The following is a 72,089-nucleotide window of genomic DNA, read 5'->3' on the forward strand; positions in this document are numbered from 1 at the left end:
ATGTCCTCACCCAGCGCCCGCTCGTTAGGTCTCAGCTCCAGGCCACAGAACTCAATAAGAAGGAAAGGAAAGCAAATACTGATGGCGGGGGACCACCAGACCGCCTCCCCCTACTATGTTTGGACGCGACGCCCCGCCTGAGGCAGCCTGAGCACCGCCCCCGCGCGTTCTAACGGCTCAAGGCGCACCCCCGCCCCGCCCCCTCGGCTCCGCGCATGCCTGTTGGCGATCGCCCGGCGCCGCGGGAGCCGCCGAGGGGGCGTGGCCAGCCCCGGGGCGGTGCCGCGGCTGGAGGGGCGGGAGGGAGGCGCCCGGTGACCCGGCGAGGCTCGGGCGCGGCTTGAGGCGGGGCCGTGCTGCGGGCCGGCCGCGCGCGGGGCGGAGGGGAGTGAGCCTCTGTGGTGCCGGCTGGTACGCGCGCGCCCGGACGTTGGGGCCGCCCGTGCCCCTCGGCGGGCGCTGCCCGCCCCCCGTCATTCTGCCTTCGCTTTCCCTTCCCTTCTCCTCCTACTCCCGCCCGGCACAGCCCGGCTTCGCTCGGCTCGGCGCTGTGATTGGGCGGAAGATGGCGCTGGGCGGATGGAAATCCTAATGACAGTCTCCAAAATCGCCTCCATCTGTACCATGGTGAGGGAGTGAGTGAGGGGTCGGGGCAGCTCGCTCCCGGCTGCTCGGGGGTGGAAAGGGCGGTGTGGAGGCTGGGTTTGAGCAGCGCTCCGGTGGGGGGGTGGGTGGTGCGGAACGGAGCGCTCGGACGGAGCGGCGGGAAGGCGGCTGTGGCCGTGGGTGGGGATGGGAAGCGGAGCGGGGTTAATCGGCTTTGGGAGGCTCAGCCTTGGTGCAGACGCTGATGGGATCGGGTTGGGCTGGGGGCCGGGTGGAATCCTGTCTGTGAACGGGACAGAGAGGAGTGCGGGGTTACCGAGCGCAGCTCTTCCCTGAAGTGTGCCGAAAGCCGGGAGAGCTTGGGGCATTGCCTTGAGTTCGGATGGCTTGTTGCAGATGTCTTAGCGGAGGGTGCCTCCTTTCCCTGTGCACTCGGTAGCTGTCCCCTCTCCCCGCGTACCTCGCTCCTGCGGTGGGGCAGTGCCTGTGAGCGGGTGGGTGCTGCTCGGGTTACCCGGAAAAGTGCTCGCACTCTGTATGATCTGCTCAGCCGAGCGCGCTCCACGCGCTGGCTGTAATTGGACTTGTTCGCATCGATCGACGTCCTGATAGGAGCGATCCTCCCCTGACCGCTCTTTCATTGCAGTCTCGCTTGAAATTAGAGCTATAAGCAGATGTGATAAGGCTCTCGGAGTTTTTTAAAGAGGGGTGGATTCACTGATGAAGGAATGCTGAATTTAAGGAAGGAAATAGCCCTTAGTCGATAGAAGTTACTGCTACTGTTCATGGAAGAGATGTATCGATGATTCATAGCTGAGGATCTTGCATTTGTGCTGTTTTCTACCTATTCCATAGCCAAATGAAAGTTCTTGTTCTCAAATCTGTTTCTGTGAGGGAGGGGAAGAGGTGCTTGAGGGGAAAAACTAGATGCACTCTGTCATCTAGTTTTTTAATTTGCTGAATTGGGATTATAATGTCTTGTAACGTCAAACAGTGGGCAATGCTCACGTTTTATATTATTGGAAATTGATTTGTGGTTTTCATAAATCTTACTGCAAAGAGGCTTTAAACAGGAGTTTCAGAGGTGGCTCATGCGAACTTTGAATGAACGTCTGTAAGCCCGTGCAGTGAGATTGCTCAGGTAGGGTGTTGTTCTGCTGGAGGAGTAGTTTTCTGTGACATGGGAGATCACATCCTTTTGCCTGGACTTCAAAAGTCTGACTTCTTGAATTCATGAGCTGTATAGCAGCACCTTTATGTGGCCAAATGTTGTAGGACATAGACTTTAGGAGTTTTCATTCTCTGAAGTAGTTAGATTTTAGGTTATACTGTTGAGACACCAGCGTGGTTGACCCTTGAGCTGGGACCATCTTGTTTTATTGCCATTCTAGCTAACATCTTTTCACTTGCCGCTGCCCACTAGCCGTTGTGTCAGTATAAATGCAGTGCTGGCCCTTGGTTAGGCCCACTGAAAGAAGAGGCCTACTTTTCTGCTTCTGGACAGCACAGAAGTTGTATTTGTGGACTGGCCAAGCAGCTAGTTTAAGATTATTCTGTATATATGTTTATTAGAAATTACATTATATCATTGCCATTTAGGTCAATCGCGAACCGATTTGTTTCAACTAAAAATCTTCTGATTAACTAAAGTGTCTATATCCATGAAGCTGAAATTCTGATGGCAATTGGGCATTATCTGTCCAATCGTAATCATGTGCACTGAGGTGGATAAATTCCAGGCATAAGATTTTTCTTGTGCATTTCTGATGCGTGATCTTGAATAATACTGTGAGGTGGGACAGCTGGTATAGGATACCTGCTTTAAAAGTTCTTTCACACTTAATAGATAGTGCAAGATTGTGCTTAAAAATATTCCCGTAAAGATAGTGTGGAGAAGCACTTGGTAGTTACTGTGGAGTTGTTTAGACCAGTGTGGTTATGGTCAGGCAAATCTATTTAATTTTAACAAGAGTCATATACTCATGTTTAAGCATATGTTTTGCAAAACCAAAAAGGAATATAATTGCTGAGTAATACTATTTTCTTTTTCCTGGCAGTTCTTCTTTGTGTCAACACACTGTTTGATAAACTGCCAACTTCTTAAAAATTCTTACAAGTTTGTCTTGCCCTTCCCCATGTCTCTTACAAGAATTTTCAGGTTGCTGCTTCTCTTGTGTTTGCTTAGTACAAAACCAGTAATAGGCAATTTTTGTCAGAGATGGTTTGTGCCTACACAAACCTAACACGCATGTACACTTACAATCTGTAACAGCAGTCTGGAATTGTGTTGAAGAAGCTCTTCCATTGCAGTTCTGTGTTTCACGACTTCCATTTTTGTACCCAAATTCAAGTTTTGCTTCTGCTGACTAACTTGTATTTTATGCAACTTATTCTTGTTCAAGATTTGAATATTAGAAAGTAATAAATGACATTTTACGGTACTGGTGGGTTGTGTGGGTATAGTGAAGAGTGATATCCAGTAATTTTAGTTTGTTAGCCACAGTGCCTTTTGAGATGATCTTACAAGAGCACATTCTGCCTACAAAGAGTTGGTTCTTTTCTATGCTTGATTAGTTTATTGATCTGTACTCCAGTGTTCATACCAGTGACGGCAGAGCTCTTCCTGTCATACTGTCTCCTAGTGCTGTATTCCCTTTGAGCTTCCTTTGCTCTACATCACCACTCACATGGTTCCTTTTGCTGTAGTCTCAATTACAAGGCTGGAGATTGTGGAAGAGCACTGGAAAATTCCTTTGCCCTCGAGTGGTTTAGCCAGTGTTCTTGTTGCAAGTGGATAAGGTTAACAGTGTGGGGCCTTTTTTTTAATGTCTTTGCAGTAGAAGGAGAACTTGGTCTTTTACCCTCATCCATGCATTAAACTGCAGCCAAAGTCTTACCTGACTGAATTATATGGGGTTTTTATGCATGGCTGAGAAGTGGTAAAGCAACCCATGCTAGCTGCTGTGAAGATGTGACCCAGGCTATACTCACCATAAAACAGAGATTGAATCTAATACTTCTGACTTTTGCTTCTGTTATCTAGAATCTAACAAAAAATTGCTAGCAGTTGAAAGGTATTAAATCTTATAGTAGCTGAAGCAAAGAGGAGATAGAAATTACCTTTTGTAGCTTAAAAGCTGCAAAAAGCTACAGAGATGTCAGTCTCAGACATGCAGAAGGAAGTTGTAGTGGGAGTAGTACTTGTTTTTCAGTATTCTAGAAACTGGTTGCTTATGTTACCACAGCCTGAAAAAGTTTAATGAAATTTAAAAATGATGCTAATCTAGAAGCTGTAGCATTAGACATGAAAATCTTTTCTTAGTGTTTCAGGTATTTGGCTGTATGTTCCCTTCTCTATCTGCCAGTTTAGCATATTATTTAAAGGGCCAGTGTCACTGAATGTCTTCAGTAATTCACTCAGCCCCCCAACATTGACATCACATACATAGTTTTTAGCTAGATTGTATGATGTAACAGTGTGTTCTGCATGAGAAGCCTGTGTGTATCTTATAAGCCAAATTTTTGTTTTTGAAAGGAGTGGGACTTGTGGAGACACTCTGAATGGCTGTTGTCCTTTTCCTGCCTGTCTCCTCTCTAAGGGCACTGTCACCAGTACCATTTTACTGTTTTGGTCACATTTGACGAGGATTTAGAGATCATGGAGGTACTTAAGTTCAAACAAGCATGTTGGGAAGGATAGAGGGGGAGGAAAGCAGCTTAGAGGAAATAGACCCTGGAAGTGCCCTGTTGAGAGAAGGCTGAGGTGCACCTACCTTGGATGTCATAGCAGAGAGGCTTTATAAAAACATTGAACTGTAGGAAAATTTAATAACTAACTGTGAGATAGGTAAACATACATGGACTTCATTACTGCTTAAGGAATTATGTGTTTACAATAGGCTTTTCAAACCTGATTGTGAAATCTGCGCTTAATGTAAATTGATGTTTGCCAGAGTCTGCAGTCAGCCAGAAATGGCTATGATGTACTCACTCCTGTTCCCTCTAATTGCACCGTCTCTTCTGAAGCACAAATTACAATACTTAAACATTAATTGATGATAAGGTTAATAGATTCAACAGGAGAGTGTACCAAAGACTTGTGCTGGAAGAAGTGAGAATTGAAAGTTCCAGCAAAGAAAGAAAAGTTATGGGAAAACATACCTTCAAAATGAATTGGTGATAGAAAAGAAAGCAGAGGAGGAGAGGACTAAAGTAACACAGAGGAGATAGCAGTGTTAGGGTATTCCTTCACCCAGCTGTCTGACTTGCTCATGTAGCAGAGTTGGCAAGAAAGGAACGTGCTGTGTCTCAGCCACTGCATTTCACTCTGGCATCATGACCTGAGTCTGCCTTGAGACACAGACTGGGTGTTCAGGCACGTGTTCTGATGTAGTGATTCTGTTGCAAGCACATTACATTTTGGAGAAGTATTTGCTGGACAGTTGGGTAACAGCTTAAACCACAGTAGGGAGGTTCACTCATCTGTTGGGAGTTCTCATCAGGAGAATCTTTAATGATAAATCTGACCCTAAGATTCAAGTTGTCATAATTTTTCTAGATGTAACATGCTACAGTATGGTAATAAAAGATGAGTCTATATATTTGCTCTTTGAAATACCGTGTCTGTGACACTGCTTAATATACTAATTAATTTAGACAAATTTGTTTTAAACTTACATGAAACTGATTTTTACTCTAAATTAATATAAAGCAAATGTCAAGTATGAGACACAGAGAAAAACTCCTGAAGTTGTATAGCTCTAAAGCAATATTTATACCAGCACAGATAATTATTTAGTTGTCATATTACTTAATTGGAAAATGTCAATTATATAAATGTTCCCTTTTTTTTCTTACCTGCTTGTATACATATACTTGTCTTGCAAGTTCTAAGCACGAAGAAACAGTGAAATACAGACTTGGGCTCTGATGTTGCCAGCAGAATTTTTAGCAGTGTTGGAGGGAATACAAAGCTTGAATATTTAGATTGGTTATTTAATACTCTTTGTATTTACTTTTTAAACTACTGAAGCAACTAATTTGCATTAAAATGTCTAAGAATGACTCTATAAAATGTGGTAAAAGGATGTTTGCCTGTTAATTGATATTGCCTACTTTTCTCTTTCAAATCTGTTGAAGGAAAGAGATGTATAAAGGCCCTGTATGGGGGATAGCTTCTGTTTCTCTAGCTTAGGAAGTTTGCTAAAGTTAAATGCTTTTAACAAATAATTTGTTCAGTATATCTGATCTTTCAGTTGAGGGAAAAAAACCCAACTAGATCTTTTTGTGGTGTAGAACCAGAATGGTGTATTAACATAAGTAGACCAGAACTGGAAAAGATTTTTTGCTATTTTCATCAACTCAAATTCTTTTTATAATTCCACAGAAATGGGAAATTATAAAAGCAACATACTTGGTTTTATGAAACAGGAATTATGTGGGTTAAAAAAGCATGAGACACGTCACAGTATGCAGTTTATCAATGAAAGCAGTTGAGCAAATGTGTTGTTCCCTACCCTCCCCCACATTTCGGGTGATTAGTTAAGTCTGATTTTTCCAAAAGATTAATATAATGCTTATAACTAACTTTTTAGGCAGTAAAAGATTTCTAAGATCAGATCTTCTTTTAAATACATCTCACAGACTCCTGTCTTGTCTGCTAGTGTAATTCAACCTTTAACTAAAAGTCTTTGAAGGTGATAGTTTTGAACTTTTGGGACCTCACTTAATGAGTGTTATTATGAGATGTGTTGCTCTGATGCTATTGAAAATCCATCTGATTGGAGGAAATTGAAGCAAAGGCACCTAATATCATAAACAGCATCAACCCAGGAATTTTCTGGAATTACACAGTATAAATGTGACTTACTTTGTTGCCAGTATTTTGGGTTTTAGGAATATGATTTTGTTCTGTATTGGGGGTAGTACGGAACTGTAGAAGGATCACTACATCTTTTCTTGTTTGGAACGTCCATTCCATGGAAGAGCCAAACTCAGAGCCCTAATTCTTCCTGTGTCAGCTTCATAGGTTAGAGTAATTTATCTTTAACTTCAGTATTCAAACCAGAAGGAAGTATGACTATGCGTAGTTGGTGTGAAGGAAAATGTGTTGTGTATGTTCAGTGGGGCTCAAAAAGATAGGTTTGGTAGATATACCAAATGTGAAGAGAAGGCGATTTTGTGCTATGATAACATTTTCCTTGCCCAGGCAGAGATGTTTTTGCTTTGTATTCAATAAAACCCCTTTCATTTTAGCTGCACATGATTAGAATATATAGGACTATGTCTTATACTAATTAGTTACAAATAGTGTTATTTTCTCAAGTATTTTAAAAATATGAACTGAAACTATACAAATACTTCATAGTTGAATTAACAAGTTGTGTATAACTAACACATGTTCTTTTGCAAACAAGTGAACAATGAGGATTATTGAATCCCACTCAGCATATTTAATTTCTGCTTCCTGGGCTAGAAAGAGTATCAAAAGAAATACATTTCCATTTTGGCTGCAGTTGAAACAACATATATAAACTGATAGAATGTAGCTGTTCCATTTGCGCTTAATCACAATTCATATAAATACATGGAAAAGGATGAATTCACATATTCTGTTAAAACATAACTGGAAGAGTGAACATACATATTTCTTTTTTAACAGATTCTATTAGTCACAGTGTATTAGTGTAGGCTGTGAAATTCTGGATACCTTCACCAGTGGCACAGACACAGAAGATTTTTCTAATACATGGCAAAAAAAAAAAAAAAAGCAAAAGCACTAGTAAATGAGCATTTCTACACTGGAGGTTTTTTATTATAACTGGTTAATTTTATGCTTGCCATGTTTTATTCTTGTTCAGGAAAACATTGCTATTCCTGGTTACCAAGTTTCCCTTTTAGTTCTAATGCCATTTGTCATAGGAAGAATAAAAGTTCAGTTTTGTAGCATTAGTTTTTGTGATTGTTCGCTTACCTGTAGATAAGGTAATGTTTAAAAAAATTGGACTTACATATTCCTATGCAACATGGTTTAGTTATGTGAGTCACCTTTTATCTATATTTTTCCTTGCTTCTTGAGGGAGATGGAAAGCATTGTAGGGAAGGATCTAGCATAGTGCACATATGAAGGGAAAAATGTATCTTCAGTATTTTTGCAATAAATCTAAGTTTCAAGATAAGAAATTTCAAAGTGAAATTTTTTTGTTTTACTCAGGTAATTTACGACTCAATAAAGCTGGAGGATAAAGCTGTTAGAGCAAACTACTGCAAAGATGACCCACCAAGTTACCAACTGATACTTATTCTAGAAAGGGATAGATCACCCCCCCTAACCCAGCCTAATAAGACTAGCACCAGTGTAATCTTCAAAGCACATTTGGCTCATTATGAATATAGTCTTTGTAAGAGAAGTGCTGCCAACTAGGTGGGATGATAAACTGCAGTTGTTTGCCTGCTGGCTGGCATGCTTTTAGACAGTATTTTTTTATATAGGTCGGCTTTTCTTTTTGTTCATTTTAGAAAAGTGCCAGATGCGTTTTTGTTAGTGTTTTAGTTCAGATGAAGGTCTGTGCAATTCTGAAGCGATTCTCCCAAACAGCCTGCATCTTGGAGTGGTCTTAACATGCACAAATCAGATTGCTTGTGGAGGAAACCAAATCAGGCAGTGTAGTTCAGCTGCAGCTGGGTGTTCAGTCACCAGCCAGCCTAGAACTAATCTGGCAAAACCCCTCTGAAACCCAGAGCCTGTATGTCTGATCATAAGCACCAACTGATCTGATTTACAGATTGGCTTCTGTTAGCTTATCCACGTGTTAGCTGTTAGTGTGTCTCAGGGATACTAGTTTGACATGTAGCACCACAACAGTGTGACTTCTATAGTAGTGAGAAAAGGCAATAGTAAAGTGGAAATGGCATTTAAGGATATTACTGCTTTAGCAAGTGAAAAACTAAACAAGTAAAAAAGCCCATCATATGTCTGCACTTTTCATTTTTTCCCCTTTTCCATTTAAATGTACAATATCGGGGGTTTAGTTTATTTTAGAGCTTTGTGAGAATATCTGTAAAACTTGAAAATCAGGAAAATTCAACTGTACTTAATTAAAAGATACTACTTTTTCCTCTCCCACTGAGTTTCCTGAGCTTTGATTCCACTAAACTGAAGTAAAACACTCATTTGGTTAATGTTACATGTAGTTATTTATAGAAAACCCAAGCTCTTTTGAAAATTAAAGTTGAGAAACTTAATTAAGGGCCTTCAACAGTAAACATGGATTCTTACTTCTTCATTAGTAGAGCCTTTTTCTCTAACTTGGTGGAGGAGATAAGCAGTACATGTTCAACTGATTTGATCATAGTTAAACTAAGATTGCTCATTATTTATCTCGTATCGGTTTGAAGTTAAGCACAGTATAAAGTGTACGGTGAAGTAAAGGTCAGCTTTACACCTGACTTTCATTATGTGTGAGAGCACTTGTTTATAATCATTGATACTTTACCAAAAATGATCCTGGAAACAATGTTAACAAAGGAAAGTTATGCAAATCTTCATTTCATATTGTGTTTTTGTATATACACCTTAGCTGATAAATTTTCCACTTTGTAAAGCTATATTGCATTCACCGTGACAAATAGGTGTTCCGTATGCCTTTATGTCTGTGCTAGAAGGGGTGTAATGCAGGGCAGTGTTTGGTGATGTATTGTTTTATACTAATCTGATGCAAAACCTAGTAAATGCCAGTACTATTGCAATATTAGCTCTTTTGGACTTTGTTCCTCTTTACCTTCCTACTTCTGGTAATGCCTTGTGTGCTTCTGCTCAGAAAGGTAGGAGAAACTGGAGGTAGATGTACTAACCAAAGCTGATGATGTTCTTTCTATCCTCTGTGCAATGTCAAAGCCAAGTTGTGTGTGGGAGCTGAGCACCTATTGTATGGCTTGTTCAGTGAGCCCCCCCAAAAAGAGAGGTTCATTTTGGGATCTTCGTACATCCCAGTTAAGTGGCAGAGGAAGAAATTCTGTATTCTGCAGCATGCATCACAGGCTGAAATTTCCCAAGGCTAGATCCCAAGCCCAGTAAGTCCATCTTGGCTGATGGAAAGAGGTAGAGTCCCCTCCTGCTTTAAACCTCTGCTGTCCCCTTGTCCAAAAGATGGTGTGATAGCACAGTAGCTGGTGGTGTCACAGTGCTTCCCCTCTGCATCTGTATTCACAGAATGGAAGAGTCAACTGGGACTGGTAACATGTACGGTAATAATGAATGCAGAATGTTTTACAGTGAGGGATAGCTAGAATCTTAAAATGTTTTTTATGGGTCAGATGTGAACATGCATTTTAGCATACTCTTTCAAGCCCTTGCTGCATACTATGTTTTTGCCCTCTGCAACCAATATGCTGTGCACTGTATGAATGATTCTTTGGAGGGAGGAATAACATCCTTTATGACAGACCAAAAGAGAGCTGTAGAGGGAAGTCTGAGTAGCTTGAGGGTTTTTATATTGGTGTAAAACATCCTTGCTGGTTTGTAGTAATAAAACATTCATAAACAGCTGCATTCAAACATAGGCAATGCCGTGCTTTGAAATCATGTGAAAGTCTAAGCCTTGAATGAAACAGCCTTGAAGAATCAGAAAACCCTAACAATATGGGAGTATCTCAGCATGTCTATCTTGTTGCCAAGTCAGGGTCTGTATTGTGCTAGAAAACTAAATACAGAGTTCAGATCTGTACAAAACAGAAACATCAAAGTTTATGCCATAATATTCTTCCTTCCAAAGATAGAATAAAGCAGCTACTCCACCCTAGCTTCGAAAAGAGAAAGAATTTCCTAAAAGCCTGCTCTTGAATGTATTTATTTTTAAAGAAGTAGAGATTTTAACAATAGGATAAAAAGGCCTCCACGGTTCCTTTTTTGCCTAGTTTATTTGCAAATAATATCCACCTAGCCAGACCTCATGGGTGTATTTCAGTAAGGCTGCAAAACTAAATATTCAGAAGTCGTGGAGAGCTTTAATCTTAAATGAGGGTTTATACCCCTTTTCCTTAGCACCAACATCACCATCTGAGAACAGCTTCTAAGGTAGTAAGCCCTGCAGCCAAGTCCCTGGTAAAGGAGAGGGCTTTATTGTACTGGATAATTGCAGGGAATACGACTGACCATGACATGACCCGTCAGCAGCTGGGGCCGTGATGTGAATGGAGCAGAACTGTACTGTCCCAAGTGTGGAATTACACTCTGTTTTTGCTCTATTCTGGTTAAAGTTGTTACCTCCAAATGGGCTTTTGACCATGTGTTTCAAAACTACTAAGCTAGATTGTGTAACCACTCTTTAAGTTCTGCAATACCACAATCACATCAGGGCAGATACCACAAAAGAGAGTTTCATTTTTGCTTTATACATTTTGATACATTCTTAATTTAAGTCTACACCTTTCCCCTTATCTGTAATTAATCTGTGAAATCCTGCATGTAATTTTTAATGCAGTTGTGATTTTGATTTTAGTGTTGTAATGCCCAGGGCTGTTTACTACATCTTTGGTGTAAAGAAGGAACTTGTCGGGAAGGAGTCGTATCTGGTTTTAAGATTCTTTGCTGCATACTGTGTGCCATTTTAGCTTCACTTAGGCCTGAATTTAGCCTGGAATACTGGAATATTCGTGCTTATGCATTCATTTGATAGTGTGTATGTATATATATACATGTCAGTGGTGGTGTATGCAGCGAAAGCGATTTAGAGTTGGATATATTTGCTTTTCTCTAAAACCAATCAGTGTAAGAGCTCATAAAAAGCTAGGGGGTTTTAGTTCTGTCAGTTTTCCAGGGTAGAGGTTTTTCTGTCTCTAAATAAATAAAAAAACCCAAAAAACAACCAAACAACAAAACCCGCTTATTCCTTTGAAACCCAATGTTTATTGCACCAGTTCAGTCAACAGTTATTGGTTGGAACTACAGAGTAACCAAAGTTACCTTCTCTCAGTTCTTTTTGAGGACCAGACCCAGCAGATTTGTTGTGCAAAGGCTGCAGCATTTGTAATGCACACCAACAGTAGCTGTACTGTGTTGCCTTTTAATTTTACAAAGTTCAAGGTATTTAACAAAGCCCTTTGAACAGTTTATGTTTTCAGTGTAGGTGGAACAGACCAGTCTCTCTGCTTCCTATGACCAAGCTAGTTTTTTTAGCTTTTTCTGAAATGTGCTATACAATATGACAATTACGTGTGAAGAGGAGCTTGCCGTTTGGCCTTGTATCACCTGCTTTGCAATACTGTATTAATGCAGGTGTTACTAAAGAAGCTCCTGTCTGAAAATAATAAATACAGAACATCAAGCCAGTATAATTGCATGAAAATACATGAAAATGATATAACTTACTTGGGATGTTTTTGAACAGAACATATTTCAAAACACCTCTCTCTGAGGTACTTTGGATTATGTTGAAATAGTTTTCTTGTGGTGGAAGAGTGTTAGGCTCTTTATTATAAATAGTGAAGCATTATGTTATGGCACAGAAGACTTGCTGTCTACTTTAATACCTGTGGGAAGTGGTTTTGTGGACAATCTAAATGTCCTGACAGTGCAAATCAACAGAGAATTTAAAGGACTGAATTTTCTGCATTCATGCCTAATGTTATTGTGTCTATGAGCTTGTCTTTGCATTAACTAAACAAGTTCAGTTAATTTGCCATGTGTGATTGTTGAGCTGGGTCACAAGCTCCACTTTCTCTCCCACCTCCAGGGTAGAGACAGGAAGGTGTTTCATCCATTTTCAGTATTTAGTCTCTCATTTATTTCTGTTTTTCTCTCTCCTGACTAGGGAGACCTTCAGTGCAAGTAAGCTCAGTAAACCAAAGTCTTATGATCTGAGATCTGAAGATGCTGGTTTGGTGTTAGCAAGGTCTATAGTAGTAACCAGGTTTTTTAGGGGGCTGTTTTTTGGGATTGGTTTGTTTTGGTCGTTTATCCTTGCCAAAAAAAATTCTTATCTTTTCTCAACTAGTTAAATTCACTGTGTACAAAGTTGCAGTACTGATATTTTATGGCTTTTGGTTTTTCTAGGGCGCCAATGCCTCAGCTTTGGAGAAAGAGATTGGTCCGGAACAATTTCCAGTCAATGAGCACTATTTTGGTTTGGTTAATGTAAGTTTCAGACCATAACTTCATTGCTTTGAAATGCCACCAGTGGATTTGTTCAATTACAAGACTGTGACTGAATGATGAATTAAAACACTGAAAGATACAGTAGTTGAATATACATACTTATTGAAATGTTTCAATATTTGCTGTATTCGTTGGACGGTGTATTTAATGCTTTATTTCATTTTACTAATGTAAAATGTAGGGTACTTCTAAAAATAATTTTCTTGCTATTAAACTGTCTAAGTCTTAACAAAAGCTTGTTCATAGTATGCCAATCTAAGTGAATAAATAACAGAAAAAAAATCTGTGAAAGGCTGTTGATGGTATGTTCACATCTGCTATTTGTGTTAAGATTTACAAAAAATACTGAGCCCAAAGAGGAAAGCGGTGGTAGAAGAAACATACTGAATTGTTTGATTCAATCATTAATTTTAAGGAATGATTTTAATTTTAATTTCCGGTATTACCAATGAAAAGTGTATCTTGTTAGAAATTGTGTTATTCTGACACAAAATATTAAATGATTTTCTTTTGGGGGGCTTCAGAAAGTACCTATTTCGACTAAGTTGATTTAACAAGAGCTATCATCTTGCTTTTCGTAATGAAACTCATTACTTCTAATGTCATCCTGCTACTGCAACATAGGTTTCTGCCTCTAGGTCCTTAGCACTGACATGGTTCAAGAGTGCGATCTGAGTATACACTTTGAAGTCAGTAAACATTCTGATAAGCTGACTTACATGAATCTCAAATGCCGTGACTTAAATTGCTGCTAATTTTAACTTTCTCATGAAAGTTGAAATACCTTCAAACTGACACATCGTTTCTCTGAAAAGAGGAAATACAGTAGGTTAACTGCTAATACTTGCTCTGTAACAGAGCTTAGGCTTCCCATCAAAGCTGTCCTTATCTGCTGTTATCTGTTACAATATTATTATCTTCTCAATTCTGTTATTCTGTTGACAGATCATATGTTTTCCTAATTTCTTGTCCACATCTAGAGAGGATTTAAGACTTAACAGTAAAATTGTATTGTACACCTAATCTTGGAGTTTTTACATACTTTCTACCCTTAAGAAAAGTTTCAATAAAGGACAATCTTCCTAATATATAATGAATATAAAGAAATTTTGCCTTTCTGTAGTCTAGAGGGAGTAGGAAATTTGAGAGGTGATCAGTCTTTAAGTCGTTGCTCTCAGCCATACATGTAAGAGGCAGGCAGCTAAGATACCTTGGAGTTTTCTTAACTTTCTGTGTAATACAGGCATATTGCTTATTTTAGCTTTAAACAATAAAGTTTTATAGACCAGAAGTCTTTGAATTGTAACGGATAGTAAAATGGGATTCCATTACATCTGTGGCACCCTGGTGCCGTGTTTTTTGGCTATAGTGGTTAGCAAAGGAAATTCAGCCATATTGTTGCTTGGATGGTTTTCAGATCTGTTCTACAGATTGTGTTTACTAACACAGTATGTTTACAGAAAGAAACATATACAAATATATAATATAAATAAATTATATAAAAATAATAGTATATATAAATATATAAAAAAGTGTAATAAGCTTTAAGTGTAATAAAAGTGTAATAAGACTTTAAATAAGAATTTAAGTCTATCAGGAAAAAGAAAGGTGGTGACCTCTTCATTAGCAAACTATGGCCAATAGTCATTCAGAAAGAATGACAGCTAGTAATAATTAAAAGAAATACTAGATAATTAGGTAACAAATTTAAAGAAGTATTAGTTTGAGAAGTGATAGAAATCACTGGTTTTGCCTTCATTGATTTCTCTAATTGTTTTATAGCAGTTACAAGAAGTGAACCTCTTAGAGATTCATTAACATTTAGTGCTGAATTTTTCTAATTTGTTTATTGATTTTGTTTGTCCTAACTTTGTCCAGAGAATGGAAAAAAACTGAGATAATGTGGAAAACTGAGGTAATGTGTAGCTGTCTTCTACCTCTGTAATAGCTAGCCATTTGAGGTGTCCAGAACGCAGGTTAGGATTTTAGATAAAGATGACAGTTCTGAAATAAAGATTTGTCACTGGTAAATGTAGTGTTTATTCAGAGGTTGTGTAAAAGAAGAGAAGATAGAAGCACTGTCTTATCTCCTCTCCAGCTTTGTGGTGTAATCTAAGGATTATTCAGAGGATGTGCTGAAAGAACAATTAGAGAGGTAGGAGAAGAATTAAGAAAGGGCAATTATGGGAAGCAGATGTAAGGCCAGATGGGATTTTGGTTCTGTCAATGAAAGCTCAAAATGGAAAATTTAGTTTAGACTTCGAAGAACACTATTACTCACTAAATCAGCAGGAAACATTTTAGATATGATGAGATGAAAATGTTAGTAGTATGATGTCCCGTCACATGGACAATCAGGAACACCAAGTCTGCATATCATTCTTTTTTCCCCCCATGGTGCAGTAATGCAAACTATTAAAATCTATGTGTTTCACAAGTTAAATGGATTATTTTATCCAAAGGGTATGAAATAATGAACATTTTTAATCTCATAAGAACTAGTCTGGTGGCTCCTCAACAGTTTACCAGACTTACTGTAAGGGTGGTGAGGCACTGGAACAGGTTGCCCAAAGAAGTGATAAATGCTCCATCCCTCACAGTGTTCAAGGCTAGGCTGGATGGAGTCTTGGGTGACATGCTCTAGTGTGAGACATCCCTGCCCATAGCAGGGGGGTTGGAACTAGATGATCTTAAGGTCCTTTCCAACCCTAACTATTCTATGATTCTATTATAGAGCAGCAAGTTTGGTTATCCAGTCTCTTGCAATGGATTGTGTATTTTGGAGAAAGCTGATTTACTGGCATGGCCCATTGCAGCGATAAAAGTCATCAGATCTGTCAACGCATCAGAGCTGGGAGGAACCCTAGTGCTGCTCAAACAGTGTTCTCAGCAGATCTGAGTTCTTGTAGATGTTGTGTTCATTTTTGTAGCTCTGCGGTGTTCAACAACCAAGGTTCTTCGCGGTTGTATGTTGCATCAGAAGATTAAACTATAAGGCTACAAGCCTTAGTGAGTGTGTGGTGGTTTTGCTGCAGCTTTCCTGATTATCTCTTTTTTTATTTCCACACAGGTTTGGGTTTTTTGGGGGTTTTATTTGATTTTTCTTTTTTTTTTTTTAAAAAAAAAACCCAAATCGGTATGTGTATGAAATGTCCAGAGTGCAGAATCTTTGTGAAAGGCAATAGTCTGATTTCTCAGAATTTGGAATAGAAGAGTAATATGAACTGAAAAAAAGAGTGAATGTGTATTTTCTACTTTTCTTAGATATGCACATTTTAAGAAGGTTCTCACAGAAACAGAGAGGCAAGCAATAAACCAGTTGAAAACATGGGTTAAAGTGACTCTGCTGTGTATAGTCTCAATTACGTTTCCCTGAATGAGGTTGAGGAGTTTCAGTATCCCACACATTACAATGATGGTCTTTCTTACAGTTTGCCACTGTTACTCTGAGGCAGACTTCACAAGCATTTTGTTATACAGCACTTGCCAATCTTCTTACAAGCGTTGTGCTTCTGAGGCAGTGAGGGGAGATGGAAGAGATCTGTTGGCCCCGGTAAGAGGGTTGAAGTGTTGAGTGTTGAATAAGCAGAATTAGAAAGCAAAGTCCAGCGGGTAGTGGGAGGATGGGAAGACTGAGCAAAATCTTGGGTGTTCCCTAAATGTGGGATCTACTTTTGTATTGAAGTCAGTGACAGGAAGTAAAGTAATACTGGTGGTAAGACCGGTATTTATCCATGTAACAAATTCCCTGTTTGCTTAATCTAGAAACCTCCCTGCCTTTCTCCCCTTGTTTAGCACAGGTACCATTATAATTTTTAATGATTGGAAGCTTTTCTCTCAAAGTATTTTAAGTTTTGAAGCAATGAAGCCCAATGCTTTAGATATAAACTAAATGTGAACTAATTGATTTTTTTTTTTTTCAGGAGTTTATTATAAAACAATCTTCTATTGCCTACTGTCTGTCTGGATTAGGTCGAAGAAAATCTTTTATAGTCTTTCTCTGCTTGCTTTTATTTCCTGCCTACAGGCACATAGATTAGCATACGTTCATCTTAAATTAATCTGAATTTTGTCCATTGTTCTGAGTTCTCATATTTTGGTTGTCTTTCATTGCCTGTGCACCATTCTAATTCATTTATCATTAGACTATTCCTTTTTAAAATGGGAATATTAAGGAATTTCTAATTTGCTGCCTTTTCATCTTTTGACACTTGCTGTAGAAATTTTAACACTTTTCCCATTTGATTTAATTTTATGAACTTTCTTAACTTTTTAATGTAGTTCTGTATGGCTATTTCTATTTATAAACTTATAAACAGTGAGCTTACAATATTAAATGTTTTGACATAAGCTACTGTGTAATTTTGTCCGCTTCCTTTAAGGAAAAAAGCCTGGTTTTCCTCTTAAGTTCATTTACCTCCTTGAGAGCAGATTTGGACAAAGAAGCTAATATAAGCATTTTCCCTAGCTTAAATAAATAAAAATAATGGGTGTTATTTTCCTCACTTTTTGATATGGAGATCTTAAGACTTCTTAATATATATATTTGAATACACTTCTTACTTATTCTTTGGACGTGTCTTGGGTATTTAGAAAGTAGTTCTTAATATTTCATTAATTTAAAATAAAAAAAATGTACTTTCCAGTTTTGTGATGAAATTGCATAGTGCTCTTGTTTGTCATTGTCTTATTCAGGAGAGACAGCAAAAACCAGTTACTTCCCTGTTATTGCTAGGATGTAGAATCTTTCAGTTCTTTTTATCTCTTGAAAGATGCTGTTCTTAAAATATCTCTCAGTGCACTCTTTTTGCTGTATGACAGTCTCCCCATCACTATATAGTCTTAGACTTTGTTACCCATATATGCTGCTATCTTTACAGAAAACGTGAATATGAACACTATTTTCACATTTTACAGAACGTGTGTGGTAGGTATGTGCTTCAATTTGCAGGCTGAGTGACTGCAGCTGGGAGGTTGGATTATTTGCTGAAGACCTTAAAGATTTTTCTCACACTTTCAGTGTTAGATAATAGGTTTCACTGGAGGAGGGCAGCATAAAATGAGAGTGGCTGTATCCACTGGCAACGCACGATGCCTTCGCAGAGGTGGTGGGGAGGTTTGCAGTGTTGGGGTGAGCTGGAGGCAGTGTCAATGAGGTGGAAGGAGTCTGGAGAAGAGGGGCATCTGGAGCATCCTGGTACAAAGAGGGTTATGGATGCTTTTCCTGCTGACTCTGCTTGCCACCTGGCAGTTCACTAGCTTGCCTCCGTCAAAATGGGCATGTCCAATTTGTGCATTTTTAAACTTTCAGTCTTGATTGGAAACTACTGATTGTGCCACAGCTTTGAATCCTGAAGAGGCCATGTTGCACTGTTTCAAGAAAACTCCTGAATGCCAATCCTGTTGTAGAATCATATCATAGAATGGTTTGGGTTGGAAGGGACTGTAAAGATCATCTGGTTCCAAACCACCTGCCATGGGCAGGGACACCTTCCACTAGAGCAGGTTGCTCAAAGCCCCATCCAGCCTGGCCTTGAACACTGCCATGGATGGGGCAGCCACAGCTTCCCTGCGCAATCTGTGCCAGTGCCTCACCACCCTCACAGGAAAGAACTTCCTAGTATCTAATTAAATCTACCCTCTTTCAGCTTAAAGCCATTCCCTCTTGTTCTATCATTACATGCCCTGTCACCCTAAAATGAGTGTCACTGAAACCTGAGGAACAAGTTAAAGCATTATTTCTGACTTTGATCACAACTAATAAGATATGGAGAATCTGATTTCTGAAGTGTCTTAGAAGCTTTCAATTTATTCACAGTAAAAGCTGAATTTCTTCATAGTACAAGGTCATGCTGTGCGTGTTCTTTACTGTTGTGGCTGACATAAGTAGATGCATAGTTATTTTTACCTGGGTATATTTTGGGTGCTGTGAAATTGGTGGTATTTGTTGAACATTTTGACCCAAGTAAATGCAAAGTATTACTAGTAAGTCAAATTTACAAGTGAGACAAAATTAGATAGCATTGTTCAAATTGACCTAGGTTATTCTTGAACTTATGTACAGTGTACTTGTTAATCCTTTGCAAAACTGAAATATGCTTTACTATTTTAAAGTCAAGAAGAAACAACTTGCAGAAGATTTGTCCCTGCTTATGCATTCTCCTATGCTTTGAATTTAATTTTACTTCTCTACAGTAATACAATGCAAGCTAATCTCTTTCTTATTTTATAGTTTGGGAATACCTGCTACTGCAATTCAGTTCTTCAGGCACTTTATTTTTGTCGACCATTTCGAGACAAAGTCTTAGCATACAAGAGTCAACCAAGAAAAAAAGAGAATCTCCTCACATGCTTAGCTGATCTGTTCCACAGTATTGCAACCCAGAAGAAGAAAGTTGGAGTAATACCTCCCAAGAAATTTATAACAAGATTACGAAAAGAAAATGGTAACTTCTTTTATCTTTTCTTGTGTAATAACCATAGCTATTGTGATTTAATTCTGAAGTTGACATAGGGGGATACCTGTATATTTGTTACACATGGAAAGTGTTTGTAGTGCTACTGTATAACAAAGAGGTGTCCCTAGAATAAGGGTGTAACCCTGGAGCTGTTTAGAGAGAGAACCCTTGTCTGTCTCTCTTCATGTAGCGCTGAGTGTATTGTCAGGGGCTGCTTAGGAAATTGCTTTCTAATTTTGCCTCTCTATGAATTGTCTTTTTATAATCAAAATTCACTGCACAACTTTTGCTCTGTGTTTAAAAAAACATCACTCTTTGGATGCAGGAATCAGTCTCCCAAACTGAGTGTGTGGGAAGGACGGTAAGACTTTTTCCTGCAAGAATCTATCTTAAACCTCCACAATTTTTAAAATTCATTTAGAATTTATGCAGTACTTAGCTTGAGCTACTTTTTAGAGGATTAATGAATTTTAAAATCACTAAGTAGTTTTGTCTTATTTTTTGAAGTGTAATTGATATTCTGAACCACGAGAGATTTCCAGAGATTTTAAACATTTCTGATTTCTTATCTGCAGGGCTCATTGGTCAGAATGTTTTAGAAAATCAATGTTAAAATATAAATGAAGCCTTGTAATCTAGTACTCAATTTGCATACAGTTATATAAAAATATAACATACAACCTTTCCAGAAAATAAATACTGGATTTTAATAAACTGCATAAGATACCATATTTAACACACCTGCATGTTCATACTGTTCTAATCTCTGCAACACTTTATATGCAGGCTAAAAAAGTATTTAAGTGCTATGATGACCAGCTCTGTGGTAAAAAGAAGAAATAAAATATTGTGATGACATTCCTAATTCGAAGTAACCCCTCCAGCAAATGCACACCATAAGTTGTAATAATATTGTTTAAGAAAGGCTCTCAGATAATGTACAGTCTCTTTGCTATGGAGAATAGAAACTGTCATTCAGGTCTTTGGTGAGTATACTTGAGAAATATGTATGCATGTTGATGCATTTACAGAAATAGTTCATTATATCAACAAATGTTGACTAAATACAACAAACGTGCAGAATGGTTCAAGTGGAATGCAGAAAGTAAGCCACAGGAGCCGTTACGTTCTTTCTAAAAACTGCTTTTTTTAATGCTTAAGTATGTCATTCTAAGTGGGAGAAGGCAACTGGAAACTCTTAGAGAAATCAGATAAGAAAGTTCAGCTCTTGTCGGCTTTTTGGGTTTCTTTTCATGATAACACTCTCACCTTTTCTACAAATAAATGGCTAAGTCATCAGGCAGTGATTACATGGACATCATATATGCTATGAAGTGATTATTGTAAAGGAATATAATTTTGAGCTTTAAAGAAGAGATAATTAACGAATCAGGTATGCAACACCAGTTGTAGGTTCTGTTTCAGTTGTTACCTGGCTATACCAGAGTGATGACTGAGAACATAATCTTAATGTATTCCAGACTACAGTGCTGCTATTCCATTTTTATTTTCAATGTCTGAATACAGCATACATGTATTAATGACCTTAAAGCTTAAAGCTTAACTGGCTGGGAAGCAGCTGCTGGGTTGAAGTCAGCTGAAGGTATACTGTTATGTTTGCTTAAATTTCTTTAATCATAAAATGAACAGTGTGTACCTTTCATTCTGTTGTACTTACTGCTAATTTACTGACCGGGCACATAGACCTGAGAGATCTGTGATACAACACTGTGAAGAACCTCTGAAGTGTTTTACCTCAAGAGGCTTGTAGCTCTTGTTCTGCCTTGATAAGTAAATCATTAAATAAAGACCTTCAGTTGGATAGATTCAGAGTGGAACTTATTCTTCCTCTCAAAATTAGTGTAGTAGTTAATTAAATAAACTTCTTGATTCACACTCTTGGCTGACCTATTGCACTACTTAACCTCTCCAGATTATCTAGATTAGCATCAAGTTCTCTCTACTTTGTTCATAAATAGGGATTTTTTTCTTTTTGAAGTTTGCTCCTGGATGCCATCAAGTGATTGATAATAAAGCTTCCAAGTAGTTCCTGTATGCACGTTAAAACTTCAGCTTCACTGAGTACCTTTTCCATTCATCTTTCCAGTCTTAGGAATTATCCCTCCATCGAAGGCCAGTTTCATAGTATATTCTTGGACTGCAAGCAAATTGCAAGTTACAATTAGCTGAAGTAATTGCACATTGAAAGACTTACATGACATTAGCTAGTGATATAGAATGCTTTTTAAATTGGCAAGTACATTTCCTTGTAACAATTCCTGGTCAGAGAGAAGTAGTAACTATTACTAAATCTGGTTCAATGACTTTATGGTTTTCTTAGTCCCATTCCTTACGTGAGGATTTGTAACAGCAGGGAATTTCTCAGGTTGATATCCCAGGGGACTACAATAAACAATGTACCAATTTGAACATAAGCCAGAGGGAAGACTTGTAAGAAATAGTTCAACTTTATGCTTTAATCTGTATCACTCTCATACATTGCAAGCATGTGAAACTATTTCCCTTCCACTGAATTAATCCCAAAATTATTATGCTTAGAAATGCTGACAGAGTGAGGACATGAAACGTAAAGCATGGTGAATCCATTATTGTACAGCAGGTCCACCAGTGATAAAGGTGTCGCATATACCAATATCTAGAAGCAATACTTCACATCTTCAAAGGCAGATCTATTTATTACTAGAAGTCCTTATTTGAAACCTGTTTGCTGTGGCTAGAACTTTAAGCTAATTTGGCTTCTGCAAGTACTACCTTACTTAAAAAGCTTTGAGAAAGAAAATACTTGTTTAGAAGTATCAGTATCTCTAGATTTTTAGTCTTATTCTTACTTTCTTTGCTAGTAGTTATGACACTGTGCTTATGACAGAGCTGTAGACTTAAAACCCAAAAAGTGAAAATAAATAAAGCAATGTTTGAGCATTTGTTTTTGATGTTCTTCCTGTGATGGAACATATCATAGGATCTTAGACTGGTTTGGGTTGGAAGGGACCTTAAAGATCATCTAGTTCCAGCCCCGCTGCCACAGGCAGGGACACCTTGCACTAGACCAGGTTGCTCAAAGCCCCATCCAGCCTTGAAACACTTCCAGGGATGGGGCGTTCACAACTTCTCTGGAAAACCTGTTCCAGTGCCTCATTACCTTCACTTTCTGGTTCCTTACATGTTCTTGAATCTGACATGCTGTGAGTGGTTCTTAAATCTCCCAGTCCCTATGTTTACCTTCTGCTACTTGGGCGGTGTGGCTGGAGCACTTGCTGGTGAAGACCAGGGCAAGAAAGTCACTAAGTACTTCAGTCTTCCCCATATCCTGGGTAACAGGTTTCCTGTTTCCTTACTGAGAGGGCCTACATTTTCCCCATTCTTCCTTTTATCATCAACATACCTGTAGAAGCTTCTCTTGTTGCCCTTGAGGTCCTTGGTCAAATTTAATTCTGTCAGGGCTTTGGCTTTCCTAACCTGATCACTGACTGCTCAGACAATTTCTCTGTGTTCCTCCCAGGCTACCTGTCCTTGCTTCCAGCCTCTGTAGGTTTCCTCTTTGTGTTGGGAGTTTCTCCAGGAGCTCCTTTTTCATCCATGCAGGCCTCCTGGCATTTTTGGGCTTCTTCTTTGTTGGGATGCATTGCTTCTGAGCTTGGAGGAGGGGATCCTTGAATATTAACCAGCTTTCTTGGACCCCTCTTCCCTCTAGGGCTTTATCCCATGGTACTCTACCAAGTAGACCCTGAAGAGGCCAGAGTCTGGCCTCCTGAAGTCCAGGGTAATGGTCTTGCTGTGCACCTTCCTCACCACCCTGAGGATGGTGAACTCCACCATTTCTTGGTCACTGCAGCCAAAGCTGCCCTTGAGCTTCACATGCCCCGCAGGTTCTCCTAGCTGGTGAGAACAAGGTCCAGCGTAGCACCTCATTTGCTCCTCTCTCACTTGAAGAAGGAAGTTGTCATCAGCTCACTCCAGGAATGTTCTGGATTGCTTATGCCCTACTGTGTTGTCCCTCCAGCAGGGATTGGGGTGGTTGAAGTCCCCCATGAGGGCCAGGGCTTTTGAAGGTGAGGCTGCTCGTATCTGTCTGCTGAGAGCCTTATCGCTCTCATACAGACATTGAAGCTTCATGTAGATGAGGAAACATTTCCTGTCATAAGTTCTCGGTTAATTTATGTAAAGTATCAGTGTCTAATGCCATTTGATATGCCCTGTGTTATCCAAGACATTGACCTAAGCTTGGCAGAGATATCATAGCCCGTGTAGGAGAGTGAAATCATCATGAACTGGCATGTGGAGGCTGGATGGGAGGAGCTATAGAAGTTCAAGTGGCACTGTATGCACACCTATGTTTAAGTAGCTGAATCATGCCCTAGTTTGCTTGCAGAATGGCTCACTCCTCTGTCAATTCCCATCAGGTGAGAGATTTCTGGGAACGTAAGCTGACATGCCCTCCCCTCTTCCCATCCCCTGTGTTTTTGGCTTAGTTTATGAAGTATGCATTTTGTGTTGGTGTTGTATTGTCATGAACGATTCAAGAAATAAACGCAAATAAAGACTGGTTTTTAAATTTGACTTCTCTTAAAAATATTTTTGTAGTATAGTACTAACCAATCAAATAAAAACTCTTCTGTTGTTTTATGTTGTAGAGCTTTTTGATAACTACATGCAGCAGGATGCACATGAGTTCTTAAACTATCTATTAAATACAATTGCGGATATCTTGCAAGAGGAAAGAAAACAAGAGAAACAAAATGGTCGTCTACCTAATGGCAACATCGACAATGAAAAGAACAGCCCGCCAGACCCAACCTGGGTTCATGAAATCTTTCAGGGAACATTAACTAATGAAACCAGATGTCTTACGTGTGAAACTGTAAGTCTGTATGTAATTCATAAAATTGATTCTTCTTTGTTTCAGAACTTTATGTTTCCTTATTCATTTATCTCAACAGACTAATGTACTAGTTTTTTTCTTTAGAAGTCTTATGTTCGTATGGACATTTACGTTTTTTCTTTGTTACTGAGAAAATCTCAGCAACTCATTTGTGAATGATAGAAAAAAGGTTATGTCAATATTAGGAAAATTCACTTGAATTTTTGTCAGTGTGATCCTAATCAACTTCCCCTCTACTCTTGTGAGTTCCCACCTGCAGTACTGCCTTCAGCTCTGGGGCCCCAGCTCAAGAGGGACATGGACCTGCTTGAGCGAGTCCAGAGGAGGCCATGAAGATGATCAGAGATCAGATGATCAGAGATCATCTTCAGCCTTCCAATATTTAAATGGGGCCTACAATAAATCTGGAGTGGGACTTTTTACAAGGGCATGCAGTGACAGGGCAAGGGGGAATGGCTTTAAACTGAAAGATGGAACATTTAGATTAGATATTAGGAAGAAATTCTTTACTATGAGAGTGGTGAGACACAAACAGGTTGTCCAGAGAGGCTGTAGATGCTCCATCTCTGGCAGTGTTCAAGGCTAGGTTGGACAGGGCTTTGAGCAACCTAGTCTAGAAGAAGGTGCCCCTGCCCATGGCAGGGGGGTTGGAACGAAGTGATCTTTAAGGTCCTTTCCAACCCAAACCAGCTAAGATTTTATGATTCTATGAATTTCAAAATTTAGATTAGAGAATGCTAAATTGATGTATCCCTAACAGCAATGAAGCCTGCTACTTGAGGATGTAGAGTTCTCAAATTTAATGTCATGATGACCTAATGTCATGCTTAGCGATAATGAGTATTGTGATTCAGCTTCCACCAATTTCTAGTTTTAAATTTAAAGCCATTGAAATCAAGAATCTGTGGTTGGCTTTTAGAACTGAGACAGTAGGCTGGGATTCTCAAAGAACATAATGTGCAGGAAAAGTAATGCTTTTTTAAATGTCTTTTCACAGGAATTCTGATATTAGACCCTGAGAAATAAACTACTCATTTGAGCAAGCTATACAAAATTTTCTCTGGAAATAGATCTATAATAAGAAAAAGCATATATTTCAGAAAAAAATCATAATTGAATTTTAGCAGCTTGAGAAAGAGAAAAAGCAGTACAACTTGAAAATCATAGTAATTCTGTTACGATCTATGCCTTAGATATAAAAAACCTAAATGACTGTGTTTTGTATGACTTCATACCTATTTGCTTAACTTAATTAGGTAATGAATTTATTTCAGCATGACCTTGGAAAGGAAGAATTAATCAAATTAAATCTATATATTTCACATGCAATTTTCTCCATCTTCTAGAAATACCCACCTCTCTTTTATTTCAAAGAAAATAGCTACCTAATGTTGTATATAATGTAACTGCAGACCTTAGCAGATCATGGTATTTTGCGTAATTTAGGTGATGATTTCTGGCTACCATATTTTCTTTCCTGGTGGGTTTCACCTCCCTAATGACTGTCTCATGGCAATTGTCAATTGCTTCTCTTTTAGGTCTTGAACTGATTTTTTTTTTTCTTCTTGAAACATGAATATAGCTTAGTCTCTTAACACGACTGACATCATTACCTTTCCTTATTATGGCATCATGAGTTACTGCTGTCAGGATTTTGATCTAGATACAGTCCTTAATACAGTTTTTAAATGCTGATATGCTCTTTGCCAGCATACTTTATTAGTTACCAGGCCTATCACAATTTTGAGTTTTACTAAGATGGGTCAGTTCTGTTTTTCTGTTAGCTATTGCTAAACAGGATACACCATGTCTGTTTGCCACTGTGCCTCCTTGGATAGTTGAATTTTAAATTCAGTGTTGTAATGCACATGAGATTTTAGTATATTAGGGCCTTTGTTTTCCAATAATAGTAATTTCCATTTCTAATAATCTGCAAACTATTTTATCAGCTTCTATTCAGTATATCAGCTTGTTTCTAATTAAAACACAGTGACCTGAAAATGAGCACTTAGAAATAGATTTAGACACATTAAATATGTACTATTGCTGTGAATACTATCTTACTTTCAAATATAGTGAGCATATATGATTGTTTTAATGTTTATTGGAAGCTGTTGGCATTTAGACTCGTTCTCTGTTAAGAAATATAATTTAAATGTCAGGAGTACTTGAATGCAGCTCATGTGGAAGATTACGCAGCAACAGTGGATGAATTAGTGCTTTTTAATGATAAGATAATAACCTTAGTATATTTTTTTATTTAAATTTGGAATTTAATGCATGTTTAAATGTAAAGCATAATATATCTTTGCTCTAAGTGAGAATGAGTATCTTTTAACTGGCCAAACCTAGTCAGTGTTCCTAAAATCACCATGGCAAGATTTTGTTCTAATTTGAGTTGTCCTGATGTAGAAAAGAGCTTCTTTCCAGGACACACAGTCTCAGCCCATCCTTGTGATAAAAAATTAACTGATTAAAGATTTATCCTCAGTTTAAGTATGGACAGTGGATACAAGGAACATAGATATGATTCTTTAATGAAGATTTGTGTCATGGGTCAAGCCACACCATAAAGTAAATGTTACAGCATGGACTGTAAGTTGTCTGTACATGCTTTTAATGTGATTTTGTGTTACGATGCTTTCTCCCTTCCTGGATAGAGGTAGTATGATGAAGTGAATGTTACAATTTTTTGTGGCTAATTGATAAAAATGGTCCAGAATTTATTTGGTTTTACAGATTTATCTCACACAATTTAAGGGAATTATAACAGTAAACCAAAAAATAATGTAATTGACTGCATTGAGGTTAAATCTGTAAATGTGAGCAATACTTCTACAGAGAAAAATAGGAAATTGTGTTGGGTCAAAAGCACCAAATGTATCAATAATGTTTGTCTACAGCTGGTCTTGCTGTACAGTTGGTCTTGCTCTTGTGTTCAAATGACTCTACAGGGCATAAAGTTCTGGCTCAATTCTTCTTTGGACTGAGAGAAGGCAATAAGGAAAATCTCAGTAGTCTCTCTTCTGGGAGTACTATAGATACTATAGAAGTGTTAACTATGCCCTACTTTTTTCTCTCTTCTTTTTTTTTTTTTTTTTTTTAATAAACTCAAGATAAATCATGTCTTTTGTTTCAGCTTCATTTAAAAATAGTTTCTGGTTTTGCACACATGGGAGCCTACAATTGCAAAACCTTTTTTGTCAGTAAGCTGATTTCACATTGCTAGTGAAATTCCAGACTGAAAGAGATACAGATTCCAGGAATTGTAGCCTTCTGAGTTTTCTGTTCTTTGTGACATTGGTTGTCAGAGTACAGCTGAGCTGTTTGAGTGCAATTATGTCCTTGATGTGAGAACATGCCATCCCCTTTAGCCAGGGTACTGGAGCACCCAAATTCTTCACAATTATTCAGATACTCCTGTTAGGAGCACTCAGATGGCTGTTTGAACACATCAAGGCTTGATTCTGCAAGTGATGAGATCTTCTGACCGTGTCCATCTTTTCTTCATTCTCTATATAATTAAAAGATATATGTAGCATTGGTGACTTTAGTCTAAGAACCTTAGTGGTGTTTATTTGAAACAAAGCCTCTGCAGAAGCGGGGGGACAGGCAGGCTGCTCAGAGTGGAGGGTGACATTTTTGTTTAATTAGAGCTGTCCGAGTTAATGTTAAAAAAAAAAAAAAAAAGTACTGTTCAAATACTAATGTTCAAAACCTCTTAATTTCTAAGACTAGCAATTTCTAAATTATCAACATAGATGGAAAAAATCCACTTGGCTGTTCTTTCAATACAGCCTTTAATGGTTCTTCATGATCCTAAGTGCACAATGGACCATCTAATCTGAGAGAGGTTCTTTAAGGCTGCATTATCTCTAAGAATGGAAAAATTCTTTTTGTGAACTTCTGGTTTCAGTACCGATCTCTCTTTAACGAAGTACAATGCATCCCTTTCATCTTCTCCATCTCCTCCCTGCACTTACAGCGTCTGTGTGAGATAAAGCTGCCAGTGAAATCTTTGTTGTTTCATGGTTGGTTTTTTTGTTTGTTTTTTTTATTAGGCCAAGAGAGGAAGAATTCTCTAATTGCATGTCTGAATAACACTGATCACAAGTCCTTAATTCCAGCTGTCCTCTGCAGCAGAGTATTTTGTGGAACTGATGTGTTTTTTTCCTGAGCCATTCTTAATCCCTTCTTAATCCCTAGGCTAAGATGACTTCCACCAGAGTTCTTAGTGTTATGAACTTAAGTTTGGTAATTCCAAAAGTGGTTGCAATGGGATATTTTGAAGAATTGTCCACACAACTAAATGATAGTACATCCCTGAAGGCAGTGCAGCACACCAAAGATGCAGGTGGCTTTTTTTTCCCCACCCCAAAAACATATTGGAAGTTTTCCGTATACATTCTGTGATCTCTTTTAAAGTATAATCATTACACTTCAGCAAGTAAATGGTGTAGTAGATGTGACATATACTGGCATAGTGACATTTTTTGTACGCGTACACTTAACTCTTGCAAAGAGTAGGTACAGAAGAATAGAAGGAATCCTTGCCCAGTCCTCTCACAGATATTAACAGAAGCTTTTAACTTAATTTCGGAAGTTTTTGATTTGCCGTGTGGCATTAATTCTTAAAAATATTTGACTATCTGATTCTATTTTTTTTTCTCCATGTATGTTGTCCTTAGGAACTGTGTGTTTGTTATCTCTTGATAAGAGATATGAAGAAAACCTTCCCAAATCTCTTTTTATTCTGAGTTGAAAGGGAACATAGATCTCATATGTTTTAAAGATCAATTTACAGTAGTTCTCCTGTAGCTGTTTAACTTTTCTTGCTTTCAATCAACAAACTGCAGCCAGGCTTCTTTTCTAAAAGCATTTACTTTTGTACCTAGGAGTAGTAAAACGGAGAGAACATTCTCAGCAGTGGCATTGAGTATCTCTAGAGAGGAAACACTAGCAGACAAAAGTTAGGGCTGCAGATTGCTGTTTCCTAAACCTTTTGATAACATAGTCAGTTTTCAGGGCAGCTGTGGATTTCATCCATCACCATTTTTCAGGATTGTTGATGGAATACATTCTCTCCTTCTAGGAATTCCTTTTTGTAAGAAATGGCTCTGTACTATTCTGTCCCCATCAGACCAAGTCCCAGGCTCTCATTTACCAACTAATTTGCTATCTGCTGCTCATTTAATAGTGTGAATCTAACCAGGAAGAGGCTTCAAAGTATTTGTGCTGTTTATTAAGGACACTATGACATGCAAATACACAGCCCTCAGTGGGAGGGAATCATAGGAGAAGAACAGCAGTGAAAGCGCTAAATGGAAGATGATTGTGTTCTTTTGAAAAGGGTGAGGTGTACAAGGAACTTGGCTTTAATATTGTTGAGCTGCATTCACAGCATAATGACAACTGGCATTACATGCCCTCACAGACACATACACACTTCCCTCTTTCTGAACAAAATCAGAAACAGATCTAGCAAATCTCTGAAATAGAAAGGCCACTTATAACAATTTTTAAAAGGCTGTTATAAGGTAAGAGAGGCATTCTGTCAATAGAAAATGGTACTGAAAAACAGAGATAAATTAGTATAACTTGGTTTAACTGTAATCTATTGGTTCTTTTCTCATGCAGATAAGCAGCAAAGATGAAGACTTCTTAGACCTTTCAGTTGATGTGGAGCAGAATACTTCAATCACTCACTGTTTAAGGTAGACACAAAAATCTGAATTTTCATAGTTTGTCTTTTATCTTTAACCGAAAAAGCAGGAAGTAAAACTAAAAGCTCACAATTGTAGCTTATGTAGACTTAATAGTATAAAATTATGTTTATAATGTACATCTTTTTATGTATATTTCAGAAAAGAAAATAGTATCTGTAGCATTTCTTTTTTTTTTTTTCATTCAGGGGTTTCAGCAACACAGAAACTCTGTGCAGTGAATACAAATACTACTGTGAAGAATGTCGCAGTAAGCAAGAAGCACATAAAAGGTACATTGGATTCCAGGAGGACAAAAAATAACCTGGTTATTTCATGAAAATACTCTTGATTTCCTTGTGTGTCTGTGTATGAGGCAGGGGGAGAATGTTCTTTTTTGCTTAGTTTTTCTCACTCTTCCTCCACTTAAGAATAACTTAGTTTCCAATTGCTGTAAGAATCAGTTTGATAGCACTTTTTTTTTCTGATTCAATGAGAATGAGGCTTGTAATTTTTTTTGTTAACTGAGTTTCTGGTTTCTTAAAAGTGTACAGTTAGTTGTACTAAACTTCTGCTTCACAGTGCTCTTGAAAAGCATCAGGAGCTCTGTAGAAGCCTGAAATTCGTTATATTTAAAACCAATTCTTGTCTGCCTAATAATCCTTTTAGTCTTGCTTGCACCTTTGAAAAACCTTTAATTTTGTGTACTGTGTGGTATTTATTATCTGAGAAGGTATTTGGTTGAAGGGGTGGGAACACTGACATGCTCTACTGGTTGTGCCACTGATTCTGGTTATTTGGTTTAACCATAGATTCAGCACATGGCTTTGGCATATCTCATCCGCAAAGTCTGCCTTCACACATTGCCTAAGCTTACTAATTGGTGTGCATTAGAGTGTTGTGAAGCCAGGTCTGTCCTGTTGTTTTTTCTGTTGCCTGAGCTCTTTTACTGTGTGGGAGGTAATGTGATTCCTGGCCAATATAAGCTGTGTTGATGTAAACCTGTACTGTAGGCACTGCCATATTGGCAAAACACAGCTTTTATCGTTTGTGCTCTTCATGTGGGGCTTAAGTTCAGTTTCACCACGGTCATGATTTTCTTTGGTGTCTGTAACAGGGAGCTTATCTGTGATAGTGTCTACCCAGTTAGCAAAGGTGGTGCACGAGATTTCTTCACCAGCAAGAGAGCTATTCTCACAGTTACATTACAAGAAGAGGACTTAATTTTGAAAAAAGAAATAGAGCAGAAATTATATCTGTATCTCAGTAATACAATAAATTGTAGCCCTTCTGAAAAATAGTTCCTTCTGTCATCTTTTTGCCCTTTTCCTGCTTTTTCCATTTCCTAGTTCATTTGCAGGCCATGGAGAAAATTTGAGTCTAGCAGGGTTTTCTTACAGGTTAGTATCAGTCTGAGTTTAATGAGAAAAAGGGAAGGAAGGTGGGTTTTCAAGGATTTTGTCCCCAGGCCCCTCTCTTTGAGAAATGTACAGACATAATTCCTGATATTCTGAAAATGTGGTCTCAGTAGACAAGTCTGAAACCTGGGCTGTGTTGTTGAGATTGCTGAGCTAGTTTTCAGGGCTGAAATTCATCACAGTGTTGATCTAAGGTAATCAGCTGTGCTGAGAAGCAGAGCACTCCAGCTTGGCCACTCTTTTAGTGTGGGCAGATTCATTGCCCAGAGAGTGGAAGTCTGTTTACTGCCAGGCAGCTGTGATTGGCTGAGGAGGATTTGTAGGCACTGGTGCAATATCTCAGTACCTCCAACTAGGGAAAGGGGCCAGTGTGCTCTCAGTAAAACTAAGTAATCTGGTTTTGACTGGCATAAAATAATGCTGCAATATTTGTACAAAATTATTGTGCTAGAGCACAGCATTATCTTGTTTGGGTAGAATGAGGTATGATGCATAACAGTGTGCTTTTTTGTATCCCTTGGGGATGCTAAATGAATGGCTTGATATGAAAACTTGGAGTAATACATATGTAACAAAGTGGCATAACAAAGCTTACTTTAAAAAGCTTGTTTGACTTGGCTGGTTTACTGAGTAATTGGCCTGGAACAGGGTATCTGGAACAACTTTGTTGCAATACCTCCACTGTATACCAAGTGGGATCTAGGTTTTGCCTTTGGGAACTCAGGAAAGCTGTAGGTAGGTACGTTTAAAAATGAAATTCTGTGCTATATGGTCATTATGTCTAAATTACTATATGGGTTCATCATGGTTGTTATTATTATATATTATAGCTTGTTGTTCTAAATGTGTTTGCAATTCTCAATTGTTAAAATCCACCTTTAGGAACACAGGACATACTTGTAAACAGCTGAATAGTTGAACTTCTTTTAATGCTTGCAGAACTATTTTAAGGCTTCAGTAAGACAAGTTTCCTGTTTGTTGATATCAACTGAATGTTTTGGTTGGATATTGGAAATACTGTTGGATTTTGGTTTGTTTTTTGGTTTGTTTTTCAGGATGAAAGTAAAAAAGCTGCCTATGATTCTAGCTCTCCATTTGAAGAGATTTAAATACATGGATCAGCTCCATCGATACACAAAACTCTCTTATAGAGTGGTTTTTCCTTTAGAGCTTCGTTTATTTAACACCTCAGGAGACGCCACCAATCCTGACAGAATGTATGACCTTGTTGCTGTGGTAGTTCATTGTGGAAGGTAATAACTCTGTTTTATGCAGGCATTTTTGTGTAGTGTAACTATGTTTAAAAATCAGAACAAAGCACCCACTGCCACATAACTCTAATAGCATTTAAAGACATCTTAAATGAAAAGTTTCTTAGGAAAGAGCATTGTGGGGAGATGGTACCAATCCTGACAGCATATGGCTTTGTTGCCGTGATAGTTCATTGTGAAAAGTGATAATGGCGTATTTCACATCACAGATCTTTGCATGAACTTAACTACTTTTAAAAACCCCCACAAAACTTGCAATATCATATTACTCTAATAACATTAAAAGATCACTTTAAATAAAGTTTCTTAGGAAGGAAGGCATTACGGAGCAGATTCCTTGACAAAGCATTTCCTTTAGGGTGTTTTATTTTGAAGGCTTGAGCAACATTTTCTGAAATATATCCATATATTATTATTAATATATCCATATATTACTAGTTTTGTTGATTACTTTTGTTTCCTTGCTTTTGAAATATGACTGTTAGAGTTGTATTTGATTTTGCTATGTTCAACAAATATTCTTGTGGCTTCAAGTCTTAAAAAGGGCTGCTCTACAAACTGCTTATTGAGTAGGTATAAGCCCTGAAGATGAAAGTGATGGTTTAACATCTGTAATCACAGAATAATTTTTATGTTGTGAAGTCAACTACTTAAAGCTCAAAGCAGGGCTAACTCTGATATTAGATTGCACTGTGCTCAGTCTTGTGGCTAGGAATGCTGATTCACTGCCTCTTTGGGCAGTTTGCTCCAGTCCATCAATGTTCTCACTCATGCCTCCATTCCTCCCTAGATAGACCTAGGATTACAGTAGAGCTAAGATGACTACATCTCAAGTTGGCCAGGACAGTTTTGGAAAATAAGCCTTTGTGCCATAGTTTTCTTGGACGCTCTTGTTCTTGATTGTAGGGAAAATCTGTTCTGTCCATATCTGACCATTCTGTCCAATTCTGACCATTTCTGTCTCCCTCATTCAATCTGCAGTCTTGGGACTGCATTCTCAGAGCCGTGGCACAATACAAACCCTGTTTCTATTTAGAGTTATGCCGTTTGGTACACAGACATGTCCCTTACAGGTGGCAACCTTCCCTCCCCTGATCCATACATAAAATTTGTATGAGTGCTGTTAGCCAATTCAGGCAGTTCCAAAACTGCTTTAAGTAGTCCTCCATTTTCAGTTGTAAGGTTCAGCTGTTTCAGAATGTGTGTTATTTCCTTACTTGAAACCTGATTAGAAATAGGACACCATTAGAGTTGGGTTTCTTCTGTCATGACTGTGGAGAAGTTTCTTGTCTGCCATAAACCGAAGAGCTGTGCATTATAACAGTTTTAGTTTAATTGTGAGCCCTTGTTGCTGTGAGGATTCTTGGGACTTCTAAACTGTCAGTTTAATTCAGTTTTTGCTTACAGTGGATCAGATAAAGAGGTTTCTGATAGAGACTGTAGATGAACAACAGCAGCTCAACAGATTCTTTCTGAAGATCAGAAATAGTTTGGGATTTGTTTTTTGATTTCGTTTCTCTGTCTCTTCGTTTGTATTTTCAGTGCCCGTGCTGTTTATTCCTCATTTGAAATTATAATCCTTCTTTTAACACAATATTAAATATAGAGATAAGTAGGACCTTTTTATGAAGATGGTATAAGTGGAGGGGAAAAAAAAGAAAAGCAGAAATTGTAGTGGTAGCCATTTTAATTACTGCTAAATATCACTTTTCTCCAAGAAAAAAAATTAATGAAATATATTCCTACATACTTACGTGTTACTGTCTGTGTTCTTTCTTAATTTTATTCTACAGTGGCCCTAACAGAGGACATTATATTGCAATAGTGAAGAGTCATGATTTCTGGTTGCTTTTTGATGATGATATCGTTGAGGTAAGCTTTGTGTAGCCATGTCCTTTTTTTCTCATGCTGACCAGAGCGTGTGCACACACTCCCTCCCCGCCGTGTACTTGATTAATTAAAGTAAAAGGACTGGTATGCTAATGGAGAGGGTTCAACCCAGTCTAAACAAGCACTAGCTGAGTGCAGAGCTGCTCCTTGCAGTTTGACTGTACAATACTTTGAATTGCATTTTGGTTTTTATACTTAGAAGAAGTGTCCTTGTTTATGGCCATTGTCTTTCACCTTTGTATAACAAGCCATTCCTGTGGCCAAGATACAAGGCAAATAAAGATACATGAAAAACAATGAGGTGGTTGGTGACAGCCAGCATGGCTTCACTAAGGGGAAGTCCTGCCTGACTAGTTTGGTGGCCTTCTATGATGCGGCTACAGAACTGATGGACAGGGGTAGAGCAATTGATGTCATCTACCTGGACTTGTGCAAAGCGTTCGACACTGTCCCGCACGACATCCTTGTCTCTAAATTGGAGAGACATCAATTTGATAGGTGGACCACTTGGTGGATAAAGAAATGGGTGGATGGCCGCACGCAAAGAGTTGTGGTCAATGGCTCAATGTCCGGCTGGAGACCAGTAACAAGTGGTGTCCCTCAGGGATCGGTGTTGGGATTGGTCTTATTCAACATCTTTGTCTTTGACATGGACAGTGGGATTGAGTGTGCCCTCAGCAAGTTTGCCAATGACACCCAGCTGTGTGGTTCAGTTGATACGCCAGAGGGAAGGGATGCCATCCAGAGGGACCTCGACACGCTTGTGAGGTGGGCTGATGCCAACCTGATGAAGTTTAACCATGCCAAGTGCAAGGTCCTACACCGGGGTTGGAGCAATCCCAGGCACAGCTACAGGTTGGGCAGAGAAGAGATTCAGAGCAGCCCTGCAGAGAAGGACTTGGGGGTGTTGGTCGATGAAAAAATGAACATGAGCCGGCTTCAGTGTGCACTCGCAGCCCAGAAAGCCAACCATATCCTGGGCTGCATCAAAAGCAGCGTGACCAGCAGGTCAAAGGAGGTGATCCTGCCCCTCTGCTCTTATGAGACCTCACTTGGAGTATTGTGTGCAGTTCTGGTGTCCTCAACATAAAAAGGACATGGAACTGTTGGAACAAGTCCAGAGGAGGGCCACGAGGATGATCGGGGGACTGGAGCACCTCCCGTATAAAGACAGGCTGAGAAAGTTGAGGCTTTTCTGCCTGGAGAAGAGAAGGCTGCGTGGAGACCTCATAGCAGCCTTCCACTATCTGAAGGGGGCCTATAAGGATGCTGGGGAGGGACATTTCATCAGGGACTGTAGTGACAGGACAAGGGGTAATGGGTTCAAACTTAAACAGGGGAAGTTTAGATTGGATATAAGGAAGAAATTCTTTACTGTGAGAGTGGTGAGGCACTGGAATGGGTTGCCCAGGGAAGTTGTGAATGCTCCATCCCTGGTGGTGTTCAAGGCCAGGTTGGATGAGGCCTTGGGTGACATGGTTTAGTGTGAGATGTCCCTGCCCATGTCAGGGGTGTTGGAACTGGATGATCTTAAGGTCCTTTCCAACCCTAACTATTCTATGATTCTATACAGATAAATTGCTTTTACTGCAGTTCTTTTCTGAGGGCAGTTCGTTGGAACAAGCTGTTCATATTGTCTAGGAGCTTATGATTTAATGGAACGGATCAATGTGGTCGTCTGTTTTATCAGGTATCCTGGATTGTTTCAGATGAAGGTATAACAAAACTCAAAATAGGTAGAAACTTCAGATTTTTGGAATTTGACCCTAAAATTTTAAAGTTAATCCCGGAAACAGGAGGCTTTTGCTTCTGGTGGTATTTTTGCCAATATTAGCTGTGCTTCCAGGGATTACTCTCATTAAAAAAAAACAAAACAAAATAAAACAAAACAAAACAAAACCACAAAAAAAACAAAAAACAAAAAACAAAAAACAAAAAAAACAAAAAAAAAAAAACCCCACAAAAACCACAAAAAAAAAAACCAACCAACAAACAAAAAAAAACCCACACAAAAAAAAAACCCCACGGTTTCTAAGTAATTTCTTGGAACAGCAGAATTCCCTCCAACAATTTTGACTTTGTCATCTTTCTGTTTCAGCAGTTGTGTTTTATTCTTTATTCAGAGCAAGAGCAGGAACTGCTGGTTTGCATGTATTATATCATCTCACGGTTTTTGCTTGTTCTGCTGTCTTTCTTTTGTTCCCCTTGTCTCTGCTTTTGCGTGAACAGAAGTATGATTGTGCTGTCCAAGTCCTTTTCCTGCCTTTATTTGAATTAATCCAATTTATAAAATGAATAGTTTATATTTTCCTTGCAATGCACAAAAATCTGTGTGATTGAAAAGAAGAAAAATGAGTGAGACAGGTATTGGATTGCATTGTTAATTGGTGGGGCAAGTCAAGTATTGAAGAGTTCTCTCCAAGCCACATTATGGATGGTTTTTCATGCAGGAAATGTCAGACATGGAAATACACAGAACTGTTGGGAAAGTAAAAGGATTGCCCCTGTGTCTTAGCAAGATAGACAGTAAAGTGAAATGTCTTGATAGGGTCAGAAGTTCACTCTCCTCCTGGGAAAACAGAGAGAGCTGTAGTAAATTGCACATCATTTCACAAACATCAGGGACAATCTTTCCAGTACCAAAGCAGTAACTTGGCAGTAATGTATTTTTTCCTGTTAGCCCTTTTAAAGAGAAAGTAAATAAATTTTTTGTTCTTAAATCTAAAACAATCTTATTCCAAGTAATGGGAATGAGTTAAAATAAAATCTGCCTAAGTGAAGGAAAAATTATCTTTCTGTCTTTTGGTTGTTAGTAGCCTAATTGCCTTTGATTTAAAATGTGGCAAGAGAGCATGCTTTCAGTTTCAGTTTCTTTTGTAACTGAAAATGATGACAGTGAAAAGCAGACAATACCCTTTTCACCTTCTCAACTGAAGTTTTGCATCTTTTCCCCCAAATTTGGTTATAGGAGACTTTCTAAGCTAAGAGGATCACAAGCAATCATTCTGCCTTCTCTTCATTCTTCTCTGCACTGGATTGGCTCATGCTGCTCAGAGTTAGAAATTATAGTTTGTACTTACATTTTTCATATTGATACAAAGTCTTAATGGAATATTGTTGTCTTTAAAACTTCTGAAATTTGAGCAAGCAGTGCGCATAAGATTGCACTTACAGTAGGTTCACTTAATACTTAAAAATGTTTATATAAAAATAGCTATAGCTGCGGCCTTCTGTGCAGTCGATGACAGATGGGAAACCAAATCATAACAACTTTAAGAATTATTTGGATTTTATTACTTTATGTAATTATGTGAGTTATTTTTGTTTTGACAGTAGTTTTTAGGTGGAACTTCATGTCATGCATGTGCTATGCAAGATATTCTAACTTTAAATCTTTGGTTTTTTACACACAGAAAATTGATGCACAAGCTATTGAAGAATTCTACGGGTTGACATCAGACATCTCAAAGAACTCTGAGTCTGGTTACATCCTCTTCTATCAGTCTCGGGATTGAGGGGAAACTGTAGTGAAGAGAGATTTTTATGTCTCACATCTCTATCTTGGAATGGAGCAAGCACTGAGAAAAAGGAAAGCAAGGAGCTCCAGGGGCAGTGGCACAGTTTGCACACAACTAAGCAAAGAGTTTGGGATTTTTGAAACCTTTGTATCATTTTAATTTTATTTGCTCAGGTATCATGCTGACTGCACATCTCCACTGCATCACATAAGCAAAAAGAGAGATACCAGCCACTCTTGCAGGAGCTTTCTGTTACGTAATACTATCTCTATGGTCCTAATTCAAAGCCCATTAAGGTCACTGGAGAACTTTTCATGGACTTCAGTGGAATTTGAATCAGATTCTAACTGCACTGCCAGGTTGGTGCAATAGGAGCATTAGAAATCTGTATTTTATACAGACTTTGTGTGTAAAAGGTAAAGGACTCTTTGTGAACTTAGATTCCTGTGCTTAAGTTTAAAAGAACGAGGTTCGGGGGATAATGTGTAAGCAAGAAGATATATCTGGGCCCAACACAATTGCCTTCTTGATGGTAGTCGTTTAACTGAAGATATAAACTGGTGTCAGGGAGGCAAGTATGTTTTGCTTCTCTGAAGAAGCTTACGTTATTTATAATGTGTGACCGGGAACAATCAGTCAAGATTATGGCTTTTAATCTCCGTATGGGGAAAGATTTGGTTTGTAATAGTTTATTTTTATTTATAAATTATTGTAACTTAGGATCTTGTGTATTGTCCTTTATTCTAACAAGTACTGGAAATTTTATATATTAATTTGAATTAAAACTAATTATGTTTAAATGTTAAACAAGAGCTAATATAAATTCTAAAAATAATGCTTATGATATCTGTCAGAAAATGAATAACACAGAAGAGAGATTTCCTTCTGGAGGAACTGGTATCTAAGTGAGGTACTTTAATAAATTAGAATATCCTCTTTCCATTAGTGGGTGAAAAAAAGGTGATCAAACTATTAGAAGATTTCAAAAACGCATATCATAAGAAAATGATGGTGCAGTGGCGTTATACTGGTATTTATAATTCTTTAATAACTTGTTAATGGTTCATACAAATTAGAATGATTTAGATAGAGTAAACCATTTTAAGAATATTATTCCCTTTCCTAAAAACGGGTCTTTTTCTGTTCCTAGTGGCATGAATGACTCTAAAAAGTCACTCAAGGTCTCAAGTATAAATGATGTCTGAGTAGTAAGAAGAAATAAGTTTGAAATTTCATGAGACTGAAGATACCACATTCCTCTAAAAGTCCCTTAGAGTGAAAATTTCTGAAACTAGGCAGTTTGTCTTGCTTTAGGTTTATGAAATAGCATTAAGTATTAAATTTTGACAAAACACCTGATCTGTGAACTACTGTGATTTGACATTCTTCCACTTACCAGGACGTTGCCTGACAGTAGCTGAATGTAATTTCTGGAAAGTCATGGGATGTGCATTCCAGATTATGGCAATCAGGTCTTGGATGTCCTTGTCACTCCCTCTTCAGCTAGTGATTTTTACATTACTGTCATTTTCTAAGGTTATTTTATTGATACTGTTACAACTTTTAAAAAGAATGTCTCCTGTCTGCTGCTGTAACTGACTATTTACTTACCTGTATCTTTTAGCTCAGGAAATGGCTTCACCTATTCACTCAGTTGAACAAATCTTTAACAGGGTCACTAAATAAATTGGGCTATTTAGCAACTGTCATACTGTAACAAATTGCTTTTGTAAAATGCAAAGTTTCTAAAGCTTTCTAAAGCTTGGTTTGGCTGGAATTCTTTTATAGAAAATTGTGTATCATGATTAAACTACCAGCACTGTAAAGTACAGCTTCAAATATTGTGCGAGATGCAGAAAATATGATTGGATTTTTCAAAAGGGATTAAAGTAATTTGAAGACCTTTTTTCAGCTTTCAGTGGCAAAAAGGTTAAGGGGTGAATCAGTTGGATAATGGTGCATGTTAGAAGGATGAAGTCCTTTGCATACTAAAGGTACAGTATTGTAAAAGAACTGTCACGTTACTTTTTGCTAATTGAATATCTGGGGTTGTTTTTTTTTTTTTCTTTATTTTTCTGTTTGGATTTTGGTTTTTTTTTCGGTGTAGTTAAAAGCTGAGATTAGTCGCTAAATAGTTTATGCCCTAACAAAATTGAAAATGTTTTTGTTGTTTCACTGGTTTTACTCCTGCTATGTACTTTTATAAGATACTGACTTTTATTTTGTATAGGGGTTTTGAGATAGTATTCCAAATTATGTATTTCATTTTTCTTTTAGTGCAGTTGAAATAATCGTAAGTTCTTAATTAAACTGGTATCAGAAGCTGCGACTTAAAACACTGAAAAGACAGAAAAGTGCAAAATATAACTGATTGGTATGTAAAACGTTATGGGCTTTTTTTTCTTGGCTGTAATACAGGGGGGAGCGTGGGAAAGTCGTCAGTTGTTGTAAATGGTGGAAATAATTTGCTGTGTAACTATGTAAATGTTAATAGGGACTACAGTCCCTTATTTTGTATATTGGAGCAAAAAACTTCTATTAAATAAAGTTATGTTCTCTAAAGGTAAGTACTGTATCCTTTGTGGATCCTGAATGGTCAGCCAGCTGCCTTGTGTGCTTTTCAGTGTTTTCAAACCTTAAAAGTATCTGGAATTTCCTGTATTAAGCTAACTGCCATGAGCCATGGAGGGAGAAGTGTGTTTAAATACACTGCATTATATATCTTACTAGATGTGTTGCGAAGAATATAGTTCAGTGGCAGCCATGGTTTTGGTGGTGTACTCTAGAATTAGTTTTTAAGTAAGTTGTTGGTTTCTGAGGTGCAGATGGGAGTGTTTTGAAATGCTGCTTGCTTCCATTTCCTCAAAAAAATCTGTGCCTTGCTATTAAATATGCATCTGAGTTACCTGAGGGATCACCACTTTGTAGGGGGGAAAGCAGAAGGAAAGAAAAATAGGATTTGTTACAGCACCAACATATCAGAAAGACTGACCAAAGAACGGGAGTTCATCAGAAGAAAAAGATGCAGCTGGTTACAACATCCATGTAGGATTTGGTGTCAAGTCGTTCTTCACTTGGAGTATATGCTACTGTTTGTACAGTTTTACAAACAGTTCATACCCTGCTATATTAATAGCTGTGATAACCACATCCTTTTACTGCCTGGAAATAATGGCTTTTAGGTGTTCAGATACTTGTAGGAATGGTTAAATCTAGTTGTGTTTTAAGCAGTTAGTCCTTAGGTGACAGTCAGATGTTAGCACATAGGGATTTGATGCTGCTTCAAATTGTCTGCCATACCCATTGATGTCTGCATGGGACTGGTAGGTGTAACATACGATCCACACAAGATCTGTATCCTTCTAAAGCAATAGCTTTGAAGCCAAACAGGACATCCTGGCTTGTTCCCCTTGTCTCTGCCTAGGGATTTCTGCAAGCACTATTGCATATGCTCTATTTGGATTACACACAGTTGAAAGTCTGCGTTGCTTGGTTATATTTTTGTGGTGGTATTTGTTAAGTTTAAAACCTGAAGTATTTGAGGCCTCTAGTTGCTTTCATTATTCCCTTATTAAAATTAATAGAACTTTACCTTGTGCTATTTGATCTGGTCTCTCAGTTGTAGGTTTAAGATGATCATGTATAGTCTTACTATTAAACTCATACTTGTAACTAAAGGAAATTTTGATATGTGACATCTTCAGTCTTCATTTACCTGAACTTATTTAGCTTTCTTCCTTACCTTTTCTACAGAAATTTCCAATTGCCTTACCAGAAAGATCTGAACTGTGTACAGTTAATGTCATGAACAGGTCCTTGTAATTTTCCTCATTGCTTTCTTTGTAACTGTTCATTAAAAATTAGTAGTAGTCCCTTTGCATACTATTCCCTGCACAACACTGATTACTAAAGAACAGGGATGATTTCTCTTGCACACAAAGCTTTGTCTACTTACACACATGAAGAAGTGACATCTTTTTTTTCTGTTTAACTACTGACTTTGTTCAGTGACAGAATTCATCTTGGGCTGAATGAGTCTGAGAGTTGTAGCTTGCAGGTCTTGAAAATGCATCAACAACTGAGGATGCCAAAAAGGGCTGGGTGATGGTTTGTGTAAGTTGCCTGAGAGCAGTTATTTGCACCTATATTCATAGGTTAAACCAGCAGTATGTGCATCTCTTCAGTTACCTTTATCTGTAAAATAATCTCTGAGATTTCAGTACATGTTGATAATCCATGGGCTGCAGTACGCCATTACAGATACTTTTATGACTTTTCTACTAAAAGTTTAAATAATCCAGATACAGTTTGTTGCTTTCAGAGAGTGGCTTTACAGTGTAAGCTGTCCACTTTCGCCTCCTGACATTTGTCTGGGTTAATCTTAAGTTTGTGTGTCTTGTAAATTCAGTCTTTATTCTCCCTCCCAGTAACGCAATATGCAGTTTATGATGTCTGTCTTGTAAGGCTTCGAAGTCCTCTAACCTCTCACAGCATAATAATGTGAGATGTATAATACATTAGTCTCTTTACATGTGAGCCTCCAAGTACTCAGTTATTACTGAAATTAATATTCTACATTATGTGTATTCAAGGGTTGTTCATTTTGCAGCAGCTTTGCTACTGATTGATTGTTATAAATGAGCTATGCAAGTCAGCTACCATGCAAACAAACACAAGCTTCATCTTTTAAATGCAGACTTCTTTGGAATCTGTTGTGTCCAGTTTTAACTGTAGAGTGGTGAGGCAACTTTCTTCGGTCTCTATTAAAAAATGTCTGCAAAATTCTCTGTCTCCTACCGTTTTAATGAGTTAATTTTTAGGCTAAACATAGGTATCTGCTGTTATGGTTGATGAATCCCTTTGAGGAAACTCACATAAGAATGTGTCAAATCTATAAGGAGGATTGTTTGCAGACATCACTAGTTTTGAAATAAACTGAGTCATATCTTCCAGTTTCTTCCCCACAGTAAAAATAAATTATATTCTTTCGTTCTCTCTAGTGGCTTGTGATTGCTGCCTGCATAAGAGATTGTAAGGGCTCAGAAAAGGGCAAGGTACTTTCTACCTCGTGCTTTGTATAGAACTTGTGTTGGCAGCACTAGGGAGCTTTAATTACAGAAGGATCATCAGCCGTGTCCTTGATCTGTGTTCTGCAGGCTCAGTAATCCAGGAGAGAAAATGCACAGCAGGATCTATCAGAGAATAGGGAGAAGGAGCTTTACAATTATTTACTAACACAGTCGATGTAAAAAAAGCATTTCCCAAAGAGACAAAGTACTACTGGTAATGCAGATCTCCGGTGTTTGTAGAATTTAGGGTGTGCTCAGAACATCCTCAGCTTTTGTTGCTTATTAAAGGGTCATGCCTCTGTGCGTGTGTGTGTTTAATTTGCTATTTAAGTTTATATGAGAAATTTGCATCTGTATGCAAATTTGTTAGGTTGATGTGATTGTATTAATGAGTGCTCCTGCAGAAACAGTTTATGCATATATGTGAATCAAATGGAATATAATCTTTTAATGGTCCCATTTACAAGGCATTTTCAGCTGCTCACTAGGATTAATTTTTGTATTTTCTGTTACTGATTTTAGAAAACAAAAGATCTCAAAATATTTTACTAGCGTGCTACATTGGTGATTCAATACCCATGGATGCCTAGAAATCTCACTGCTGTCAAGTATTGACTGTTCAGAATTTGAATGTTATCACATTGTGACACAAGTTTATATGCGTCAACTGCATTGAGTGTGATCGTTACGTTATTTCACCTCTATTTCACTAAATGTTGCTTTATTGTAATGGCTGCTTTAATGGGCTCTCATGAGATGTGCTAACAACATTCAGTTTGAATTACATACTTTCATGCGTGCACATTTATTTGTGTTTCTGGAAGCTGATTATCTTAATGTTATGTCACGTCAGTCTTCTCTCCACATCTTTCAAGTCAAGGAAGATGGCTGATGCACAGCAACTGTCAGTGTTTGCTAAATTACTGAGTTGTATTTCAGAGATGAGATCAGTGCTTAAGATTTTTGCACTGAAAGATCTTTTTGCCTTCTAATCCTCATGCCTCTCTGGTGAAAGTGTTCTTCAATATTAAACAAAATGTTTGGAGTCATGGGACTGAATCATAGAATCATATTCTATGATTCTATGACTGAACAAATACAAGCTTAGGGTACCCCTTTCTTCCTCTTTTGGAAGGAGACACTGAAAGGCATTCAGCATTTCTCAGATTATTGCAGAACCAGATATATTTGAAAAGGGGAACATTTGCTTTATAGAAGATATCCCTCAGATTATTATTGAGTTATAGTTCAGTGTTGGGGGCATGGCAATATTGCAGAGCAATCTTATCAAGATGAGCAGCAGGTCACATTAAAACTCCTTAGGAGCAGATACTGAAGGAGGTACCACTGTATTTACTAGTCCCAGTGCATTCTAGCAGATCCCAAACTTCACAGAGCAGCCACAACGAACCTTCAATGAATATCTAGAGAAAAGCTGCGTTCAGCAGGATGGTACATACAATGCCTATGCAAGGCTCCAAGATTGGCCGCTGTTCCTTTTCATTCATCCTTTTTTGGATAAAAGGGAGACCATTTAGAAGATACAATTTTGATATATATAAGCCAAGTATTCACTCACCCTATTTGCAGTAAAATTCTGGTAACTTGCTGAATTGCAGAGTGTTAGGGGGAGGGGCTGCAAGTTGAGAGCAAGAGGTGTGTTCCATCAATATATTGCAACACCAATTAGCTTCTTTTTTTTTCTCTATATTGCGTATAGAAAAATAGATAATTCACAGGAGGAGACAAAAGTGACCGTAGTTCCTAAACTGTCTTTTGTCTTCCTCCATTATGGGATTGTTAGCAAGATAATGAATATTTGGGGGAAAAAAGGTTCAAAAATTACTTAGGCATTTTAAAAAGTACAATGCGTGATAATTTCATGCTTCAGTGACTAATGGTAATTGTTAATATAAAGCAGTGAAACGCTGCTTTTGGACAAATATAGTAGCTTTAAAAAATACTAGCATACTGAAATCCAAATAATAAGGATTAGGGTGAGATGAAAAAAGCCCCAGAGCCTTGAAATCTTTTAAACAATGACCATCCTACTAGAATGAAAGGGGGAAAATACAGTAGAAAAAGCTGTTTGTGCAGGCTGATGGGACAGTCTGGGTTATACACATCGTCATCCTACACTATGAGCCTGTCTGTCCAAGAAATGGCATCTGGTGTTGGTGCTGTATGTCAGGTACATCTATGTATGTCAGAAGACACTGCTGTGCATTCAAAGGAAGACTTCCGTGAAGAACCCACCTGTGATAACAGAGCACATGAATATTTGTCTTTAACTGCACAACTATCAGCTTTTAATTTTGGAAACTGAGAAGGAATAATGTGAAACCACAGCTGCCATGTGTCCCAAAAGAACCAGAAATACTTGGTTTATGAGGATGGAGAGCATCACTCTCCAGAGTCCAGGACAATCCAGTCCTGCTTCCTTGTTTCCCTTCAGGAAAACCTGTGTGGTTCAAAGAGCTTCCATAAATCTTTCCAGGAGCACCCCAGCCCGCCTGCCACTTACATTGCTGTAGTCTGATGTTGCAGCCACCTACATGAAGTGCACATAAAAAAGCCATCTTATAAAACATTCCTTGCAAAATCTGATGTTAGCCTGGGTAGAAGGCTATATAACTGGCTGTCTGCTCTTCTACTTGTGTGCAACAGGTACAGCAGCTTCTAGGACTTACACATGTCCTTGATGTTCTTAAAGTTCAAGTAATCCTTCTTCTAACTTGCTCAGTTTGGTGATTTCTGAGGAGCATTTGTCATCCGCTCATGGAGATTCTCTCATTAAACTGTGCTCTCACTCCGATTGCCATTGCTGGCAGGGCACAGAGAGCAGCACTTCCTGATGTCTCATGGCTATTTACGTAAGTACCAAGGGCAGCACTGCATTTTGTGTCCAGTTCCCTCAAGGCTGGGTAAGATTGTACGGGTCAGCATGCAGGGAGATTACAAAAATCCAGTTACTCATTAAATTTAATGAGAATAAGATATTTCAAATACCTGTGTCAATAAGGATCAGGGATAGTATAGTGCAAAAGCCGTAGATCCCTGTGGAAGCAAGGGGTGCTGAAAGTTTGTGGTCTTGAATATCTGCGAGTACAAACCTTTCAAGTGCTCCGTAAGAGCGTATGGACCCTCAAAAAGCAACATCTCTCCTAGAGCACTGTCTTGGAGATGCTGATTCAATGCAGATGACATGCCTTTTCTGGTGAAATGAAAAGTAATGAGGCATTTTCCCCATTCTGTAAGCAAGATCCACATAAATTTTGAGACTGGAGATGTTTTTTCATAGAAAATTAGTTTGATGTTTTGTGATTAATAATTTACTGGAACACTTCTTATAGCTGATTAAGTTTGGTGAATTAAAGCTGTAAGTCTTCTTGTGTCAGTGCCGGTGTCCCACTGTTGCTGTGATTTTTTTAATTATAGTAAGGAAGATGTGGAGATTAGAAGTCAGCTGTCACATTAGTGTTCCATTTATTTGGCAGATTGGTCTGTTGTGGATGTCTAGGTAATTATGTGCAAACCACTGACTGTTGCTAATGGCCGATGTGAGGGGGGTTTTCCACAGATCTGTCAGTTCTTGAAAGTTTCCCTAAAGCGTGAGGAGGAATTAAAAAACATTTTGACATACTTGTGCAAACACAAGCTGAATGCAGACATGCAAATGCTTCTCCTGTCGTATCTAAATATGGGTGCTTTCAGACTCCTACTTTTATACTGAAAAACAGGCTACGTATTTAAAAACAAAAACTTTTGAAATGCAAGTCGCTGACGCTCATCAGCTCAAAGTGACTTAAAATTCTACTTGTCTTTGGAGTATTTTTTCAGCATTAACAACAGAAATCCCTTGAAATGGAGCTACATAATCTCCGTGTCTTTGGGAAGGGCATTATAATGCAGAAGCCTAATACAGAGTTGCCAATGTTGGCCTGACTTGTTAATAGAAGTTGTCAGTAGCTTCACGTAAGGTAACAAGTCCACCTCACGGGTTATGAAAATCTACAGTTCCACATAATAAAAAGAAATTTTTGCATTTCTAAATCCTAATTTTCTTAAAATCACTGGAGCTCCTAATAGCAATGAATACAGAATTAGGAATGTTCAAGGTGTGGCATGGTAAAACAGCATATTCACCTGTGTGAGCACAGATTTGTGTTTATGGATGATTAATGCTATTCATACAGAAATACTGACATCAACAGCACAGCTTTCGCATACCAAGTGTGAGAGAGAAGGTCTCTGTTCTTTAAATAGTCTTTTGAAAACAGTCTTTGCTCATAACTTTACTCAGTTACTCGCACAAATCTTTCACTAGCATTCAGTCTAGTCTCCTTCAGATGCCATTTGGGGCCCGCAGAAAGCATTCACAGTAAATTGGGGTGGCTCTGCAAATTCAAACGAATGAATTTCAAACTTAAACTGAGTTTTAGAATGAAGCCAAACATGGTTATGATTAGTTCAATCCAGTTCATATATTATTACATATAGAATTTTGAATCTTAAAAATGGAATTAATAATAGTTGAAGAACTGTGCTTACGCTGTTTTCTTACCCTGTTGATCTTATGGGTTTTGGTTTTGATAACCATACATGCTATTTGAAAAGAAAAGCTGCCTTCCGTAACATGTAATAAACTAAATTACAAAGCTGTACAAATACATACATGTAGTTCTGTGAGACTGTGTATGTCTTTCACTAAGTGCTGAAATAAACATTGCTGAGGATGTTATTAATGAAGTGCAATTCTGAGCTGCAGAATGGCCGGCTGACGGCAGGGCTTGGGTGTTTTGTTTTGTAAATCATGTTTTGGTTGCTGGATGTAAGTATTGGCCTTTCCCTGATGCCTCTTGTGCTCCTCTCAAAGAGCTCTGAGAAAAAACATTGATCTGGTGTTCCTGTTGCTGGATTAGCACTGGTGAGCAAGGAGGAATCCTGGCCACGGCACACAATATGTGTACTTGATTTCACACAAACTCTGATCAGTGTTGCCCCATGTCACTCGAGAGCAAGGTGAACTGAAACACTGGGCATGGAACAGACTTACCCAAATGCGTGATTTCATGGAGAGGCAACTGAAGGTTCACCCTGGGATGCTCCCAAGTGATGCTGGCTGGAAAGAGCTGGTGGTCCTGCTGGAATGCCCTGTTACCTGGGCTCCAGGTACGGCTCTGCCTATCTTGCAGGAGGACGGACATCACACTGCCATAGAACTCAAACACTTGTTACACCAGTCCTCCATACAAAGTGCGCTCAGTATTTGATTGCCATCAGGAATTTCACTGATGACTAATGGTGTATTAGGGATTTTTTGGTTTAGGGTGCTGTTATGAGGAAAAGTAATTGCATTCATGTCAGTGATACACACTTTTAAAAGCAGGGCTGCCACAGCAGCTTTGTGACAAAAGGGAATGTAGCTCTGTTGAAACATGTTTCCCTTTCCATGACAAAAATGAAATCCAGCAATTTGCTTGGGCAAACAGTGGGATTACAGGAGGGGGCTTTGAAGCAGTTCCAGCTTGTTGAGCATGCATTGGGCCACCTACCAAGCAGCACTCATCACAATAAACATAACACCCAGCACTCTGAGCCCTGTGCTAGCTTATAGTAAGATACTGGCTCAGGTCCATTGTGCTATTCCCACTCTTCAGAGCGCTAGTAGAGTGCACCTCAAGTGTCTCAAATCCCATCCTTCTCTCTCTGATTACAGTCAACAGAATGGAGCTGACCAAACCCAGAAGGGCCAGGGTAAACTCCACTAGTGGGGTACGGCGCTTTCTGGAGAGGGTCAGCTCCTGATGTATTTGTGCATTTGTGTCTTCAGAGCTCCAGCTGGGTAGGAATTTTAAAGCAAAGATTAATGATTTATGAAAACTGAAATGTTTCGTGGTAATGTAATTCACCATAATTTTGTGGTGAAACAGCTTGCAGAGTGAAGAAAGCAATCAGTTGTTCGCCTGCCAGCTCATCGGACAGGTTTATGGGGAGCCCAGATTGTAGCCCAGATTGTAACCCAGATTGAGCATAATTTGTGAACTATCCAGTGACAGGAGATCCCACCTGGTGGAACGGGGTACTCATGAGGTTTTAAGACAACACAAATATAGAAGCAGAGTCTTTTTCTTGTGCTGATAATTTATCAGTATCAAGAGGGACTGGAAACTTTGGATCTATGAAAAAAAAATCTAAGGGCTTTTGAGATTACAGAGCAAGAGTTGGGATGGTGGCTTCCAACCAGTTTGGCATGAAAAGAAATAAGTCATGTACTAGTTAATAGGGAGAAAATTAACTCTATCCCAACCAAATCTAGGACACAGAGGCAGCCAACAAGAAGTAATTGCTCCCAGCTTCACAGAAGGGGTAGATTCTGTGATTCTGTATGAGATAGCCAGTGGTCTTCACAGACTTCTTTAGTTCCTTCCTGTGAGTGGTCTGCTCCCCACTGTTATCTGCACTCTGTCTTGGACAACCATGTTGGCTTAATTTTCTGAACAAAGTCACAATACCTTTTCCTTCATCTCAATTTATGCATAATAGGAGTGCTGTGCATAAAATCTAGTAATTTGTAAACTAAAAGCACTGGCGACATGACTTCATTATCTCCTTTCCAAGCAAAGTTATCCTTGAAACTCACCTGTAAGATCACCTGATGGACTGTGTCTGCTGCTAATAATATCATAGTTCTTCTAATTTTCTAATTTTAAGTTTGCACTGCTCTCATCCATTTCTATCTCCCAGTGAGTTACTGTGTTACCCTGAAACTGGAGGGAGGACCAGGTTATTATTACCTATTTATAAAGGGTAAGTCCAGTGGGGCTGGTGCCTTATATGCTGTGGAAGGTCAGTCACAGCAATCATTATCTGTGGAGGGTATTAGACACTCAAGTAGGGGGCATTCATTACTGCTGAGCTCAGATTTACACTTCTATTCCCCAAGACAGTGATGGAAACTGCATTTTTTTATTTTGTGATGAAATCAGTTCTCTGGTTTTTTCATCCTTTGGTGGTGGTGGTGATTTCCATCTGCCACAGGATTCCTCATTCTCAGGTCCATGTAATGCATTGCCATCTTAATGGTCTGCCCTGCATAGCAGACACATCGAGGTTCCTGCTGCTGTAATTAAGCCATGGTGGTGAAGGACTGGGGGGGTCCTAGAGGGACATCCATGGGGTGCAGCACACTGGCTGCCCTGCTATGATGCCCAGCTTCACAGGGCTTGCCCGAACAGCATCACCTATGAAACCCAGCAGATGTGTAAGGCAAGGAGGAAACGCTGTGATATAGCAAACTGTGTGTTACAGCAGCTCTGGTGTATACAGCTATCTTGCTGCTGCTGGGGTTAACAGCAGGCCTATCTCATCTCTTCTGCAGTAACAAACTAAGCTTGCTAAGAGGACCGCTTTCTGCCTAACAAAGGGCATGCAACCAGCACTGTGAATTCCTGGGTTTCTGTTGACAAGTAATGAGCAGATGCAGGATAGACCCTGTGCTCCTGATGGGGAGTGAGTCACATCCATCTGAACAGCGCTCCAGTTTGACGCACTGGGGATGGAGTTTTCCCAGTCACTTCCCAAGCGGAGGTTGCTCATGGAGTACCGCTGCTCTTGACTTAGCCTAGCACTGCAGTGTCTCCCTGGCACGGCTCCCCATCATCCCCACCTCCCTTTTCCTTGTCAAAGGAGGTGAACAGCTTGGCAGCAGCACCCACCACCTCAGAAAACAGCTCTCCGGGAAGGGGGTTTATAAACACTGCACCATTTCTTCACAAAGCGGCATGAGGCTGTAATGGGGAGTAATGAGAGGAGGTGTGGTCCTAGCGTGCTGCTAATTAGGTACTAAAAACCTGCTCACAGTTGTCAGCACCTCTCTCTCCAGTGATAATTCAAAACCCGGTATTCCTCCCCTGGCGAATCCCCTTGATGAATAAATAAAGTGACATTCAGCTATAATCACCTAAAGTTATAGCAAACCCCACCCGCTTTAAGCTGTTCCACATCTCAGAACTGTCCCTGGCAAATCCGAGAGGACTCATTCCAATTACGCTGGAACATGCCAACATATTGCTCTCTTCTTTATCAACACTTACTGAAAACTGCACTTGTTATTTCCCCACAGCCGATGGCAGCAGCGCCGCTCCCTCGCCTGGCTGGGCTCCAGCCCCGGGCTGCGCTGTGCCTGCCATGGCTTGCCTGGGAAATCAGCTCCCGAGCTGTAATTTACCCCTCCCGCTGGTGCCTCTGCAGCATCACTGAAGGGATGCGCTAATTACCTGGTGTTAATTCAAGCTGAGACAAGCACACCGCACTTTCTCGTGTGTAGGTAGGATGAAGACGTTGGACATTGGTCCTGTCTTTAACAGCCTTTTGGGTTGTGGTGGTGGTGGTTTTGCTGGGCAAAATAAGTGTTAGTAGCTTGCAGGAGATTCTGATATTTGCCTTTTATTTCCTCTCTATCCCAGCTGGGAACAAATCCACCAACTCTGGAAATCTCCTCCCAGTCAGAAAGCCTTGTTTTTAGATTTTAAAATTTCTTGTTATTTGAGGATTCATTTTTATACTTGATAGAATTGTTTAGATTGGAAAAGACTCCTGAGGTCACCGAGTCCAACTATTAATGCAGCACTGCCAAGTCCACCATTAAACCAGACCCTTTCCCTCTTCTTTAAATCTGAACAATATAACTCGTTCTTCTAGGAACGTACTTCTAGGAAGTCAGTGACTGCAGGGAAGTACCAAGGAGAGGAGAAGTTCTCCCAGTAACAATATAATGGTGTCCCATGCTCAGAGGGCAGGACTCTGAGTGTCTTTTTCCTGCTCAGTCTATGCCACCATGCAGTGTATTTTATTCCAGTCGGGGAAGAGTGGTGAGAAGGGACAGATGCAGGAAGTCAGCACTGCAAGTGCCTCAGTCACTTACCAGACTTTTCTGTGAGTTATTCCCACTACACAAAAAATGTCCTTATTTCAGGTGTGTTATATGGGAATTGTAATTGAAGAATGAGAGGCGCTCAGACATAGCTGTGTGGCAATGAGTGTGTGTATGGGAGAGCAGGATGTGCTGCCTGCAGCTGTGGGAGCCCTGAGGAGCTCAGTGCTGGGTAGCCGATTCATGACAGGCACCTCTTAGGCATCTATTAAGCTAGATATAAGGAGGAAGTTCTTTACTGTTAGGGTGGAGAGGCACTGGAAGGGGTTGCCCAAGGAAGTTGTGAATGCTCCATCCCTGGCAGTGTTCAAGGCCAGGTTGGATGAGGCCTTGGGTGGCATGGTTTAGTGTGAGGTGTCCCTGCCCATGGCAGGGGGGTTGGAACTGGATGATCTTAAGGTCCTTTCCAACCCTGACTATTCCATGATTCTATCTCCCTATGGCTCTGCAGAGCCCCAGCTGCCCATGGCTCAGTAGCCAGTCTCTGATGTGGATGAGGGTGTGTCCTGGGTTCAGCAGTAGCAGTCAGTTTTTCTCCTTCTTAGTAGCTGTTGCAGCACTGTGTTTTTGACTTTCAGCCTCGGAACAGAGCTGATAACACTGATGTTTACCCTGAGCAAGGACTTTGTGAGTCTCATGCTCTGCCAGGGAGGAGGAGGGGCCGGGAGGAAGCAGGGACAGGACGCCTGACCCAAACTAGCCAAAGAGGTATTCCATACCACAGCACGTCATGCCCGGGGATGTAACTGGGAGCTACCCGGAAGGGCACGTCCTCTTTTCGGTCGGGCTCTTTTCCGGCGAGCGGTATCATATTTTCTTCCCTTGTTATTTCTCTTATCATTATTATTATTGGTGGCAGCAGTAGTGATTTGTGTTATACCTGAGTTACTGGACTGTTCTTATCTCAACCCGTGGGAGTTACATTCTTTCGATTCTCCTCCCCATCCCTCTGGGGAGTTGGGGGGGGGAAGTAGACTGCGTGGTTCTGATTTACGGCCTGGGCTTAAACCACGACAGGGTGTTCATGTCCCCTGGCAGACAGGACAGAGGGTCGGCTGGAATTTCCCCACAGACACAGCCAGACCCGGTTTGGGTTAGCTAAAGCAGCACAATTATTTTAAGGCACAGCCAAGTAAAGGATTCAGCAAGACCTACAGGAAGGCTTTAAAAACTGTTCTTTTAAATCCACGTCTGTAGGAGGTGAAGATATTACACTGCTCACACTGGGCTGTTTGGTTTAGAAGGTCAGATTGAGCACATACGTAACTTCCTTTGTCCCTGTTCTGCCTGCTGGCCTCTGATATAGGCCAGTTTCCCTTTAGACACAATCGAAAGATAAAAGATAGGGTTTCCAAAGTTCAGGAGCTCAGGCTGTGCACCAGGAATCAGACCCCCGGTACATCACACACAGCCTTTCCTATGTAGATCTGTGTAAACCCCAAATCGGCTGTTATATGAGACCCCTACAGAGCAAAGGGTTCATCCAATTCAGTGACTCATTCAGGGTTGCCCTTTGTTATCTTTCTCTTCTTCTTGTGCCACCCTGAAGCATGTGAGGGGTGGAGGAGTGCTCACCCATGTGCAGCTGCTTGGAAGGGGAGTGTGAAGGGAAGGAGAAGCTGGCTCTGCTGGCGTGGGTGCCATGAGAGCTGATGGCTCAGTCATGAGCCTCTGTGGTTATTTTTGGTGGGCATCATGGATTAACTTGGAGAAACAACATGCAAACACCAGGGCCTGTCAGCTCAGCCCAGGTACTCTCTGAGGTACTCCCAGTCACCCCTGCATCTCCAATAAAGGAAGGCTCTTGCTGTTGGGAGGCTGGAGAGACCCTGGGGGCTCTTCTGCTTGGTGAAAACAGCAAGTGGGAAGAGGAAAGAGACAAAACGAGACAACACAAGTGAAACTGTGTCAGGCTTGCCAAGCTGGTGAAAAGGGCCCTAGACTGAAGTTGCTGTGGGAGGGGAACCTCAATCCACCCCACTGATGCCAGTGCCATCAATAGATGCCCAGAGCATGAACAGGGATCACAGATCATCTGGAGAGCACCTGAAGAGCAACACAAAGGAATTCCAGCCACTCCAGCCAGTAAGTCAGTTTCACTGGAGGCCAACTTAAATGCCTCTATACATACAGCATGGGGAATAAACAAGAGGAGTTGAGTTAGAGATGTGCGCATACCTGCAGGGCTATGATCCTACTGGCATCATGGAGATATAGTGAGATGGCTCCTATGACTGGAGTGCTGAAATGGAAGGATACAGGCTCTTTAGGAAGGTCAGGCAGGGGAGGCAGGTGGAGCATCCACAGCTTCTCTGGACAACCTGTGCCAGTGCCTCATCAGTCATCATAAGAAAATCCTTCGTTATGTCCAGTCTATACTGAAATCTCTTCCAGTTTAAAACCCTTGCCCCTTGTCCTGTCACTACAGGCCCTGCTAAAGAGCCGTGTGTCCCTCATCATTTGCTGTATGTGGTATGGGACCATGGTCCCTCCTGTGCACATACCTAAGTCAGTCCCTGTTTGTAGTTCAGATGGGGAAGGACAGGAGGTGGTGGCTGAGAGTCTTGGCAGCCGTTACCAGCAGTGCTCTGAGTGCTCATCTGAGGCTGCTCTGCAGGAAAGCTGCTGGGGTGTCAGGAATATGCCTTGTGCCTACAGTCGTGGTGAGAACCTGCATCTTGTTGCTTTTCTCCTCCATAAATTGTATGTAGGTGGAACCAATTATATGTAATGTACTTCAGCTTCCTAAATGCAAAGCATAGGAGGCTAAGATGTGCCTCTGATTGACGTCAGTAGTATTTCAAGTGTGTAGCTGAAGGCAGCATCCCTTTGATATCTATCTATTAGTATCTGTTTTGCTGATGTCATGGGTAGCTTTTCTTCTATTCATCTGTTTTGGGTTTTATAAACTGTATTTTAAACAATGATTTTCACCACCAGAATGAAAGAGAATCAGCAAAGGCTGGGGTGGGGTTATCTGTAGCTGTTTCAATAATACGATGCTGTAGAAAACACTCCTTTGAGCTTCCTGGGTTCAGAAATAAGCCCAGAGCCACATTCTTTGGACGTGTGAAGTACATCACTCACAACCCAGTGGACTTTAAACCATGCCAGTGTCTCCTGGCTCTCGGGGACCCAAGTAATGGTTCTGCTCTCATAAGCACACGTATTCAGTAAGAAATGGTTTCTCAGCAGCTCTGGAAATGCCAGAGCTGGCTCAAAGCTGTGCAGGCAGATTCATCTCTGTGCAGGCAGCTGGGAGGGAGGAGTGTGGGGGAGATGGTGGGGCACATATGTGAGGGGGAATGTCCTTCAGTGGGCAGCAGTTGGGCTTTCCAGGGGCTGTTGGTAGGCAGCATCTCTCTTTGTCCCACATCACCTCCTCCCTTATCCCCTCAGGGAAGGGAAAACCCCACATTAAGCTCTTGCAGGTCCTGGGATCCAGAGCCATTCTTCTGCCCATGGTGCTGCTACCGGTTGCCCCACCAAATCAGCCCATAGGTAAAGCAGGTAAAGGATGCACAAGCAGGAGGGGAATGCAGACCCACACCCTGCCTTCCTGCAGGTAAACAGACAGCTCCTGTGAAAGGTGTGAGATGCAGCCTTTCAGCAGCTCTGTGACCTTCAGCAAACAAATGGGAGCACCTGTGATTGCACAGCAGAAGATGCACACTTCTCACTTGCATGGGAAATGCTATTAAATGAGACAAGGACAGAGATTTATTTATGAGATGCTGGGCTTATTTAGCACACTTGGTAACCAGCCATCTCTTTTGCACCAGTTAAGATTTACTGCCACTTCAGGCAGCCTCAGTGTCTGTATCCTTCATTGCTACTGATGTTTTCACTGCAGGGGGGAAAACGTGGAGAAAAAGAACAAGGAGATCGTCTGTTTTCAAAAAAGACCACACTTTCAGTAGCTTCTGACACCCTTCAGCCATGTATTTCACCTGCTAACATAATATTCATAGTAATGCTCCACGCTGTGGATTCAGTATAAGCAATAACTTTCCATGTGCTGCTTCTTCAGAAAACTCATATCCACCGCTAATGAAGTGTAGTTAGTAATTGGGGTCTTTAATGATGTTATTTAAAATGGATTGTTCTATACGGACGATAATAATGTCAGTCCTCTCTCTGTATCATTTCCTTGAAAGCTCTAGCAAGTACTTCTGCCTCCCTGATGAGGCCACTGCTCGAGGAGTTGGGAAATTAAGAGCAAACCTGAGCACACAGGCAATTAGTTGAAAGCACATCTTATCCTGTCAGAAGCTGATCCTAGTAATGGGCACTCAGCCCACCACACTCAGGAAAAAACTGAAGAGATCATCTGGGGAAATATGCTATGCAGAACCAGCATGTACCGAACACACTTGGGTAAAAGGACATTCAGGTTCTTGGGAAGCCAGCAGCCATTACCCTGAGGACTGCTTATGCCAACAGCTCCTGGCACTCCGTTTCTCTTGCTGCCCCTTATTCCTTCTCAGCATCCTACAACCATCAGGCACCGCTGTACCCTGTGTCCCTGCCCATCTTACCCCATCAGCACTGTCCTCCCCAGCACTCCAGCACTGCATCCAGCCATGCAGGGTGGAGACTGTGAAGGGATGAAGCTGTGCAGAGGGATGTGTCTGATCACTGTGGGCTCAGAATAAAAAGAGGCCACTCTGCAATACAAGAGCAAACTGAGGTCTAGAAGCTGGCCAAAGCTGTGCAGGGTTCAAAAGCAGCACAAGCACTGTGGACATGCCAGTCACATTGGCCAGCAGCCTTGGAGATGCAAACATTTCTCCGAGGCCACCAATGCTGAAAACCACAGTAATTCCCCTTATTCCATGTTTGCAATGGAGTGAAGCAATTTTGGCTCAAGCTGTTCCAATTCCACCTGGAACTAACACCTATCCAGGAAAAGTCAGCACAGAGTTAAAGCTGTCAGTGCTGCATTTCAGCTTGGATAAGTGTCCAGACATAGGCTTGCGCTAGGTGTATTTTCTGCCTGTTATTTCTTTCGCAGTCCCATCCGGAAAATGGATCTAAACCAACTGATAAGAACCACCACAGACTATACCATGTTTGGTGTTGAATGCAGGCACATCTCTCCCTCAGCTTCACTTCAGTGGCTGTTACACATGAAAACCAGCAAAGGATAAAGCAGTAATGAGCAAGGCAATAGAAGATCAGCAGAGCAGGGATGCTGTGGCAGGGACTGTGGCAAGAGAACCTCGTTAGTCAGAGGGACAGTCACGCTGGGTGATTCAGCATTGGAAAATGTGCTTTTTTTGATGACTTAATAAAAGGTTGTTCAATTTTTTCATTGAAATCACTGCTATTACTGACTCATTGCTCAGGATGTCAGGGGCGAAGGGAGCATGATGGCATTAGCCTATCCAGCAGACTTGCAGCTATCACTTCAAACTGCTCCATGTGTAGCTCAGGCTCTTATTTGTGCCATGACTGTGATTTTGATGGCTTTACAATTTTGCCAAGTAGGCACCATTTGAACTGAGTTTTCCCATGTGGGTGGCCTGGCTTGAGCTTGCTATTAGTAACAGGACGTGGTGTTTCAGCTGTTTCCGAGAACTAAATGAGGCGGAAGTGTTTTGCAGATGACTGTTCTGTCCATTGCAGGACATGACGGTGACATATTCTGGTCTCAAAACACCACCACAAACCATCGATGCTTTCAAAATGTATCACCTTCTGCTTTCTCAGATCTCATGTGTTTCTCACAGCCTCCTCCCAGTTCAGCATCCCTGTGGATGTTCCATGCTGGCCCTGAGCCTGCTCTGCCCTGGCACGTAGCTGGTGCATTACCCATTCTACAAACAAGGCCATGTCTAGTGGACAATGGCCCCTGCTTCATCCACAGGTCAGCGCTAGAGCAGGACTTCCTCAGCAATTAGTTTATTTCAGCTCCAGGGTGTCACGGACAAGAGGCCAGAAAACCTCTCAGCCCTCTGCTTTAATACGTCTCCCATTGGCACAGGAAGCAAGGAGGGGAAGGAAGTGTCTTTGTTCAAACGCCAGACAGAAATAAGTTCATCCAAGGATAAAAGGTATGGCGGGGGGGAGGGGGGGGGAAAGGAGGAGGGCAAAAGGAGACAGCCAGACTGGAGACTGCAAGGGCAGAAGCGGTCAAGCTAGCTCGGAGGGTATAAGCAGATGAAGAACAGCCTGTAACCAGTGCAGCACACTCCTTTCTTGGGACCTGGAACAGGACCCAGCCCTGGCAAATCTCCACATTCCTCTGCAACCAGCAACATCTCTGCTGATGGAGTTGGTGTGGGGTTAGCAATTGGGGTGCACAAGCACTGGCTCATGGATATCCCCTATGGGTTCTGCAGCAGCCTGTTAGCCAAAAAGCCACACAGTCAGCTGCCATGTCCCTAATGAAAGCTTGTGTGAGGTATCTGGGGTTCAGCAGAGGGGAATTAGTGCATGCTCTGGAGAGCGAGGGAAGGAGGGAAGGAGGGAGGTGGCTGTACACACTGCTGCCCTACAAACCCTCTGTGATGACAGAGAAGACACCACTGAGAACACTGACAGCACCAGGGAAATGCCACCGCCCATGAGAACCCCTCTCCATTCCTCAGCGAGTGGGAATCATAGAATCATAGAATGGTTTGGGTTGGACAGGACCTTAAGATCATCCAGTTCCAACCTCCCTGCCATGGGCAGGGACACCTCACACTAAACCATGTCACCCAAGGCTCTGTCCAACCTGGCCTTGAACACCGCCAGGGATGGAGCATTCACAACTTCCTTGCGCAACCCATTCCAGTGCTTCACTTGTTCTATTGCTTATTTGAATAACCCCATGCTTTAATCAGCACACTTGAGTGGCTCCAGGAGCAGAGGCCTCGAGCACATCTCCTGCTGTCACAGCTGACAAACTCCTCATCCTTTCCATAAGTGATTCTGGTCATCAAGGGAGACAGCTTGGGTCTGCTCATCTAGGAGGGCTCTGTCCCAGGCTCTCACTTCTCACAGCACTCTTCAAACTCTGATTATCAGCCTCAACTTACTCAAGTTTAAATCAATTTATTCTCAGGCTTTTCAAAGCCCGGGATACATCATGTACTATGTGAAGGGCAATCTCTATGCTAATAGGTGATTCCCCAAAGAAGCTCCAGCCTGAGAGTCAGAGTATGATTGATTTTTTTTGTTGCTCAGTCTCCTGTTGCTTGAATTTGTAACACTCAATGTTTTTACAGATATTACTGTATGTTAGCTGGAGTTATTGCACCAGACTGAACTTAAACAACAGCAGTGTATGGCTGATATTGAAAGTCCAAACTGAGAACTATTGGGCCTACTGCTTTTGTTCTTGTTTTGCTGAAATTTAAGCCTGAATCATCTCAAAGAGGACAATGAATGTTTGTAAGCGCTGCAAAATGAGAACTTATGCTGTTTATCCCCAGAGCTTTCTGGAAAATGGACTAGCAGTGATTTTGTTTTAATTGCTGTATAAAATATAACTAAATAAAGCTGTAAGAATGTTCTGTAAGAATAATTCGACACTGGCAGAAAGACAGATTATAACATCTCTGGGCCTTCTCTTCAACAAGGTTTTACAATTGTCAAGAAAAGGCTCCAAGTTCCTGAGAATGAAAAATGGGCCTCTCCAGTTGTCCTGGGTTCAGCAGCAGCAGTCAGTTTTTCTCCTTCTTAGTAGCTGGTGCAGTGCTGTGTTTTTGACTTTTGGCCTGGGGACAGTACTGATAAAACCGATGTTTTCAGTTGCTGGTCAGAATGTTTACCCTGACCAAGGACTTTGTGAGTCTCATGCTCTGCCAGGGAGTAGGGGAAGTCGGGAGGAAGCAGGGACAGGACACCTGACCCAAACTAGCCAAAGAGGTATTCCATACCACAGCACGTCATGCCCAGGATGTAACTGAGAGTTACCCGGAAGGGCTAGAGGACTGTTGGGTGGGGGGCGAGGTATTGGTATCGGTCGGCGGGTGATGAGGTGTTGTATTCTCTTCCCTTGTTATTTCCTTTATCATTATTATTTTTGAAAATGAACATGAGCTGGCTTCAGTGTGTGCTCGCAGCCCAGAAAGCCAACCGTATCCTGGGCTGCATCAAAAGCAGCGTGACCAGCAGGTCAAAGGAGGTGATCCTGCCCCTCTACTCTGCTCTTGTGAGACCTCACTTGGAGTATTGTGTGCAGTTCTGGTGTCCTCAACATAAAAAGGACATGGAACTGTTGGAACAAGTCCAGAGGAGGGCCACGAGGATGATCAGGGGACTGGAGCACCTCCCGTATGAAGATAGGCTGAGAAAGTTGGGGCTGTTCAGCCTGGAGAAGAGAAGGCTGCATGGAGACCTCCTAGCAGCCTTCCAGTATCTGAAGGGGGCCTACAAGGATGCTGGGGAGGGACATTTCATTAGGGACTGTAGTGTGATAGCACAAGGGGTAATGGGTTAAAACTTAAACAGGGGAAGTTTAGATTGGATATAAGGAAGAAATTCTTTACTGAGAGGGTGGTGAGGCACTGGAATGGGTTGCCCAGGGAAGTTGTGAATGCTCCATCCCTGGCAGTGTTCAAGGCCAGGTTGGATGAGGCCTTGGGTGACATGGTTTAGTGTGGGGTGTCCCTGCCCATGTCAGGGGGGTTGGAACTGGATGATCTTAAGGTCCTTTCCAACCCTAACTATTCTATGATTCTATGATTCTATTACTGGTGGCAGCAGTAGTGATTTGTGTTATACCTTAGTTATTAAACTGTTCTTATCTCAACCCATGGGAGTTGCATTCTTTCGATCCTCCTCCCCGTCCCTTCAGGAGCTGGGGAAGAAAGGGTGGAGGGGGAAGTAGACTGCGTGGTTCTAATTTATGGCCTGGGCTTAAACCACGACACCAGTACCCCCAGTTGCAGTTGTGTTGGTCTCGTTTTGTGCTGGTGCAGCCTACGTGGCAGCATGGGGACCTATGCGCAGGGTAACAGGAGAGTGTCTCAACCCTTACACACATAACCAGCCACCTGGTACTTTGCTTTGCCAAAGGAGTGTCATGGAGCATAAAGTAGTTTTTGGGCAGAACTACAAACAGCAGCTGCTCCCCTCCTCTCCATTCCCTAGGAAACTCCACTTCAAACATCCCAGCTGTCCCTGCAGCTTTCCCGTGCCCACCTCGCCTTGGCACCAGCCCTGGCTTCTGGGGAACATTTTCTGCCCTCCCCTTTTGGTCACATTTTCCTTCTTCCTCTTTCCTGTCTTCCTCACCCTTCTCTTTTTCCACAAAAGCTGATGTTGGCTTTCCCTCACCTTCACTGTCAAATCAGCTAGAGTGTGTATGCGTGTGTCTGTGTCCTTGTTCCACTGGGCCAGTTATGTGCACATCCTCCCAGTCAAGCATTATAGAATCACAGATTGGTTTGGGTTGGAAGAGACCTTAAAGCTCACCCAGTTCCAACCCCTGCCATGGGCAGGGACACCTTCCACTAGGCCAGGTTGCTCCAAGCCCCGTCCAACCTGGCCTTGAACACTGCCAGGGATGGGGCAGCCACAGCTTCTCTGGGCAACTTCTCTGTGGCACCCTGTGCCAGTGCCTCACCACCCTCACATGGAAGAATTTCCTACTTATGTCTAACCTAAATCTCCCTTGTTTAAGTCTGAGCCCATCCTTACTCTCCCCAACTCCATTGCTCAGTCTTACAGGCTTGCCTCTTCCCATATGTCCCCTTCCCTCCAGCATCATCTAAAATCACTTCACTTTCTCCATCAACACTTCACTGTCTATTCCTTCACCCTGCTTCAGGACACCCCCATTCTGGTGCCTTGCAACATGCTGGCTGGGAGCCCAAAGGATACAGAGACTTCTGCAGACATCCCCTGACTGTCACTGGCCTTGGGCCACCCAGCTCACATGGACTTCGGTTCCATCATGGCGCTGGTCTCCACTTGCAGCATGCCCCTTCCTGGTGGTTCCGACACATCAAGCTATGGCACAGACCTGCCCCCCCACAAAGACACTAAACTGCTTGTAACCATTATATCCTGGACACCCCAGTCCTTCCACAGCACCTCGGCTGCTCTGGTTCAAGCAGTGGATGATCACAGCCACATCCCACCACACCAACCTGCTGGAAGAAAAAGCAGGGGGTCCCCTAGAAGTCCTGTACCCACTCCTTAACAGTGGAGGCTCTGCTTTAACTGCAGATAAGGAGACGCAGGGGACACAACATCTCGTGGGGGGGAAGAGGTGGATGGACACCCTCACACCCCCACGGGAGGGGAGAGCGCTGCGGTCCCACAGCGCCACCTGGTGGGGAAGAGCGGTTCCTGCGCTGCCCCTCCTCCCCGCCCCGCTGTTGAGAGCGGGCACCGGTGTAGTCCCGGTCCCCAAAGCGCGGGTGAACCCCTCCGAGCACGCTTTGGGGTTGTTGTGGTTTAAAAATCAATCAATCAACCAACCAACAGACAACAAAGAAGAAAAAAACACACAACCCCCCCCCGAAAATAAAACCCAACCAAGTGACGCTAAAGAAAAGTGATGCCTGCCACCAAATGTCTGATGCTCAGTCAGTCCTCCAGACCCCCAGACCACCGCCAACCTCCCCCCCCCCCCCAGTTCTTTGCCTGAGCATGATGCCATATAGTCTGGGATACCCCTTTGGTCAGTTGGGATCATCTGTCCTGCCTGTGTCCCCTCCCAGCTCCTTGTGTACCCCCAGCTTACTCACTGGTGGGGTGGTGTGAAGAGCAGAAAAGGCCTTGGCTCTGTGTAAGCACTGCTCAGCAACAACTAAAACATCCCTGAATTATCAGCACTGTTTCCAGCACAAACCTAAACCACAGCCCCATACCAGCTACTGTGAAGAAAAGTAACTCTATCCCAGTCACACCCAGTAAATTCTTCTGCAGATAAATGGGGGACTTGAAATCCCCAGTAACACACAGCCTCAAGAACACTTCAAATGTCATCACTAAGAGCCCATGTTGTAACTGCAGCCAGTGTGACACACACACACTTCTGCCATACACCCCAGCTTGTCAGCTCTGCCCATCAACCTGGAGAGAAACGTGGCTTGGCCTTGGGTCCACCTTGCTTAGCAAGGGGAGATCTGGATCTGCAGAATATAGGACCATTGCTGTTCAACCAGTTACCACCCCCTCCCACCCCTTGGGCCTGGAAAGGGTTTGTCCTGGGTTCAGCTGCTACAGCTGGAGCCAGGACAGGGTTGGAAGCCTTGAAAATCCTTGCAAAACAATGTCTTTGCTCACAGAACACCACAGTGTTCTTCAGTACAAGTATCTCAGAGGAGGGATAACAAGGAATTAGCAATAAAGCACCCAGAAGGGTCCTCAGGTGTAGATGAAGTTCCCCCAGTAGGAAATTTGGCCGAAGCCACTTCCTGTGCAATCCCAACACATGGTTCCTGGGGAGCAGTGAGATTCCAGTCTCCCCTGCTTCCAGTCTTGCTGTCTGTATGCAGCATGTTTGCACACAGAGGCAAATTAAACCCACCACTGCCAGAGCTGTTGCAGATCTCCTGCTTCCTTGCTTATACCAGGGGTGATGGCTGCCTATCACGACTCACCCCCTCCCATTCCATTAGAAACAGCCATGCACTTCCTTTTACGAACTGTAGGTCCCACGGGAAGTTGGAGGGACAAGCTTGGGACACGAGGAAGGGCTCACAGATTGTGGATTAGAGCCTTGTCCTGTACATCACCCCTATTTTAATACCTGCAGAACGTTAATAACAAGGGAGTCCTTTTTTTCTGCAACCTGATGAGGTCCCAAGGGAATAAAAGAATAGGCTGTTGAGGTATGGGCTGAAACTAAGAACTTTATGGAGGACTGCATTTGAGGGCTCTCCTTCAAGCAGTAGATGTGTGACCCCTGTGTGTGCCACCTCCCCTGGGCCAGCAGCCCCTGCTATGCTGCCTCCCTTGCCTGCTGCACATATAAACGTGTCATTGGAAAAGTTATGAGCTTTTTATTGTCACTTGTGGAGTGAGATATTGAACCATCGGAGTGCTTATTCATTTCTGGTTATCTGATTGTCGTAATGTTTCTAAACTGCCAGTTGAAGGTAAGAGATAAACTGCAGCCAGGCTCAGACTGAAAGGCGCCTTTGACATAGCTGGGTTTTTTTCATCAGGGATGATATATGATTTATTGACCCACACAGGGTCACCTGGAAATACTTCATGCAGGGAATCGAAAGGGAAGAGTAAATACTGAAATCAAAGGCCTGCAGCACCTTGTTCTGCCAGTGGGACAGTTTATCTCTGCTTATGTGGCCATGGTGGACCCAGACTCATTCTCAGAAGGAAGAGAAACTCCTGTGCCCTCTGTCATTCCAAAAGGAACAAATGCAGCGCAGAGCAAAACAGGCAGCTGTGTTATTTATTTCTCAAAGAATTCCCTTTTTCTGTGTCCATAACCTCGCTCTTTAACACCAGCTCGGAGATGGTAAGCAGAGGTTTAGGGGCCAAGCTGCCACAGGTACTTGAAGGAGTGAATGGCAGGGATCTCCTTAAGGATGCCAGGAGACTCGGCATTGCTGCCGAAAGGGAGCAGGAGGAGGGGGGCCCTCACTGTTACTGTTCTTTAGATTTCCCAGGCTTGCTTTCTACAATCTCATCCAAATGCATCCCCGTGAAACAACATTCACATTGTAAAATGAAGAAAAGGCTTTTCGGAGGCCCAAGGGGAGCTGTGTGTGCACACAGGGTTCAGAGATAACAATTCTCTGAGCAAATCTTTGAAGTTAGCCTTTCAGCGCATAATTTCAATGGAAGACAGGAGAGACATCCATCTGCTAAAGGGAATATTTACCTCTTCCATTCTGCATCTCGCTTCACTGTTGCTATGGTCACATGTTGTTATAATTGTCTTTTATTATACAGACTCTCTTTCAAAGACTTTTCTACCCGATGCATCCTGCCAGCTTTCTGGTTCATGAATGCCTATTTACCTATTTAGCCCGTCTGATGATGGCATTTTTAAGGCCCCAGGGTATTTGGCTTCCAAGCAGTGATAGAATTAACAGAGAAGTTCCCAGCATGATCATGATTTCCTGAAGTCAAAGGCAAGTTGAAAATAGTGGGGTTGGATATACTTTTTGTGTGTGTTGGTAAATAAAATGCTCTTTTGTCAAAAAGAAAATGTGTGAAGATTACGGCTTTTTCTCAATCAGATATCAAATAGAATAGGCTGAAGGAGATTAATTACTGCAACTCATCTGCTTGGATACCTTCTGATGGGATTTTGTCTAGCCTGTTGTTCAAAGGCCTCCAATTGGCCTATTATGGGCTACATATGGACTGTACAATTCCCCTGCAGTTACCAGTACCCTGAGAAATAAAGTTATCATTTTAAAAGCAGATTGCTCTGCAGCAAAGCCTTGCTGCGCACCAGGCTGGGTGCTTGCAGTGAGGCCAGTGCCTTCTCCACAGGGGCTGCTGGAGTATGTTATGTCTTCATCCCTGTCCCATACACCTGGCCATCTTTCCAAAACCAGCATCTTGGGAAATGAAGGGAATGTGCATTTGGGTCCCACCACAAACAGGAGCTGGGACATGGCAGCAGGATCTAAAACCTGAGAAATGTTCCTGTGTCCCATGTTTTTTACAGAAGCCAGGTTACTTTTGTCCTGCTGTTGGTAGAGATAGAGAATATGGTCACAATACCTTGTGTAATGACCTGAAGACTCTTGCCGTATCACTCTTAGTTTTCTTCCTTAAGAACATTGTACTTTGCATATTATTTTTCATTAATTTAATTTTTCTTCTTTCAGTCCATTTCTGCATTTTGGATCATGCAACATCCTAGTCCCATCTTCCCGAACACTTCTGGTTAGCTGACCTGGGCCAGTTTTATAAGGATGCCCTTTACTTCGTTATCCACATGATCATGGAGCCAGAGGATGGCAGCATGGTTTGGGTTGGAAGAGACCTTAAAGCTCACCCGGTTCCAACCCTCTGCCATGGGCAGGGACACCTTCCACTAGACCAGGTTGCTCCAAGCCCCGTCCAACCTGGCCTTGAACACTGCCAGGGATGGGGCAGACACAGCTTCTCTGGGCACCCTGTGCCAGTGCCTCACCCCCTCACAGTTAAGAATTTCTTCCTTATGTCCAGCCTGAATCTACCCTCTTTTTGTTTAAAACCATTTTACCTTGTGTCCTGGTTCAGCAGCAGCAGTCATTTTTTCTTCTCCTTAGTAGCTGGTGCAGTGCTGTGGTTTTGACTTTCGCCCTGGGAACAGCACTGATAACACCGATGTTTTTAGTTACTGCTCAAATGTTTAGTCTGATCAAGGACTTTGTGAGTCTCATGCTCTGCCAGGGAGAAGGGGAAGCCGGGAGGAAGCAGAGACAGGACACCTGACCCAACCTAGCCAAAGAGGTATTCCATACCACAGCACGTCATGCCCAGTATATAAACTGGGGGCAGTTACCTGGAAGGGCTAGATCACTGCTCGATCAGGCTGGGTATTGGTTGGCAGGTGGTGAGCGATTGTATTCTCTTCCCTTGTTATTCCCCTTATCATTATTATTATTGGTGGCAGCAGCAGTGGTTTGTGTTATACCTTAGTTACTGCACTGCTCTATTCTCAACCCATGGGAGTTACGTTCTTTCAATTCTCCTTCCCATCCCTCTGGGAGCAGGGAGGGGGGAGGAAGGGTGGGAGTGAGAGAGCGACTACGTGGTTCTGAGTTACTGACTGGACTTAAACCGTGACACCTTGTCCTGTCAATGACCCCACTAAATGATACCTGATGACAGCAGACCCATGTTAGGCTTCTTTTCACATCCCCTCCAAGATGGGAAGTGAATTGTTGGTAAATACTTCTTGACTTTGGTTTGAGAATGCAGAGAGGTTGAGCTGGCAGTGTCCTTTCATGCTGAGTGCCGAGTTCATTGAGCATTGGTTGAGTTCAGCCTGAGCTGCCAGCGGGACAGAGCTTTCAAAGAAAATCCTGTCTGTACAAATGTCACCAAAGTGCACAGCCAGATGGGGACAAGGGCCCTTCCCAGAAACTTCACTGAGCAACCAGCTGTAGCTGAGCTCTTGGCTTCTCAGACGCCAAGGAACCCACACAAGTGAGAGCTTTGATGAATGCTCCAGGCCAAAGCAGAGCTGGAATCAGGCATTATCACCTTCAATGCTGGAGTTAGAAGCAAGGCAGGTCTGTAGGCAGGCAGGCTTTGGTTGGTCCAGAGCTGAGTGCAGCTCCTGAAGCAGTTCCGAATCCACCTTACCACCACTTTGCTCTCTTTGCTGAGGAGCCCCACCTTGGGCAGGGTCAAAAGCAGCACATTGATCAAAAGGACCTGTAAGTGGCGAGCTTACCAGGCAGCGAGGCAACAATGCTGATGGCTCTGTTGGCCAGCATGGGTGGGCTGCAGTGTATTGAAAACAGCAGCTGAATCCTAAATGCAGCAAACCCAGCTCCATTGCTGTGTCTGCTCCTGAGTGTTCACATAATACCAAGGGAATGCATGAGAACTGCTTTATGGCCTGGGCTGGGTCCCATGCCACAGTCAAAGACTAATGGGCTGTTATACTCCTTCAGACACAAGGTCTGGGCTGCGCCCAGCTTAGCACATCCTTGCCCAATGCAGTCCAGCCAATGTGCTCAGCGTTCGAGCTGAGGCACCATATAACACCAGTGGGACCAGCTGCAGCCGAGGCCTTCCCAAACTGCGTTGCCATGGCAATCTGTGCTCCAGCCTCATCCCTTTTGGTCACCCGCTTGTCACACAGCAGGTCTCACCTCCTTCTCCTCGTGTCTCTCATCCTTCTCCCCATGTCTCTCATCCCTCCTGCCCTGCTCTCCATGGGGCGGTGAGCCTCCTTGGTCCCTGCTGTCACACAAGCTCTCCTTTTTTAGGGGAGCATCCATCCTCCTTTCGCTGGACTGCTTTGCCATGGTTTGCCTGGCAGCTGCGGTGAGAGCTGTGCTGGGGCTGCTTGGGCACTGCAGCGACTACATCTGATCATTTGTATTAAACAGGGGGACTGCAGAGCCAGGACCAGAGGCCAAACTCAAGTGGCTTCAATGATTGGGAGCTTTGTGCTCAGACATTGCTGTGAGGGTAAAATAATAATGGGGTTGCGGACATTTTGCTGGTGTTGCAGAGTATTAGCTTTCAGGGGAAATGGGAAAGAAAGGAAACAGCACTCAGCTCAGTGCTGCTGAGTTAATTGGGCAGAACTAGAGTAGTTTTATCTTGCCCAATACCAGCCACTGATCATCTGCTCCTAAAATCTGCCTACCTCTGGGTGCCACCTCTGCCATGTCTGTCACTGTGTATGGCTGGTTTGAAACCAAACGTGGATGAGGAAACAGGTGATGGAAAGGCAAAGCTGAAATTGCATGGTCAGAAATTCACCCTTCCTTTACCTGGGGTGAGGAGGTAGAAGGGGAGGTGAGAGGGCCGCGTTTCTCCTCCCAGCCCTCAGCATCCCTGGCTGCAAGGAGCAGTGCCTCAATAGAGGAGCAGCTGAAAGAGTGCAGCTCGGTCCCATGTTCAACTGTGTGATTATCTGCAATTAGCTGTGTGCAAATCCAGTAGCTGGAGTACAACGGGAGTTACCAGACCCAGCTCCTGAGCAGCTCTCAAAATGTTTAGAAGAGCACTGCCAGTCACTGCAGTGATGGCACAAGGATGATGGTGAGAACATAGGCATGGCCATACCAAGCCAGCCCAGAACCCTGTCCCCAGGTGATGGCTGAAGAGAGAAAGAGGCTGTTTAGGCTTGTTAAGGTTGCGTTGATGCCCGTCTCCAATGGAGAAAACCACAGCAGTGGCTCAAGGAAAAGTAGAAGGACCAAGCAAGTTTATGAGATGTCTCAAAAACATGTGTTCCATCATGCAGTAATCTACAGCTTGGGGGCCTCTGGGGCCTTTGCACTTCTGACACCTCAGTGGATTTCACCTCCCTGAGGACGTCCAAAACATATGTGAACCTGTGCACACTTCCCTTACACCTGCAATGTATTCTCACAGGCAGCATCACAGATTTACACACTGTGCAACCATACAAATTCTACACTGTGTAAAAATAAAATGCATTTTGTTTTCCTTGATGTTGTGGCCTGCTGGTTTTGTGTGAGTTGCCCGAGCTCGTCTATTAAAAAAGGCTGGCGGATGGTTCCTCATTCATCTTCTCCATGTCATTTGTAATTTATAACCAACTAGCATATCTTCCTGTCTGGTTTTTGGGCTCAGGCTTTATCTTTACCTGTTTTTTCCATGCACAGAAGCCTTTCTGTACCTTTGATCACCTTTGTCAGCTTTCTCCGTATCTTTCTAGTCATGAAGCAATATCCCCTGTCACCCGTCCATAATGCTGTGTAAATGTTAAGTAAGGCCAATGTGTACCATTCATTAAGCCCAAGGGAAATCTTTGGAGATGTATGAACCCCACAACACTGAGGGGCACACAAAACACATCCTTGTTTATGGGAGAGTGATCAGAGCAGACAAGCCATAGCGAAGACCAAAGTGTGGAAGGAAGGAAGGAATATCTGCAGGACCAGAGAGTGAGCAAATTATCATCCCTACGGGGACACAGCATCCTGCCACAGCCTCAAATAACCGAGAAGAAACACAAAATTCTCTGTACTGAACACTGGAATTCCTGCCAAATTCCCAGAGGGAGGTGTTTTAAACATGAGAGGGGTTGGACACATCCCTAGAGTGACAAAAGGTTCCCTTGAACCAAGCACTGGAGATCAACCTGTGTTAAAGGGCTAAGTTGCTCTGCAATGTCCAGTTGTGTGCAAAGAGCATGTGCTGACAGCTATAGGTGAGTGCAACGTGTAAGTGTCTGCCTTAAATTCCCAGCAGGGTCTGGGTTACACAAGGAAAAGTCCCCAGGTGTGTGAAGTGGAGTCTGGTCTCACTGTTTGCATGATGTGCCAGCCTGGACCCTAACACAGAGTCCTCCTAGATTCTTAGCATGGTCTTTGGAAGAGTGACTTTAATGGCTGTTTCTGAAACATATAAATATAGAACCTGGCACTTTTATGTACAAATCACAGCACTTCTTTCTCTCCTAGAGCTAGAAGAGGCAGGCTGGCTTTGCAGACCCCATGTGCTGGTGACACCAGCATTAATGAACCACAGCCTGAGCCATCAGAGCACTTTCCTCTAATACCTTCCCTGATTTTGCCTGCCCAGGTAGCACACACCTTGAGGATGGCAGAGATGTGAGTCCAGTCCCTGCACAAACACATCTCAGTCCACATCTCCATCTTGCCAGGAGAGTTCTCTATTGCCTGCCATGCAGCTAGTCGGTGTATGTAAGAAGGAAGAAGAGTGCAAATTACAGTTCTAGATCATCAGAGCATTTAAAAAGGACTTTCTTAGGGAGTGTTTTTTCTGCCCCATTGCAGGTGTGAGTGCTCTGGGCAGAGCCCAGTTGTATGTCAGGTAGGACTGCTGCTCTCCATGCACTGCAGGAGGAGCCCCAAGGGCCCCTGCTCAGAGCTGGACCCTCATGTGGTCAGGCAAGCCCTGCTCCAGAGCCCCGGCAGACTGACTTTAAGTAAGGCAGAGGAACAGTTCATCATCACAGATGCCTGGTAGGACTCAGACAGGCCAGGGACTCTGTTTCTGGTCCTTGGCCACCAGCCTCGCTCCCTTCTGTCACCTTGGTGTGCTGTTACTTCCTCCTCGGCTGCTCCCCTTACCATGACACAGAGATCAGCTAAATTGAAACTGTGTGGTTGTGTCTTTATGCAATGAATATTGAGGCTTAATGACAAAAGTGTAGGCACTGAAAATGTGTTGCTAAGAAGCAAATGAAGAGGCTGAAATATGTAAAATACAGGCAGCAAGGGAAAACACAAGCACTGCTATGGAAGGAAGGAAGCAGCTATACTCACAGCTCCCTATAATCAGGTACTGCAAGGTTTAAACCCTTGCTTTCAGGAAAATCCCAAAGCCATTTTTATTTTTGGCTGTAACAGTCAGGTGCTATCATCAATAAATATGTTAATCACAAAGAAAAAATCAGCAAGTAACTGAAAGGAACAATTCAATAAGGACTTCAGCTTCTCAGACCTTCCTGGATTGCTAGGGGAGAGATGTGGGATGGATGAACATGGGACGGAGTCTGTCTGAGGCAGCACTGCATTTTTTCCCATGTTATTCTTGGACGATATTAAGAGGTCAGTGAAGAGTGTTGGAAACATCTGTCTGAGCCTCAGCAAAGGAAAGAATGGAGTCCAGAACATTTTAATCTTTCATAACAAACACTTCAAAGGTGCTCTGTGTTGCATGCAATGAATTCTACAAAAAGCATGAACATTTATAGTCCTCTGAATACTTTAGTCCATGTAAACACCGGCTAATTAATCTAAGTAATATCATAAAGCAAATTAAGCTATTTATCTCATCAGAGATAGACCAATAAGCAGAGTTAAAAAAGCCCCAATCAACTCCCTAGTAGAATGCTCATTTGAAAGGGGAAATTGTTATGGTGTTTATTTCTCCAGGATAAAGAAATTTCCTGACATTTCTGCTACAGGTGAGCACAGAACAAATGGAAAGTCTGCATTACATTCATTTGGAAGTCCTGCTTTTCTTTCCAGTGTTACAACATTGTTTTTGGAAGTGTTGCTTTTTGTCAACTGGTGTAAGCACTTGGAAAGATGGAGTCCTAATTCCAGTGACTGCTTCTTCAGCTGTTGTCTTCCTCTTCCATATGCATACAAAGGAAGACTTAAACAACAGACACAAAAATATTCTGATGCTGAAATTGGGTTCCGCTGCCTTTGTTTTGCCCAAGCTAAATGTAGTGGTCTTTCATGGGGCTGAATTCATCCAGCCTAGCAATCATTGTCTAAGAGTCAGGCATTTATTTCATTGCAGTCTTCCAGCCTTCCTCATGAGCACATGAGCACAGCAAGAACCTGAACTGGCCATGCTAACAGGAGGCCACAGCTCCCACTGCCTCTGCAAACCCACACCTTGATTTTGGCAGAGCCTTACTTAGCTGAATAAAGGCTTTGAGGATGTAGCCGTATAAACTAATGTAAATACTATATAACAGCTAATCTTCATTGTAGAGGAGGAAGTAATGCAGCTTTATGAGCGGGAAGGTCAAGGAATGTTACCCGCTTTTACCCAGGATTTTTGTGGTCTCCATTTATTTATTATCCATTTGCTTTTCTATTGACACTGGCTTGGGATAG

At 41.5% G+C, this 72,089-nt stretch overlaps 1 protein-coding gene across 2 annotated transcripts; it reads left to right on the plus strand.

The window, feature by feature from the left end:
• Positions 1-493: 493 nt before the first annotated feature.
• On the plus strand, positions 494-37,914 carry USP12 (ubiquitin specific peptidase 12; the record flags this gene model as incomplete). Of its 2 annotated transcripts, none has more annotated exons than XM_080613621.1 (9): positions 494-627; positions 12,659-12,739; positions 18,993-19,206; positions 23,871-24,097; positions 29,756-29,832; positions 30,030-30,113; positions 32,294-32,491; positions 34,303-34,381; positions 37,813-37,914. In XM_080613621.1, exons 1-9 carry the CDS (start codon positions 580-582, stop codon positions 37,912-37,914), a joined length of 1,110 nt encoding a protein of 369 aa, XP_080469747.1. In that variant the 5' UTR covers positions 494-579. The 2 variants fall into 2 exon arrangements, with proteins under 2 accessions (XP_080469747.1, XP_080469748.1); XM_080613622.1 differs by having other exon boundaries at positions 19,029-19,206.
• Between the last annotated feature and the right edge of the window lie 34,175 nt (positions 37,915-72,089).

The sequence above is a fragment of the Psittacula echo genome (assembly GCF_963264785.1).
Source record: "Psittacula echo genome assembly, chromosome: 3".
Lineage (NCBI taxonomy): Eukaryota > Metazoa > Chordata > Aves > Psittaciformes > Psittacidae > Psittacula > Psittacula echo.